Source organism: Bos indicus x Bos taurus, chromosome 16 (assembly GCF_003369695.1).
Source record: "Bos indicus x Bos taurus breed Angus x Brahman F1 hybrid chromosome 16, Bos_hybrid_MaternalHap_v2.0, whole genome shotgun sequence".
NCBI classification, from domain to species: domain Eukaryota; kingdom Metazoa; phylum Chordata; class Mammalia; order Artiodactyla; family Bovidae; genus Bos; species Bos indicus x Bos taurus.
The window spans coordinates 28469459-28541547 of record NC_040091.1 but is presented as its reverse complement, the minus strand read 5'-3'; the positions used below and the strand labels follow the sequence as shown (position 1 = coordinate 28541547).

General features: G+C 40.8%; 1 protein-coding gene across 1 annotated transcript; it reads left to right on the top strand.

Annotated features, from left to right (window-relative positions):
* The first annotated feature begins 13831 nt into the window (after positions 1-13831).
* Positions 13832-52144, top strand: ACBD3 (acyl-CoA binding domain containing 3). The gene is made up of 8 exons (XM_027564612.1): positions 13832-14188; positions 34161-34302; positions 35010-35148; positions 38048-38208; positions 39906-40080; positions 43660-43846; positions 45901-46185; positions 49887-52144. Exons 1-8 carry the CDS (start codon positions 13903-13905, stop codon positions 50096-50098), a joined length of 1587 nt encoding a protein of 528 aa, XP_027420413.1. The 5' UTR covers positions 13832-13902; the 3' UTR covers positions 50099-52144.
* Positions 52145-72089: the final 19945 nt, after the last annotated feature.

Here is a 72089-nt window from a genome sequence, read left to right as displayed (position 1 = left end):
CCAGGCAAGAATACTGGAGTGGGCTGCATTTCCTTCTCCAATGCATGAAAGTGAAAAGTCAAAGTGAAGTCGCTCAGTCGTGTCCGACTCTTAGGTACCTCATGGACTGCAGCCTACCAGGCTCCTCTGTCCATGGGATTTTCCAGGCAAGCATACTGAGTGGGGTACCATTGCCTTTTCCAGGAGAAGAGATAATGACACACAAAAGCCACCTTCTGGAAGGTGGCCCCTCTGCCCCACCCGTCCCCAGGTGTGCCTGAGAGGCTGCAGGGCTGAGTGCATCTTGTCAGGTTTGCTGTGCCCTCCACCCCCCAAGTTTCCAGACGGTGCCCATACTCCCTGCTTTAATAAACTGGGGTACATTGGTTCAAAGGCAATCTAGACCCAAGCAGAAAGAATTTGTATTGAGTTGGCAAAAAAAGGTTGTTCAGGTTTTCCCATAACATGGTTTGGAAAAACTCAAATGAACTTTTTGGTCAACCCAGTAGCTCTAAATGTACTGTCTGGAAAGAACTGTGAAATGAGAAAAGGAAATTGCCAAACAAGACCATGTATGCTGTGTGTGCTGTGCTTAGTTACTCAGTCGTGTCCAACTCTTTGTGACCCCATGGACTGTAGCCCACCAGGCTCCTCTGTCCATGGAGATTCTCCAGGCAAGAATGTTGGAGTGGGTTGCCATGTCCTCCTCCATGGGATCTGCCCAACCCCGGGATCAAACCCAGGTCTCCCGCATTGCAGGAGGATTCTTTACCGTTTAAGCCACCAGGGAAGCCTGATGCTACTTTAAACACATGTGTATGTTTCTAAAGAGGTTCTAGACTGTATATACATGAATATATTTGCATATGCATAGAAAAAAATTTCAGGGAAGGATACTGGAGAAACTCTGACCTCTAGAAGGTGGGACTGGGGAGTTTAGGGGTAGGAGAAGGGAATTTAACTTTTCACTTCATATCCTGCAGTGCTGTGTGAATATATTTTATCACAAATCTGTGTTATTTTGTGATGAATTTAAAAGTAAATATATTAGAAAGAAGTCAAGAGAAATAAAGAATATTTCTCTAAGAATTAATTACTATTGGTATTTATATAATTATTTTAATGATTGTATTATATCAATATGATGTATTTGGGCTTCCCTGGTGGCTCAGTGGTAAAGAATCTGCTTGCAATGCAGGAGACGCAGGAGATGCAGGTTTGATCCCTGGGTCGTGAAGATCCCCTGTAGGAAGGTATGGCAACCCACTCCAGTATTCTTGCCTGGGAAATCCCATGGACAGAGGAGCCTGGTGGGCTGCAGCCCATGAGGTCACAAAGAGTTGGCCACGACTGAAGTGACTAAATATGCACAAATGCACATGATGTATTTATCTTTTAAACAATGCACCATATATTAAAGTTTATAAATTATAATTAAGTATTAATATGTAAACTTCATAAGAAATAAAAATAGTAAGAAAATATTGCCTGATCCCACTGTCTGTTTTTTGACCACTGAACTGTTCTCTAGGGCTCTCAAGAGTTGCCATCATCACTCTGCTTCTCAGGCAACTTAAAAAAGTTTGCTTTTTTAAATAAATAGATATAGGCTGGCACACAACCCTGTGCCATGGGGGAGGGCGTACGTATACGTAGCTGGCATACTCTTGGTACTTATTTTAAAGCCCTTTGTGATGGGGGTTTTATTTGATTATCACCTTTACATCTGCCTCAGCCAGAACCCTGCTGTCTGGCACCTGGAGCCTACCCCCCAGTCCTAGCGCTGGGGCTTGCACACCACATTTTTCCTGGGTGTCGGGGCTTCCTGCAGCTTGAAGATATGCAGTGTGACTGGGCTGGTTCTCTGCACCCTCCCGTGGCAGCCTCTGGACCGGGTGCTTTTAGTGTCTCCCTCGAGCATTTCTGCTTTTGTCACCCAAGCAGACAATGAACCCGGCGACTCGTGGGCAGGGCGGGGACACTCCATGTCCTTCAACTCTCAGGTCAGGTCACCCAACTCCCACGTCCCACTGGGTGGTCACGGAGACAAAAAGCCAGTCGGCATTTATCCAAGCACAGACCCTGACTTTCACAAAGAAACACAGTGAATTTTTGCACCAAAATTTCCAGGGTAGTATCTATGCATAATTTCTTTTCAAGAGTCGTTCATAATTTCAAAAAGCTTATTGCCAACAGCAACAACGTCACCCATCTGTATTTACAGCAGATTGTTATAGCGCCTTGTTTTCAAGGTGTACTACGTATGCACGCAAGTATCTGACCACTTCATTATTGTTCTAGAAGTCATGCTTAAACAGCAACACTTTTATTATTAATCGCTTTCCCTGCATTTCTCCTTTATATTAAATTTAGGACATAAAAAATGACTTTATAGATACGCCATTTCATCATCTGATTTTCTTCAGATAGGAAGAGGGATACTAAAAATCATTTGTTTTAAGAAGAGGCGTGGGGTCTGCTAGAGTTGAGATTCATGGCCTTTGACCTCCAGGTCCTTCAGTGCAGAAACCACGTCTGTTTTGCCCCTGCACCTGGAATACATGATAGATCCTCAGTAGATATTTATTGATCAAATAATAAATTCTCAAAGTAATTGGGGGAAGCTAACGCCAGCCCCTTCCTCTGCCTTGTCCATATAACTGACCAATAAATAGTTCCTAAATGAAGGTGTGAAAATGTACTTTTGGGTAGAACACCAGGGCTGCAAAGGTTACATTTAAGATAACTTGCTCTGGGACTTCCCCAGTGGCCCAGTGGTTAAGACTCCACACTTCCAATGCAGAGAGCATGGGTTCGACTCCTGGTTGGGAAACTAAGATCCCATTCACTGAGAGAAATGCACTCCCTGCCAAAAAAAATGAATAAAATAAAAAAGATAACCTGCTCTTCAGAGACTACGGGAGAGCTTGAGGGGTTGAGCTCCATAAGTGCAGGAATTTAACCCAGGAAGTGTTCTCTGAAGGTAAACAAAAGTCAGAAAGATATGCCTCCAACCTATTCATCAAAAGTATTCATCCAATGAATAGTTTACTCAGCATCTACTATGTGCCAGGCACGAGGAGGGGTGGTAGTCGTGCCAGCAATGACGGCTATCACCTCAAAAATTCCTAAAATAGTCTTTGAATAAATGTTAACTTTTATGAAATTTATTTTATTGAAGTATAGTTGACTTACAATGTTGTGTTAGTTTCTGCTGTACAGCAAAGTGATTCACTCAAACATATATGTGTGTAAAATGTTAATTTTTCATATACAAGAATAGATTATCTGTAAGAGTAGAAGAGCCATGTATTTTAACACAAGAATACACAACAGATAGGTTTTAAAAATAAGCCATTATCTTCCTTCCCAGATAATCCTCAGGGGTATTTTAAAGTAAAGCCCATATAAGATTAGAACATTCAAACAGTACAGAAAGGTAGAAAATGAAAGGTTAAAAACCTCCCTCATATATCCCATATACATCAATTTCTTTAGCCACACAAATATTCTAACCTAAAAGAACCATGCTATAAACGTGGCTCTTAACACAGTAATATATTTTTGAGAGCTTTCCACATTGGAACATTTTTTTTAATAGTTACTAGAACTCTACTAACGGAGAAGGCAATGGCACCCCACTCCAGTACTCTTGCCTGGAAAATCCCATGGACGGAGGAGCCTGATAGGCTGCAGTCGATGGGGTCGCACAGAGTCGGACACGACTGAGCGACTTCACTTTGACTTTTCACTTTCATGCATTGGAGGAGGAAATGGCAACCCACTCCAGTGTTCTTGCCTGGAGAATCCCATGGACAGAGGAGCCTGGTGGGCTGCCGTCTATGGGGTCGCACAGAGTCGGACACGACTGAAGCGACTTAGCAGCAGCAGCAGCAGCAGCAGACTTTATTTAAAATCACTATATTCCCTATGCTGTACAGTATATCCTTGTAGCTTATCTATTTCATACACAGTAGTTTGTATCTCTTAACACCCTACCCCTATCTTGCCCTTCCTTGCTTTCCTCTCCCCTCTCTACCGGTAATAAACCACTAGCTTATTCTCCGTATCTGTGAGTCTGTTTTGTTATTTTCACTCATCTGTTTTATTTTTTAGATTCCGCATGTAAGTGACAACATACAGTATTTGTCTTTCTCTGTATGGCATTTCACTAAGCCTAATATCCTCTAGATCCATCCGTTTTGTTGCAAATTTTTTTATTCTTTATGTTTGAATAGTATTCGTGTGTGTGTGTGTGCACGCGCGTGTGTGTATCTTCTTTATCCATTCATCTGGTGATGGACACTTAAATTGCTTCCATGTCTTGGCTATTGTAACTAACGCTGCTATGAGCATTGGGGTGCATACATCTTTCTGAATTAGTGTTTTCATTTTCTTTAAACACATACCTAGCAGTAGAATTGCTGGATCATATGGCAGTTCTATTTTTAAGTTTTTGAGGACCCTCCATGCTGTTTTCTTTGGTGTTTGCACCAATGTACATGTCCACCAACAGTGCACAAGGTTTTTCTTTTCTCCACATCCTCACCAACATGTGTTCCTTTTTATTTATTTTTATTTTGGCTATGAGGCACGGGTGGCAGGATCTCAGTTCCCTGACCAGAGACTGAACCCAGGCCAGGATAGTGAAGTGCTGAATCCTAACCACTAGACCACCAGGGAATCCCCAACATTTGTTATTTCTTGACTTTTTGATGATAGTCATTCTTACAGGTGTGAGGTGGTATCTTGTCATGGTTTTGATTTGCAAAACCCTGATAATTAGTGATGTTGAGCACCTTTTCCTGTACCTGTTGGTAGATCTCACCAGACAGAGCCTCTTCAGGGAAAAGGCTGTGCATATTCTGCATATGAAATGCAAGAGCCCATGGGCCAGCAAGATGCAGGAGATACTGGCAGACAGGGCCGGAGGAACTGGCAAACCTCCAGGGTGGGGTCGGCTGTGGCTTTGGTATCAGACAGCTTTGGTGCAAATCAAGGCTCCTCCACTTGCTGTGAACAAGGGTTTGTGACCCTATGCATGTGACTTAACCTCTGCAACTTCGTCTCTTCATTTTAAAATGAGGACAGTGATGCCTATTTCAAACAGCTACTGTAAGGCTTCAATGGGAAATGTACATCAAAAGTTTAGCCTAGTTCACAGCACATACAACATGTTCAGTAGCTATTATTGGTGTTCTTCAGCTGTCAGTTCTAATTTTTAGAAAGTCCTTCCTCCTATTGAGCTGAAATTGGTCTCCTGTAACTTCCTTGCATTGCCATGAAATCTGTAAGTATGCCCTTTCTTTTTTAAAAAAAATTTATTTATAATGTTTTTTATTGTGGTATGTTCTTTCAGTCATTCAGCAAACATGGATTGGATGTTTCTTGCTGCCAGGGACTGGGCCAGGCCTGTGAGCACAAATGAGAAAAAGGACCGGTCCCTCTATGTGGGAGAAGTACCCCTCCTCCACATCCGAGTCACTGGAATACGTAAGGAGAACCATCACTTCTTCCTTGACATATCTTTTTCCCAGACTCAGCCCCCCTCTCCCACATCTATTTAGCTGTACTTCTTGCTCTTGTTGCTTGTTGATTTCAATCAAGGCCCAAAATCATCCCTTCTCCAGGAAGTCTTCGAAAACCGCACTCAGCAACCATATCCTCCTGCCCCAGTTATCCTATCAGCACGTGAGGACCCAGTTTCCATTCTCCCTGTTTGTTTGCACTTGCCAATTTTCTGATGGATTCCCACTTCTCTGGAGAGCAAGCTAAGGCTCCCAGGCACTGTGAAAGGAAAGGGAAGACAGCAGTCCCGAGTCACAGCCGGTGTCCCTCAGGAAATCTCAGGTCAGTCTTTGGCTTGGCCACCAGGGAGCTGAAGCCCATGTGCAGGTAAAGTAAGTTTTCGCTGCACCGAGTGTGTTGTGAAGCTGGAAGGAAGCGCAGGTTGGATCCAAGATACAGGACAAGTGACCAAACCATCCGGGAAGTTGTGTCTCCAGCTTCAGTTCTATGCTCTTTGGAGAGCAGCCCTCCAGCGCAACCAAGCAAGGGCAGGCACATCCTGGCCCGAACCTTATTCAACTTTGGGGGGGACAGGGAACTCTTAGAGAAAAAAGATAAATGGTTAGGTACAAAAATGAATGCTTAATCAAACTGAGAAATGAAATCACAGTGAATCACGAATAAAAAAGCTGACTAGCAATGACAAAATTCAAAGGACACAGCTACAACAATGGTCAACAACAGCTATTACTATTATTACCAACAGCTATTACTATTATTACTACTAATACTGTTATTTGATTCCCTGACACATCCTTCATTTTTTTGCCTGCATACTCCTTGTCCTCCATTTGATAACAGTTTCATAATTTAATTTTTTACTGAGAGCATAGAAAGATAATTTAGTCTTTTCCTCTAGCATGGCTGATCAAATTTTAGGTTTTACATTCATCATTTTGAAGTGTCATCATCTAGGCAAACCTGCCCAGGGCCCCAGGCTTCATCCTGGCTCTGCAGCTCACAGGCGGAGCCCCAGCAGCTGCTCCCCTGTGTGTGAGTTGCTCAGTCGAGTCTGACTCTGGTCTGTCCATGGAATTCTCTAGGCAAGAATACTGGAGTGGGTGGCCATTCCCTTCTCCAGGGGATCTTCCTGACACAGGAATTGACCCGCATCTCCTGCATTGCAGGCGGATTCTTTGCCGTCTGAGCTACAAGGGAAGCCCAGCTGCTCCGCATGGCTGCCCGCATCTCTCTCCCCCAACCCAGGAGATGGTTACAGGGCCGCGGCTGAGGAGGCAAGTCTGGCAATCCCAGAACACCAGTGAGCCCCGCTCAAGCAGCGCTACCTCCTCCCGCCAGCAGGTGGGGCTGAGGGGCCCTAAAGCTTACACATTAGTCTCGCATTTTTTGAATAGATCCCTTGCAATCAGGGCATCTCTCTTCCTGAACGTTTCACCTCTTCTTACTGTAAGTGGAGAATATTACTTTATAATCATCACCATTATTATATGAATATTATTATTTGCAAGACAATGAAATAATGTACCCCACATTGCTAATACTGGTTAGATCTCAATAATGGGATTATGGAAGAGTTATATTTTTAGATACAAATATCTATGTTTTTGACTTTTTTTTTTAACACAATGGAGCAAAAAATATTCTTTTATTAATCTGATGTCCATTGAATATCTTTGCAGCTGTTCATGAATATTAGGTGTCTGGCACATAAATATATACACACTTCCACAATTGAAAGATTTGTGCTGTACACCAGTCATCCCTGTCTTTGACTTCTTTTATTAGACTCACTTTTACTTTTGAACCTGAAGAAATATACATCATTTCATAATGGAAAGTGGCCCTAAAGTGTTTTGGATGTGGAGGCCTGGGAGGAATGGTAACAGCAGCCATGCTAATCATATCTTATCTGTTCAGGAATTTTACAGTTTCTAAAGCACTTTCACAGTATAATTTAGGCCTTTTCACATCTTGATGGATTTTGAAAGGCCAGGGCAGAAACAATTTCTACTTTTTATAGATAAAGAGACAGAGGTCCAGAAAATGGCCCTAAGTTCACACCACCTAAATAAAAAAGGATTCAGTCCCTTGCCCTTACTGACTCTGGCTGGCTCTGTTGTACATCTCTGGAATCTGTCTCTTCCTTGTCATCTCCTTAAGCTGCTCCTCTTCAGGATCACCTGGTTTTCACCTGGGCTAACAGCAGCTTCTTTCTGAGCTCCCTACCTCCTGCCTCCTCTCCAGGTTCTCCTTCCACCACTGCCTAAGTTATTTGTGAAACTCCCTTGCATAAAATCCTTCAGTGACTCCCCACCAGCTTCAAGACTGCCTCTGGCCTACCCTTCTAGGCTCTGCACATCTGACCCCTCCTATCTCTTCAGGCTTTTCTCTACTTCTCTAAGGCTAACCAAACCTGCCAGCTCTCTTAACCCTCAGGAAGTTAGCAAATGGTATCCCCTCTGCCTGGAATGTCGTTTCTACTTTCCTCTAATGTAAGCATGCACAGTGATCATACTTATCTCCTCTCTGAGGCCATCTCTAAACCCTCCTGGCAATATACCATTCTCTTCCTTCTGCATTAGGAAGTTCCAAACACAAATGCCTACAACAGCCAGGCAAGTAGCAATATAAACTGAGTCAATATAAAATGAGCAGTAGCCCAAGCTACAGGCCCACACTAAACACCAAGAACGGTGTCTGTCCCAGTGGGCTGGGCGGGGGGGGGGGGGTTGTTGCAAACTTGAGAGCTTGTGTCCCTTGTTAAGAAGGCAGCCTCTACAAAGTTCTAGCTCATGGTTGTCTAGCACCAGTGCCAGGCCAGTGCCACCAACTTTCTTAATGTTTTAAGGTAACTCAGATATCTGAATTTTTAACTTAAAATTCCAGATTTTTAGGGGGAACTCTCTGACAGGCCAATGGTTAGGACTCAGCTCCTTCACTGTCGTGGGCCCAGGTTTGATCCCTGGTTGGGGAACTAAGATCCCATAAGCTGTGTACCGAGGCCAAAAAATAAATAAAGTAAAAATTCTGTCTAAAAAAATTCCAAGTTTTAAAATGCTAGCAACTGATTCAGATTTAAAGCACTGCAGGGACCAACTCTTGCGAGCCAGGTAGAAGACACTAGTGGGCAGGCTTCATTTGATGGGCCTCCAGTGTGCAATATTTCTTGGAAATTTTTTGTCTGCATGGCCTGTAGGATCTTAGTTCCCCCATCAGGGACTGAACCTGTGACCATGGTAGTGAAAACACAGAGTCCTAACCAGTGGAACACCAGGGAACTCCTCTCTTCTACGTTTTAATAAAACATTGTACATAATAGTGGCCAAATTTACTTCATGCTCACTATATGCCTGACAGGTCCTTTTCTAAGTGCTTTACACATATTCATGCATACAGTCTTCCCAACAGCCTAAGAGGTGGATAGTATTATCACCCCCATTTTATAAAAAGTCACCGGATTGCTGAGTTCATTCCAGTACTGGTACTGATCATAATATAAGTGCTTCTTTCATGTTCTTACCTACTGGACCGCGATCCTTTTGTTACAGACACCAGAACCTCTCATCTGTGTATTTCCTACAATAGCGTATGGGGCACTCCTTAAATGTAGGCTGAGCTTTACTGCATGTAATAGATGTAATTATACCTTCATTCATTCACTCAGTAAAACATCTGGAGTGACTACCATGTTTCCTGTCCTGTGTTAGGGGCTATGTCCCATAGCCGTTGGTCTCCAGGTGCTTCCAATCAAGGAGTACAAAATAATTATCACTGGTGGCTCAGGTGGTAAAGAATCTGCCTGCAATGTGGGAGACGCAGGTTCGATCCTTGGAAGATCCCTTGGAAAAGGAAATAGCAACCCACTCCAGTATTCTTGCCTGGAGAATCCCATGGACAGTGGAGTCTGGTGGGCTATAGTCCATGAGGTTGCAAAGAGCTGGACACAACTGAGCGACTAAGCAGCAGCACAAAGGAATAGTATTGATCATTAACAATTTGTTATTATTTTTATTTTTTTGCACTGGGTCTTTGTTGCTGCTTGTGGGCTTTCTCTAGTTGTGGCGAGCAGGGGCTATTCTTCACTATAGTGTGCAAGCCTGTCTCTGACCTATGGGAGACCGGATTCTCATTGCAGTGGCTTCTCTTGTTACAGAGCCCAGGCTCTAGGCAGATGGGCTTCAGTAGGTGCAGCACTTGGGCTCAGTAGTTGCAAGCGTGCAGCTCTGAAGCATGCGGCCTTCAGTAGTGGCAGCTCTTAGTTGCTAGAGCACAGGCTCAGAAGTTGTGGTACACAGGCTTATTTGCTGTGGAATCTTCCCAGACCAGGGATCGAACCCATGTCCCCTGGATTGGCAGGTGGATTCTTATCCATAGGGCCACCAGGGAAGTCTATAATTATCATTACTAAATAAGACTAACTGGAAAATTTTACCAAGGACCAATAATGAATTCACCAGATGAAGCAGGAAACATACAATTCAACCTAGTCTCTGTCTGGTGATCTAATTAGTCTACAGAGAAGATGAAAATATGTGGAGAGAACAAAGGGAAAAGTTGATTTTAGGGAAGACATCTCAAAAGCATTTGAAATTTTTGGTAGATTTCAAATGGTAACACTTCACCTGAATGTGATGGTGCTTAACTGAAATCCACACAACAAAGTTGTTTGGTTAAAAAGCACTCTTTTGTATAGAAACAGACTTAGGGAAGATATTCGAAAGGTTTCAGAAAATATACCTTTTTGCTAACTCTGTGTCTCCTCACATATAAAAGACAGGAGTGTGGAAATAGAGGTAGTTTCCCTGAACTGTTTATAGAAATCAGATTCTACTGTGACAAGCACATTCGAGCAACTATTGACTGAGATGTCTTGGGGGAGGGAGGCACTAAAGAAAGGGTGATGCACATGTTTGTCATCTTCATTGTGGTAATGGGTCTGACAGGTATTTGTATGTTCAAACTCATCAAATTGTGAACTTGGAATATTTGCAGTTTATTTGATGTTAATTATACCTCAATAAAGCGATGAGAAAAAGTTTCCTAAACACTTGAAATGCAGTCTGTAGACAGCAGCATCAGCCCAGAAAGCTTATGAGAAATGCAGACTCTTGGGCCTCCCTCCTAAGTCAGAATCTGCAGTTTAACACGACCCGTGAGTGATTCTCATACACGTTAAATTTGACCTCTTATAGTGAATGTCTGGAACTCATTTCCCACCATGAGTTGTTAACGGAAAATTATATTCCCTACTCTGTTTTAGTCACTAAGAGCAACTGCCTACTGGGCATTCTTTGATGGTTACATTAGAAAGAGGTTTACCTGTTTGCTCTAGAGGATGAGCAGATTTTCAAGAATTTTCAATATGTTAAAGTCCAAACCAATTTTTAAAAGTCAATAATTACTAGTGTATCATATTTTACCTGTCCACCTTTCTAGGTGTGTTCTATAGGCTTTAATATTTACAGTGCTTTGGAAAAAATTATTTTCTGATCACAAAAGAAATGCTTATTATAGTAAACTTGGGAAGCAGAATCTGTAATTCTAGGAAGTAGAGTTATATTTAACCATCTCATTATCACCCTCAAAAGTTACTGAATACTAAAGATAGACTACAAAAAGGTAATGTATATATGACTTCTTGGAGGCAGCGCCTTGTATTCTAACATGCATATTTTTTAAATAATTAAAGCTAAATCTGAAGATCCCAGCTAAGTGGAAAAACTCACTGGGCTTGGAATAGCAGAATTCATTTTGAGACATGGGTTTACCATAGATTAATGAAGCTTAAGCTTCAGGATGCCTAACACTTGCTCGGGTCACTTCCAAAGCCCTTGGAGAGACCCTGGCAATATATTCACTAGGTCAAATGTTTCTGTAAAAGTTTCTAAATTATTTAAGACCATCGTCACATTGTATTCAAACTTCCATCATTTCTCTTCTGCAGTAAATGGCGCAGGAATAGCTACTGGCTTTTTTGAGACCTGGCTAAGGAAACAATAATTGACTTAGGGATATATTTCATTTGGGTTTAGTGGCATGCATTGACGGTTTGCAGTCATTTCCGTCTACTGTTAAATTATTATTCATTGTGGGTGTAGGACTGGCTTTCTGGAATTCACCTACTGCCCATTATGCCAACTCAGCCAGCACCATGTCACAGAGGTACAGGGCTAGAGGCGAGAGCTCTGTGACGCCGGGCACAGGAAATACACGGGCGACAGAGAAACAAGGTTTGAAAGAAAAGGAGAAACGAGCCCATTAAAAAATCCTCCCCACTCTCAAAAGTAAACAACTCTTAAGTGGAGGGATCAATTTTCTCAATGCCTAACCTAAAATGAAGGTTCTCATTCATCAGGAATCTAAGTAATGTCTTATATTCAATTGTAAGTGCACCGTACTTATTTTTGTTTTTGTGTGAAGCATAAAAATGGAATATATTGGAATTCTTGTATCTGTAGAAAACAAACTTGCAGTTGTTTTACCGAAAGGTATGCGTGGGGAGTCCAGCTGCTTGCCACTCAAAAGCCAGTAAACAGGCCAGGTTGGTAGAAAAGAAAGTTTGCTTTATTTCAGATGCTGGCGACTGGGCGGGTGGCAGGAGGGTGGCAGACATCTGTCCAAAGACTGACTCCACCCCTGACAAGCAGGGGGTGAGAGCATTATAGACAGAGTAGGGTGGGGCGGGCGGCTACATGCAGAAACAGCACAGTCATCTTCAAATTGGTCATCAGTGGTCTGACTAGCATCATCTTGGTTGTTTTAGGTACAGTTAATCTTCAGGGCTGGGGTGCACTTGTTTCCATTTCTTTGGGGTCAGTTCTCGGAATTGTGGCAGCTCAAGCCCTAGGTACAGTCTGGTCATCACATGGTTAGCTTCTCCTCCTGGTTTTTTAGTATCTATAAGACAGCTCACAGGATATGGCTCAGAATATTATCTATAGCCCTTGAGAAAGAACTAAAGGTCCTCCAGTGTGCTTGATGACTACATTATTATTTAGTCTCCTTATACTGTTTTCGTTTCAGCATTTCTCACTTCTCAGGTTAAACTTAGTCTTTGACTAAAGTTTTCCAGACAATAGGCAGACATATGGCCCTGATCCACTGCAGTTGTGCTACAGTAAGTCTGTACGTGAAGTCACATGTTTTATTCATCTTGATTAATGAGACCCTGCCTTAACATAGATAAATCTTTCCCTGAAGAGTACTAGAGATCCAAGAAAAACTAAGCAATAAATTGCCATTGAAACAGCCAAACATCCTGAAATATTATAACTCATATATGAGAGAAGCTTCATACATGTTTTCCCAAATTTGACAATAATCCTCAAAAAGTAGTAAGTTGCGAAGCTAAAACTTATAAACAGTAATAAAAAACCAATTGTGACCACCATGTTAAAAAGACAATACTGATTTTTCTATTTTCTTTAAACATTAAAAAATAACTGTTATATATAGCAAAGTGATCAAAAGTATACAAAAACAGCGGGGGAAATGATTGTAAATGGTGCCCCGAAAGTCTAGAGACACAGATAAATATACATAGTTGTCAAGAGCATTATTAATCTTAAAAAAAAATTACGTTTCTGGATTTTTTGACACCCTGTAGAAGTGCGTCAGGCAGTTACCAAATATTTTATGGTTTACCTGTGTGACGTTTGTGAGTTTTGCTAGCCTTTCAAATGTCATTTGTGAATTCTTTCTCATTCTATATATTCATTTCCCTAACTCTCTGCTTCTAACTTTTTGCTTTTTAACTAAATAGGGACCCCACAAATTGTATGAGCTTCAGTTCCAGCGAAACCAGGATGTGCTCTTCTACGAGTCTCAGAAACCGCGGGATTTCTCTGCAGCCTCAGTTTCTTTCACAGGAAAAAAAAAAAAAAAGGCATTTTCTCGGCATCTCCTTAAGAGTTACCAACAATTACTCCAACCACACAACTCTCTACAAGTGGGGAGGGTCTACAAGTGGGGAGGGTCTGACCCGAAGGGTAGGGCGCCCGCCAGGAGTCACCCTCTCCGCACAGACTGCACGCGGGTCCCGTCCGACCCCGCCCCTGCCGGACACCGCGAGCTGCGGGAAAGAACGGCAGGGCCGGGGCCGCTGGGCGTAGCACCAACCCTCCGGGAGGAACGAGGGCCGGAAGGGAACCGGGTGAGGGTTGGGTGGGGCGTTCGAAAGCTGCCGGGGTGGTGGGCGGGGCGGGTGGTGAAGGGGCGCAGCCCACAGACGACCCCCGGGGTGGGGGCGGGGCACCAGGCCGCAGCCCCTCTCCGGGAACTCTAGCGCCTACTCAGCGGCGGAAGTTCCGGTGTTGGTGAGCGGAGGTCATAGGTCAGCAGGAAGTCGATACGTGGCCGCCGCCTGTCCCCGCCGAGGAGGCGCAGCAGGCGGAGATGGCGGCGGTGCTAAGCGCAGAGCGACTCGAGGTCTCCGTCGATGGCCTCACGCTAAGCCCGGACCCGGAGGAACGACCCGGCGCGGAGGGCGCCCCGCTGCTGCCGCCGCCGCTGCCGCCGCCCTCGCCTCCAGGGTCCGGCAGGGGCCCGGGCGCCGCAGGGGAGCAGCCGGAGCCTGGGGAGGCGGTGGCTGGGGGCGCGGCGGAGGAGGCGCGGCGGCTGGAGCAGCGGTGGGGCTTCGGTCTGGAGGAGCTATACGGCCTGGCGCTGCGCTTCTTCAAAGGTGAGCCTGACAGGCCCCACCCCCGCCGCCTCTGCCGGGCCTTGGGGAGACTGGACCCGAGTAGCCCTGACCTACCCGTGCGGGACCGCGGCGACTGGAGCTGGGCTCTGTCCTTGGGGGTACTCGAAGTTTGTCACTATCCGCTTGGTCACTGGGTCACACTCCTAGGGGCCTGGAACCTTGGTTTAGCTTTCCGGGTCCTGCCTCCCGGAGGTTACCTAGATTTAGTTTCTCGGTTTTCCAGGATCCTGGATGGAAGAATGAGTTCTCTTTCCCAGAGGTTCCCAATCTGGGATTTTTTGTTTTTTAACAGTCGCATTCTTTTTCTTGTTTCTTGTGACTGGCACGTAAGAACCACCGATTTTTGCCCTCCTATAGTGGAAGAAATTTTTTCATGGGTTCTATTCTTAACGCTTTCCATTCATTCTGGGGATCCAAAACTCGAATAGGGCTTAATCACCTGGCAGTATTGATATGGCAGAGAGAAAGAAGTATTAAGCTAATCCTTTCTAGCTTGTCAAACTCTAAGTTAGAGAAGGGATAGCTGCTGTGTTCTAGCGACTTCTAGATGGTTAAAATTTTTCCAGTGTCCAAGAGTGGATTCTCACATAAAGGCCTAAAAGTAGCCTCTGTATTTCTCACAATTAGTTGTAGTAAATCTTGTCTTAGACCAAAATTGTGGTCTTGGATTTGTTTTGTTTTTTTTAATTGGGTGATTCACTTAGTCAAATGGTGAGTCACATGACCTTGTCAGTAGGAAAGACTGATGAGATATTTAGATCTCGTGGGGCAGACAAACAGGGAGAAACATCGGCAAATGAAACTTTAAAAGTGGTTGCTAGGTTCTATATACATTCCAAAACAGCATATTTATGACCTTTCCCCAGAGGGAGTACCTTTTGGAGTATATATTTTACTAGCTGAAGTTGAGTCGTTGAAACTAGTGATACATTCAAAAGTTACTTGTTTTCTCTGAAAATAATTGTGCAGACTGATGATAGCCTTTCTTGTATAAATTTTACAGAAAATTTAGTCATTCTCCATTCATTGCATTTAAAAAAATTTTTTTATTAGGGTAAAAGATTGTTTTACAATGTTGTATTAGTTTCTCCTGCACAGCAGAGTGAATCAGCTGTTCATATGTATATACCCTCTGTTTTTAGGATTTTCTTCCCACAGAGAAAGAAATGTGGGAAATGTCAGAGAAATGTCACCACAGAGCATTGAGTAGAGTTCCCTGTGCTCTCCAGTAGGTTCTCATTAGTTATTTTATATATAGATACATAGTAGTGTGTATATGTCAGTCCCATTCTCCTAATTCATCCCACCCCCTAGTTCCCCTCTGGTATCTATACTCACTGCATTTTCTATTAAAAAGTTTACCCTTGAAATATTCATGGTCGTTGCACTATTAGTTCAGCCCTCTACTAGTTTGGGGAACTGGTAATGGCTAATGTGTTTCGGCGGAGGCAGCAATGGCACCCCACTCCAGTACTCTTGTCTGGGAAATCGCATGGACGGAGGAGCCTGGTGGGCTGTGGTCCATGGGGTCGCACAGAGTCCGACACGACTGAAGTGACTTAGCAGCAGCAGCAGCAATGAGTTTTGGAACACTTGACCCTTAGATCACTGGCTTGAATTTAGAGTTTCCTGAGGTGATGATATACTACTGCTTACATAAAAACCTGGTGGTTTTTGTAAAATTTATATGACTATATTTTACTTTAAATTTTTATTCTTGAAACTTATGTTTCCAGTGTATGATAAGATTAAAGTGTATCTTAGCAGAACAATGTGTAAGAATAGAGAAGAATGAACTTCTGGTCCTAACTTTTGCCACATGACTAACAAATGAATAATTTTATCTTCTGAGTCTGTATTATTTGAAGATAGTAGTAGTGTCTTCTTTGAAAAATTAAAACACTGTTAATGTGCAATAAATTTAGCATTGCTTGGGAGTCAAGTTTGGACTCTTTTTTTAATTTTTTTTTAAGTCGTTCAGTCATGTCAGACTCTTTGCGACCCCATGGACTATACAGTCCATGGAATTCTTCAGGCCAGAATACTAGAGTGGGTAGCTTTTCCCTTCTCCACAGGACTTTTTTTTTTTTTAATACACTAGGCAGCCTTCGTGACCCCAGTTCCCCAACCAAGAATTGAACCTAGGCCACAGCAGTGAAAGTACCAAGTCCTAACCACTGGACTGCCAGGGAAGTCCCTTTCGATTCTGTTAACCTACTCCTAGCCAATTAACTTTTTTCTTTGAGACTCAGTTTGTTTCTGTCCATGGGATTTTCCAGGCAATAGTACTGGAGTGGATTGCCATTTCCTTCTCCAGGGATCTTCCCAACCCAGTGCTTGAACCCGGGTCTCCCTCATTGTAGATGGACGCTTTACCATCTGAGCCACCAGGGAAGTACATAGATATATATGACTGGATTAAATGAAATTTGACATCTCACATTCACGATTTAGTGCTCTAAACCTCCCATTATTTTAACATGTTTGTCAAATTTAAGACTCTTAGGGGAACCAGTAATTTGGGAACTTAGTTACAGGTCACCATAGAGGGAAAAAGCTACATTGATAAGTATGGTTCAGGAAGTTCCAAAGCTCTCAAAGTGGTATCCAAGTACTTAAAAAGAGAAATAACGGTCTGGCAATTAAAAGGTACATTTTTGCATGGATCATTACATAGTTAGCAGTGAAGAAGCTGTTAGTATATGAGGTTACTGATTTAGGTTGAGGGGAGGGAGGAAGGATCTAAAAGCAGTCAGAAGGGTTATGGAAAGTGGGGTGAGTGAAGTGTTGCTGCCTTTGAATTAATGTGTGAAAAACCCTTTTTCCTGCATAATACTTGACATTTTTATCAGTCTTGCGGGGACTTTAATAAATCACTATTTTGTGGTTTTGTATCTCACATGAATTAGAAATAACATTACATTTTATCTTTTGCTGTGGGATAAATATGAATCTTGAAAGCATGGGCATCTTTTTTGATTGAAAATGACTTGAATTAAGAATCAGGAACCCTGTTTCTTATTCTATCTCTATCACAGTGATCATAGGCCAGTGACTGAATCCATTGTGTCAACTGCCTATGCTCTTAGTTTTTGATGGTAAAAGTGAAATAATAGATGAAAATATTGGCAAATGTAAGTTAGCATTTTATCACCTAAGCTGAGTTGTTGAATCCTTATTATGGGTACAGCTTTATATTAGGCTACCACTGTAAATGAATAGTATATTCCCTTTTGCTGTTATGAAACTTATAGTCCAAGGAGTTAAAGCCTCAGTGGCACTGCAGCACAGTGTGGAGGATCCAGAGAGCAGAGACCCTTCCAGAGAAGGGAAAGTTCTGTGTGTCTGGGAAATGGCAAGTAGGGATTAGGTAGTTTGATGGAGAGAACTGGGAAGCTAAGTTGGTATCATATCCATATAAGGACTTGAATGGCATTGTAAATAGCAAGATTAAGCTGATTTTCTTACCTGTTTGGGTTACAGACTAAATTGGTTGCCTTTACTGGAGCCTTTATACTTCTTGGATATAGTTACCTGGGAAGTTGTGTTTTGGTTTTTAGAGTTCTTAGAATTGAGGTTTTCCTTCTCTAATAACTTTATTACCTCACTCCATTAGCTGGTAGGTGGTTGCATTCATTTAAAATTCTAGACTAATAATTGCTGCCAGTTATTGAGCAGATGTTTGCTAAATATCAGGTACTATTTTGAGAGCTCTTATGATAGATGCTCAAATTGTACCATCTTTAGCAAGTGGTAGGTCTCTTCAGATTGGCTCCTAAGTTCCTTTGACATGACTAATAGTCTTCATACCTTCTTTGCCCTCTGGTATAATGAAATAGTCCAGATTCATCATATGCATTTCCTGCCTCCATTGCAATCAGCCATTTCTCCAAAGAGACTTGGTTCCTTTAGTGGAAAGTGGCATTTGAAGAGCCATAATCAGGATGCTGGCAGTGGGCGCTCATTGCTACTAGATTGGTCATTATTTCAGTAGACAGATCTAGGGGTGTGTGTGTGCGGGGGGCGGTAATGTGTGTGTGGAGTGATAAGTTTTTGAGAGTATGATATGTAAAAGGAAGCTGTAGTCAAATTTGGAGGGAACTAAAGTTTTAGACTCAGTTTTTCTATGGAATTGTTAATGCATTTCCACTAACATTGCTATCTATTACATGGTGTTATGTTGCTGATAACAGAGAAGCAATTATATGGACATACTGAATGGTTCCATTTTCTTCTGTCTTTAAATATATGCACTTCCAAGAACTTTTATAAATGGCTCCATTAATGTTTTAAAATACTGTAAAGCTGTAATTTATTCTTCGGTGACACATATAATTAGTGTGTGCTTCCTGGACTTAAGTGGACTAGCCTCAGATAATTTCAGGTTTAATTGTTACTACTGAATGTCTGTTAAAGTTTGAGTTTATTTTCCTCTTCTTTATTGTCTTTAGGTATAAGTGTATAGCATAGAACGATGCAGAGACCTGAGACAAAGAAAGAAAATTATAACCACCAGGAATATAATGCCTTTTAAACATCTCTTCTTATTTGCTATTTCATGTTAGATTTGAACTGAACTAAAATTTTCCTTTGAATACGGGGTATTCAAGGATATATATATGTGTTTATATTTATGGATGTTTTATTGTGATTTTAATATTTACCTGAGGCCTCCCCTTTGTTTACTACCCCTGCGGAAAAGTATACAAGTCATAAGTGATGCTTGATGAATTTTTGCAAATGAGTACACTGTGGTAACCAACCCCCAGAAGATGTTTACTTTTGTCAGTTAGCTAAAATGAGAGCTTCTCTGCTTAAGTATTTAGAAGTTGAGCTCTGGAGTGAATACTACCTGGGGTACTACTTCCTCGTTCTGTCACTCAGTTATTTAAATTCTGCCTTCCTTTACTCAGATTATTTATAAACTTTTAGCAGAGTACCTAGCAGTTGGTATCCTGTGACTGCCTATGTTGAAGAGGAGAGATTACCAAGAATTTATTATGGAGTGTGATCAACTTTTATTAAGCACTTCATGCAGGCTAGGCAGTTTACAGGGTTGCATATTCATTAACTCAGAAATACTGCATTTATTATACTTTATTATAAGTAGTACAAGAATATATCAAATATATAAAAAATATATCACTTTTTTCCTTAATTGAACATGGGGAAAATGTGGTTTTAATTTTAATATTTCTAAAAGATGGATTTTATTCGATGTGTGTTCTCTGCCACGCAACAGTGATAGGGCCACAAAAGAAAACAGATTTGAGCTTCGGCTGCTTTGGTGGAAGTACAGTATCTGGAATGAGAGAAGAGAGAGATGGTCCTGCTCTCATCCACGCAGTTCAGACAATCGCTGGATCCTGCTTTCAGTTTGAGGGATCGTTCACAGAGTTAAAGACAAAATGGAGCTAATTCAGAAGAAAGCAACTTGTATATTGTGGGAATTTGAATCCCTGCCATCATTATAATAGCTGCTGCTTAGTGAGTGTCTGCTCTATGCAAGGCACTGTGTCAAGACTTTGGAACACATTATTTCCACCCCTCACAAGAAAGAGAAGTTATTTTCTCCATTTTTTGATAGCAAAACTGAGGCTCAGAAAGGTTATCTGTATTTTGTACTTAGTAAATAACAGAACTGAGATTTAAACACAAGTCTTTAGGAGTTAAGTATGAGTGAATAAGCTGAAAATATTTTGCCTAAAGAATAGAGAACTCAGGGCAAGTATAATGTGCAGTATTTTGTGGCATTTGTTTGTTTTTGAGGTCTGACCTGTTAGATGTGTTTTATTTAATGTCGAGGACTAGAAATAGACGCTGTGGATAAAATTGAGAAGAATCTAATCAGAATAAAGAGCTAAAAATTACAGCTATCCATCCAAACATGGAATAGACTGTTTGAGACAATGAATTCCCATCACCAGGAAGTGTTCAAGCATATGTTAACAATTACTAGGTGGTTATGCTTTTGATTTCTTTATCATAATCTTTTATGTATCTGCCTCAGATTTTTTTCTTTGCTCTTACTGTGAGGGATATATAAAATATTTTATAGTTATACTGTCTAAACTGATAACATTCATAGAATACAGAAACTCTGTACTTTCATTTCTCCCTTCCTCACATAAGTTGTATGATGTGTCCAGTAACAAATTATTGTAGACCAAGTGGTTATGTAGAGAGGATTTGAACTTTGTGCAGTTCAGCCATCTATCTTTAATATCCTTTCCAACCCATAGATTTTATTAGCTTTCATTTCATAAGATAAAGACTAGAAGGAACGTTGAAATAATTTGTTATATTTCTCTATCTTTCCCTCCAGAGAGAAAATAAAAATATTTATCAGTAAACTTACTCTAGCAATTGATGTGTGAGACTAATAACCTTTTGTATAATTAATTTCAGGTGGAAGGGTAATCATTTAGTGCTTTGGGCGTGGTCGCTGTGATTATAACACTATTACCAAAATTATTTATGCTGTCTTATTAGAACTGTAAAGTTAAATACTTAAAATTTAATAGGAATGTAATCTAGAAGCCTTTTCATACTGTCATGGGGTTCTTTTGATGAGGGTGAAAAAGCTGGCTTGAAACTCAACATTTAAAAAACTGACATCATGGCATCTGATCGCATCACTTCATGACAAATAGAAGGGGGGAAGGTGAAAGCACATTTTTATTTTATTTTCTTGGGCTCTGAAACCACTGTGGACGGTGACTGCAGCCATGAAATTAGAAGATGTTTGCTCCTTGTAAGAAAAACTATGAGAAACCTAGACAGCGTATTAAAAAGCCAAGACATCACTTTGCTGACAAAGGTCCATATAGTTAAAGCTGTGATTTCTCCAGTAGTCATGTGGGTGTGAGAGTAGGACTGTAAAAGAAGGCTGAGAGCCGAAGAATTGATACTTTTTAATTGTGCTGTAGAAGACTCTTGAGAGTCCCTTGAATTGCTGTCAAACCAGTCAATCCTAAAGGAAATCAACCCTGAATATTCATTGGAAGAACTGAAGCTCCAACACTTTGGCCACCTGATGTGAAGAGCAGACTCATTGGAAAAGACCCTGATGCTGGAAAAGATTTTGGGCAGGAGGAGAGGAGGGTGGCAGAGTATGAGATGGTTAGATAGCATCACTGACGAAATTAAAATGAATGTGAGCAAATTCCAGTAGATAGTGGAGGACAGAAGAGCCTGGCATGCGGCAGTCCATGGGGTCACAAAGAGTCAGAAACAACTTAGCAGCTGAACAACAACAGATCTAGAAGCCGTTTCTATCTTTATTAACTTGGGAAAATGTGTTACCTCAAATTTAGTGGCTTGAAACAACACATACTGTTTTATAGTCCTGGAGGGTTAGTAGTTCAGAATGGGTCTCACTGGCTTAGGATCAAAGTGTCACCTGGGCTGTGTTCCTTCTGGAGACTGTAGGGGAGAATCTGTTGCCTTGCTTTTTCCACCTTCAGGAGTCACCTGCATGCTTTCACATGTGACCCCCTTCTTCCATCTTCAGAGCTAGCAGCGTAACACCTTCATACCTCCATCTGTCTGTTCTTTCTCTTCTTCTATTTTTAAGGACTCCTGTGACTACTTTGTGCCCATATGGGTAGTCTGGGGTAAGGTCAGCTACAACTTTAATTCCCCCTTTTCATGTAACCTAATATATTCACAGGAATATACTATAGATTGTGGGGATTGGGATGTGGATGTCTTTTGAGGGGAGTATTATGCCTACCACACGTTGTAATCTCTTATGAACTAATTACTGAAATGGAGCAAATGTGTTTATTCATTTTACCTTTTTATCAAAGTGGAAACCAAGGCAATTAGGCCAAGTTGTAATATAAAATTTATAATGAAAAATATCCATCCCCCTGTTTCTTTTCCCATCGCCAAGACCCTCTCCCCCAAGGCAGCCACTTTCCATTATTTTAACTGTTTCTCCTGGTATTTGTCTTCACTTTCCTGCTGCTGCTTTTTTTTTTTTTTTAAAGCAACTTATATATATGTGCCTCTCTCTTCCTCCTTCCCAAACTCCCAATTTTATGATACCACATTTGTGATTAAATCACTCAGTTGTTTCTATTTGTGTTATTTATAGCCGAGACAGATCACACACTTTGATTATATTTTGGTTCTTATGCAAACTCTTTGTCTTTTGTGTGGTTAGAAGTAATTATCATTTGTTTTCTTTGTTCTCAGGTAAACTCTTTTTTAAAAAAAAACATCTCTCCTAGATGTCTTAAATTTTTGATCCAGTCTTGGCTTTCTCCTTTGTTGAGTCTCTACTTACTGTCATCCTGAAAATTTCTTTCACCTCTCTGTGATGTTGAAATTTCTTCTGGAATTCCTTTTCTTGTAGACTTTTTTTTTTTCCTTTTGGAAAATTTCTTTTTACACTCCCCCTTGCCCCCAACCATGTTGGGAGCTTTCTCAAATGTTGGGTGATTCTTGGGCATTCATTCTTTAAAGGGTAAGGCATTGGAGAGCCAACTATAACCTTGAGTACAGCTTTTATTGTAGGTGATGAGGCAGAAGTTTCATTGAGGATCTGTAAATATCATTACCTTTCAAACCAGTATGTGCCGGTGTTTTAGGCCAGTTTTTTTAATGAAAATATTCCTTTCCCCTGCCTGGCGTGTATGAATCTAGTTGCCAATATTTTGGCAGTAGACAGGAGAAGGGAGCATGGGTGGAAGTCGTTTACCATTTACTAGGGTAACGTTCATTTCATTTCTCTTTTCAGTCCTGCAGCTTAGTCTTAGGCTAATGTCCTCCCACCTGAGTATATGTGATTTGTGTTCTCGGTATATACTGCCTCTGCTAAAGTAGGGGAAAGGTAGCCATCTGTCTGCTTGGGGTTGGGTAGGTAAGGGTACGTGCTCTTTAGATAGTTTTTAAGCCCAAATTCCTATTTTTATCTAGACTCCAACTTTTAATGAACCTGGTATCTTCAATTCCTGAGCCTTTTCAGTGTTCTCTAAATTAGCTTCCTTATTCCTTTTAGTGGCGTATCGTTGAGGATCAGATGTAATTGTGTATATTCAGTTCACCAGGTTTAACAGAAGTTTGTGCTCAGTTGCTAAGTTGTGTCCGACTCTTTGCAACTCCATGGACTGTCACCCACCAGGCTTAGACTTTGTCTATGGGATTTCCTAGGCAAGAATACTGGCGTGGAAGTTTAACTATATGTTTTCTATCCTTTATTTGAATTTTTTTAATTCAGTATTTAAAATATTGAAGTTAGTTTGGCTTTTGCATTTCTTCCCTTAGTCCAGGGTCAGCAAACATTTTCAGTAAGTCAGTCCAGTTCAGTTTAGTGGCTCAGTCGTGTCTGACTCTTTGCAACCCCATGAACCACAGCACGCCAGGCCTCCCTGTCCCACCACCAACTCCTGGAGTCCACCCAAACCCATGTCCATCAAGTCAATGATGCCATCCAACCATCTCATTCTCTGTTATCCCCTTCTCCTCCTGCCCTTAATCTTTCCCAGCATCAGGATCTTTTCCAATGAGTCAGCTCTTCACATCAGGTGGCCAAAGTACTGGAGTTGCAGCTTCAACATCAGCCCTTCCAGTGAACACCCAGGACCGATCTCCTTTAGAATGGACTGATTGGATCTCCTTGCAGTCCAAGGCACTCTTCAAGAGTCTTCTCCAACACCACACCTCAAAAGCATGAATTCTTCGGCGCTCAGCTTTCTTTATAGTCCAACTCACATCCATACATGACCACTGGAAAAACCATAGCCTTGACTAGACAGACCTTTGTTGACAAAGTGATGTCTCTGCTTTTGAATATGCTATCTAGGTTGGTCTTAACTTTCCTTCCAAGGAGTGAGCATCTTTTAATTTCATTGCTGCAGTCACCATCTGCAGTGATTTTGGAGCCCAGAAAAATGAAGTTAGCCACTTTTCCACTGTTTCCCCATCTATCTGCCATGAAGTGATGGGACCACATGCCATGATCTTAGTTTTCTGAATGTTGAGCTTTAAGCCAACTTTTTCGCTCTCCTCTTTCACTTTCATCAAGAGGCTCTTTAGTTCTTCTTCACTTTCTGCCATAAGGGTGGTGTCATCTGCACATCTGAGGTTACTGATATTTTTCCTGGCAATCTTGATTCCAGCTTGTGCTTCCTCCAGCCCAGTGTTTCTCATGATGCATAGAAGTTAAATAAGCAGGGTGACAATATACAGCCTTGACGTACTCCTTTTCCTATTTGGAACCAGTCTGTTGTTCCATGTCCAGTTCTAACTGTTGCTTCCTGACCTGCATACAGGTTTCCAAACAGGCAGGTCAGGTGGTCTGGTATTCCCATATCTTTCATAATTTTCCACAGTTTATTGTGATCCACACAGTCAAAGCCTTTGGCATAGTCAATAAAGCAGAAACAGATGTTTTTCTGGAACTCTCTTGCTTTTTCCATGATCCAGCGGATGTTGGCAATTTGGTCTCTGGTTCCTTTTCCTTTTCTAAAACCAGCTTGAACATCTGAAAGTTCACAGTTCACATATTGCTGAAGCCTGGCTTGGAGAATTTTAAGCATTACTTTACTAGCGTGTGAGATGAGTGCAATTGTGCGGTAGTTTGAGCATTCTTTGGCATTGCCTTTCTTTGGGATTGGAATGAAACTTGACCTTTTCCAGTCCTGTGGCCACTGCTGAGTTTTCCAAATTTGCTGGCATACTGAGTACAGCACTTTCACAGCATCATCTTTCAGGATTTGGAAGAGCTCAACTGGAATTCCATCACCTCCTCTAGCTTTGTTTGTAGTGATGCTTTCTAAGGCCCACTTGACTTCACATTCCAGGATGTCTGGCTCTAGGTCAGTGATCACACCATTGTGATTATCTGGGTCGTGAAGATCTTTTTTGTACAGTTTTTCTGTGTATTCTTGCCACCTCTTCTTAATATCTTCTGCTTCTGTTAGGTCCCTACCATTTCTGTCCTTTATTGAGCCCATTAGCCCTTGACTGTGTGGATCACAATAAACTGGAAAATTCTGAAAGAGATGGGAATACCAGACCGCCTGATCTGCCTCTTGAGAAATTTGTATGCAGGTCAGACTTTTTCTGGGCTCCAAAATCACTGCAGATGGTGACTGCAGCCATGAAATTAAAAGACGCTTACTCCTTGGAAGGAAAGTTATGACCAACCTAGATAGCATATTCAAAAGCAGAGACATTACTTTGCCAACAAAGGTTCGTCTAGTCAAGGCTATGGTTTTTCCTGTGGTCATGTTTGGATGTGAGAGTTGGACTGTGAAGAAGGCTGAGTGCCGAAGAATTGATGTTTTTGAACTGTGGTGTTGGAGAAGACTCTTGAGAGTCCCTTGGACTGCAAGGAGATCCAACCAGTCCATTCTGAAGGAGATCAGCCCTGGGATTTCTTTGGAAGGAATGATGCTAAAGCTGAAACTCCAGTCCTTTGGCCACCTCATGTGAAGAGTTGACTCATTGGAAAAGACTCTGATGCTGGGAGGGATTGGGGGCAGGAGGAGAAGGGGACAACAGAGAATGAGATGGCTGGATGGCATCACTGACTCGATGGATGTGAGTCTGAGTGAAGTCCGGGAGTTGGTGATGGACACGGAGGCCTGGCATGCTGCGATTCTTCGGGCGATTCTTCGGGTCGCAAAGAGTCAGACGTGACTGAGCGACTGATCTAATCTGATCTGATCTTGCATGCAATGTTCCACTGGAATCTCTAATTTTCTTGAGGCCATTCTAGTCTTTCCCATTCTATTGTTTTCCTCTATTTCTTTGCTTTGATCGCGGAGGAAGGCTTTCTTATCTCTCCTTGCTGTTCTTTGGAACTCTGCATTCAAATGGGTATATCTTTCCTTTTCTCCTTTGTTTTTCCCTTCCTTTCTTTTCACAGCTATTTGTAAGGCCTCCTCAGACAGGCATTTTGCTTTTTTGCATCTCTTTTTCTTGGGGATGGTCTTGATTCCTGTCTCTTGTACAATGCCACAAACCTCCATCCATAGTTTATCAGGCAGTCTTGTCTATCAGATCTAGTCCCTTAAATCTGTTTCTTACTTCTACTGTATAGTCATAACGGATTTTCAGTAAAGGGTTAGATATAAATATTTTAGACCTTAAGGACCGTATGTGGTCTGTCTTCATATTCTTTGTTTTTTGTTTGTCTGTTTCTGCTTGTTTTTAAAAGATTAAAAAAAAAAATTCTTAGCTCACAGGTCTTAAAAAAACAGTTGTGCGGGGGGGGCGGGGAGAACGATGGCTGAGTATGACTTACTACTAGTTAAAGCGGATGTTACCCAAACCAGTGGGAAAAAGTTAAAGATAAATGAATTTAAACAACTGTGGGCAGAGTTGGTCTAGTCTGCCAATCCCTGCTTTAGTCTGTATCCTTTAGGTAAAATAGATTTTTAACCTGACTTTTGGTCGTCAATCTTATTGAAAATAAACTTTTTTTAATATAATTATCACTGGACAGATGCTAACACGTGATCCCTTTTAGTCCATTTGATTGAAAATGGCCAGCTTTGTACTCAGCTTCTCCAGGTAGTAGAAGTAGTCATTTTCTGCTTTTCATTGGTGTGTTTTCACACGCTTGCATCTGAACAATAGCTCTGCAGCTTCTTTCCAGCATAATTTATATTTGTCTTTTTGGTTGCCATAGAAGGCGGTTTTCCAAATTGATTGGATTGACTCTATAAATGCAGGGACCAAGGGAAATGGCTCTCTTCCTTAATGGCAGGACTGAAGAGCTTTCCTTTAGGACTGTGGCCCTGACTATAAAGATTTTTGAGTTTCAGCAAGACTTTTTCTGTCTATGCAGTTACGGTAGTAACTTCTTTTCTGCTATGTTTAATGCCTTTGGAACCAAAAATAATTTAGGAAAGAGAATTCCCTGGTGGTCCAATGGTTAGGATGTGGCGTTTTCACTGGTCAGGGAACTAAGATCTCACAAGCCTGAGGGCACAGACAAATTTAAAATAAAAGTAATAATAAAATATAGTTAAAAAGTAATTCAAGAGAAAGTTATTTTCATCTAATGTAGAAAAACTAAATAAACCCTCCTAGTGTGCGAACTCGAGCCATCTGAAGAGTGAAAGAGAAGTAATTTTTTTGTAACACTATAATAGTCTGCCTAATGATACTGATCTGGGGGGGTTCACTTTCTGTACTCTTTGAGGTTTAGAATGTCAACATGATGTGGGTTGTCCTATACTAAAGGTGGTTGGGATCCTTGGTTTATCCTCCTGGGTTTTGTGTAGTTCTCAGGAGAAAATAAATGCTCTGTTACTCTCATCCTAAAGGCTGAAAGGTTAAGTTCCCTTCACTTTTTAAAAATGTTTGCTATAAAAGGAAGAAAGCATATGTGTATTTGATATAAAAGTACATATGCATATTGGAAATCAGAAAATAAAAGTGAGAGAAGAAAAAAAAATCTGTAATCCGATCTCTTAGGAATAAGTGTTAACTTTTGGTATGTTTCCCCCATGGCTGGGCTTCCCTGGTGGCTTAGCATTAAAAAAAAAAAAAAGAAAAGAATGTGCCTGCAATGCAGGAGCAATAGGAAACACAGGTTTGAGCCCTGGGTAAGGAAGATCCCCTGGAGAAGGGCATGGCAGCCCACTCCAGTACTTTTGCCTGGAGCATCCCATGGGCAGAGGAGCCTGGCAGGATACAGTCCATAGGGTCTCTTAAGAGTTGGACACGACTGAAGCAACTTTGTAAATTTTGGAGACTAATCCCTTATCGCTCATATAGTTGCTTATAGTAGTCTCTTAGGATCCTTGGTATTTCTGTGGAGTCAGTTGTAACTTCTCCTTTTTCATTTCTAATGTTATTGATTTGAGTTCTCTCCCTTTTTTTCTTGATGAGTCTAGCTAAAGGTTTATCAATTTTGTTTGTCATTTCAGAGAATCAAATAAGAGGGGGGAAAAAGAAAAATTAGCAAATGTATAAAGATTCTGTGGAAATGCCAGTAAAATTCATAAGAATGGATGTACTGTTTTATTCTCACAAAGATTGACCTTTACAGTCAGTTTCTTCTTTAGAGAGATTTCTTGGGCATGGTTTTGCTGTGGTGAGTGTCTATTAACAAAGCTTGTGCTTAGCACTGGCTTTCATGGTGGTGAGCAAATTTGAGTGCTTGACCAGAACTTACACTTAAAAACATATTCCTTTTTTGAAAAATCCTTTATGGATTGGCAGTATATTCTTACTCCTGTCTGGCATATAAAGGGCAGATATTAAAATGACATCTAAATATCCTGAAACCCCCCCTCCCTCTGTTGATGAGTCATCTTTTAGGGTCACGGTTAGACTAACACCTGCTGAAAAATGGGTACAGTTTCCTTGTTGACTCACCCTCTGCTAGTTTGCACTGCCGAATACTTGAAGTAAAGGAGCAGATTTATGGTAAGAAATGGACCCTCTCTCCATTAAAGTAACTTTATAGTAGTCATCTTTTTAAAAAATATGTACTTTTAATTTTGATTTTATTTTTGGCTGTGCTGGGTCTGCGTTGCTTTTCTCTATTTATGGAGAGCAAGAGCTACTCTCTAGTTGCTGTTTCTCATTGCAGTGGCTTCTGTTGTTGCAGAGCAGGGGGCCTAGGGCACGTGGGCTTCAGTAGTTGTGGCTCCTGGGCTCTAGAGCATGGGCTTTAATAGTTGGGGCACACTCACTCAGTTGCTTTGCAGCGTTTGGGATCTTCCCAGATCAGGAATTGGACCCATGTCTCCTGCATTGGCGGGCAGATTCTTTACCACTAAGCCACCAGGAAAGCCCTAAAATACTTTTTTTCATACCCACTGGTCTTATCTGTTAGCTTCAGATCATCTCCCTGAAGCAAATGATTCGTGTGTGTATTTGAAAATTGCTATATTACATGACTGATCAGAAAAGTGGTCTTCCAGTGAATAAAGTTTCCATTTGATGTTATCTTTATTGATTTTTATCTTTATCTTTATTGAAGGGGTCAAAGCAACCACTTTAATAGAATTTAGGTGTTTGTTTGTTTTTTTTTTTAAAGGAAAAACAAAATCTCAGGGATCCTGATGGAACAAAGCAGAGAGTCTACCCTTGAGGGTATGCTGTCTACCCTTACTGTTTCTCAGGCTCACTATATCTTCTTTTTTTATCTCGACTCACCAGCAGCATATTTTTCTTTTATAAGGCTCAAGATAACATGAACAGTTAAGTTGGCACCTGTTTGGTTTATCTTTCATCTCATAAGCTAAGATCAAGGTTGGAGCTGTTTTTCAAATCATCACTTTTGGGGAATGTGAGAAGAAAGTTGTCTGGGCTATGTTTCTCTGAGGCGTAATTAGCATAAGAAAACTTTTGGTGACTAATATGTACAAAATTAAGGTAGATGCTAGAAGAAGCTTATAAGCATCTTGAAAATTGAAAAAGACTTTTTGGTAAAAAGTTGCCACTATTTCACATTTTTTTAACACTGTTATCTTAGAATACAGAGTTCTGGCAGGCTAATTTTGTTAAAAAGAAAGATGTATATGTGTAATCACCCATTTTTACATAGTTGTAAACATAAAATTATTTTTTAGTATCTGTTTTTATGCTGCTAGTTTTCATTAATACATCATAAGTATTCTCTGAAATGATATATAGCCCTTATATTGTCATTTTAAATAGCTGTATAATCTATTCAGCAGATTACTGTAATTTAAGTATTGTGTTATTGTTGAATAATTAGATTTTAAATAACGCAGCAGTTAACAGGTGTAACACCGTTTTTAAGATAATTTTTCAAGGCAGTATTTAGAAAAGAATTTATTAGACTTGTTGGTTTTTACATGAGAGATAATGTAAAGATGTATTTTGGTTTTCTAAACTCATCTGTTTTGCTCAATTTTTATTATATATTACGTTGAAATTAAACCAATAAATTGGTCCAACCTAAACAGTTGAAACAAGTCATGTTATTACCTTTCTGACATTTTTTCCTAAACACTAAAATAATTGTTTATCTCAGTATAATTTTTAATAATTTGTTTGCAGTGTATTTATACCTGAAATAATACACCTAGACACAATTATATACTGGATTGCCAAGTTACACATTTTTAATTGAGCTCAGTGGTTTGTAAACTCCAGGAGGCTGATGAATCCTGGTGTCTCAGTCAGTTCAGTTCAGTCGCTCAGTCGTGTCCAACTCTTTGCGACCCCGTTAATCGCAGCAAGCCAGGCCACCCTGTCCATCACCAACGCCCGGAGTTCACTCAGATTCACGTCCATCAAGTCGGTGATTCCATCCATACATGTCATCCTCTGTCATCCCTTTCTCCTCCTGCCCCCAACCCCTCCCAGCATCAGGGTCTTTTCCAATGAGTCAACTCTTCACATGAGGTGGCCAAAGTATTGGAGTTTCAGCTTTAGCATCATTCCTTCCAAAGAAATCCCAGGGCTGATCTCCTTCAGAATGGACTGGTTGGATCTCCTTGCAGTCCAAGGGACTCTCAAGAGTCTTCTCCAACACCACACCTCAAAAGCATCAATTCTTTGGCGCTCAGCTTTCTTCACAGCCCAACTCTCACATCCATACATGACTACTGGAAAAACCATAGCCTTGACTAGATGGACCTTTGTTGGCAAAGTAATGTCTCTGCTTTTGAATATGCTATCTAGGTTGGTCATAACTTCCCTTCCAAGGAGTAAGTGTCTTTTAATTTCATGGCCGAAGTCACCATCTGCAGTGATTTTGGAGCCCCCCAAAATAAAGTCTGACACTGTTTCCACTGTTTCCCCATCTATTTCCCATCTATTTCTATTTCCTATGATTTGTATGCAAGGGCTCAATAAATATTTACTAAGTTGAATGAATGAATATACAAAAGGTCTTATAGTGTTCATAATTGAAACAGACTTCTAAGAGTTAGATTTTAAAATGGGAACTGCCTTTTAGTTGGTATATATAGACCTTTGCATAATCCTTTTCTAAAAGCTTTAGAGGAAGTGCCTACTTCTGGTGCTAATTGTTTAGTGATACTGTTTGCTCAGTAACAAAGACAGATGGCAGGTCCACAGGTTTCTGAGTTGTTACAATTTTTATTAAATATAGATAAGGTCAGTGCCACAGTTTTGTCTTTTTTCAAGTATTGATGAGTTCTTATTGAAAAAAATTCAGATTGAAGTATATGTATGTGTAATTATATAGAAGTACAACCAGTCCATTCTAAAGGAGATCAGTCCTGGGTGTTCTTTGGAAGGAATGATGCTAAAGCTGAAACTCTAGTACTTTGGCCACTTCATGCGAAGAGTTGACTCATTGGAAAAGACTCTGATGCTGGTAGGGATTGGGGGAAGGAGGAGAAGGGGACGACAGAGGATGAGATGGCTGGATGGCATCACTGACTCGATGGACGTGAGTATGGGTGAACTCCGGGCGTTGGTGATGGACAGGGAAGCCTGGCGTGCTGCCATTCATGGGGTCGCAAAGAGTCGGACACGACTGAGCGACTGAACTGAACTGAACATAGACATAATTCTTTTCAGTCCCCACTGTCTTTAACAGTTTGGTTTGTTCTTCTGAGTATTTTCCTTTGAAAGATTAAAATATTTCTAGTTTTAAGGTCTCTGATCACTACTCCTCATCTTAGCCCTCTCCCACTTTCTCATTCTCATCTTTTTAGTGTGACTCTATCTAGATCTTTTTCTTTGCATTTACATGCATGTAAATGTACCCATAGAATATATATGTGAGTGTGCTACATGCTGTATTTCATCAATTCTAAGACTTACTATTATGTACTGTAAAGAAAGAAAAACTGCCAGTTACAACTATAAAATACAATAGATGTAAAAACTAATGTGATTTTAGAGATGTTAAAGTGTAGGTTGGGGGAGTACTTAGAACTGAAGATAATATATTTTGTGCTGTATGATTGTATATAATTTTCTGCAGCTTGCTTTTTTCATTTAACTGTATTTCCTTTGTGCTCAATCACTAAGTTGTGTCTGACTCTGCGGCCCCACAGACTCTAGCCCACCAGGCTCCTCTATCCTGGATTTCTCTAGGCAAGAATACTGGAGTGGGTTGCCAGCCTTTCAAATTATATGTAATCTCCTATGCATATATCTCTTATTAAAAATGCTCGATATAAAAAATTTTTGAACTTATTTTAAAAAACGATTGCTGAACATTTTTAATATTTGAAAAAGATGTTAAGTGGTGCACTAGTTTGTGTGTGCCTTACTGTTGCTTGACATTGGTTTCTCTTTAGTAATTTTTTTTTAATTGGTTTACTCTTTGTAGTAATTTTAACATAAGTAAAGCTATTTCCTTTACTTACTTCATTTATTCCATAGACTGTGCCACATTATTTAGCTGTTTCCTTATTGATGAACTTTTAAGTTGTTTACAGTAATAAGAAAAGAGTGCTGCAATGAAAATACTTCTGTGTCCACCTCCTTCTGGGTATTTGGTAATGCTTATCAAGAGTAGATGATGAGAATTGGAATTACTGGACCATAGGGCATCTATATTTACAATTTTGGAATATATTGCCTCATTCCCCTTTAAGATAACTAACAATTTATACTTTCAACATTAGTGTATTGAGAATGGATACCTGTTTGTCCTGTTCTTACCAACTCTTGATGACCTAACTTTTTTGACCTATCTGGTGGTAGACAGCATCCTGAGTATCTAATGGTTTTGGTTTCCATTTCCTTGACTAGTGAAATTGAGTGTCTTGTGATGCTTGTATTTTTTTTTTTCCTCCTGTTACGATTCCTTGGACAGGATATGAACTATTCGTTAAACCATATTCTTCTCTTATCATGAGTAATTTTCTTTTGGTGACTGCTCTGTACATGGATAAAATTTGTAGCCAATAGACACTACTTTTAATCTCCTTTTTTGTTTTAAAATGTGGTAGTCTCTTATCATTAGAACCAACCAGTAACTAACACTCCATTCATCAAAGAAGTAGGATTTCCTATTTTGTCAGCACCCAGTTTCATATGCTTTTAAGTGTTCCCAGTGGTAGTTAAGTCTCTGTGGGTCATACTGGCTTCACTGTAATTGCCCATTGGCAACCTGCCAGAGCAGAGGAAAGATCCAACAGTTATTACCATTAATACTGTCCTGTTACCTCTGAAGTAGAAAAGACTCTTTATTGATAAACAGACTAAGAGTTTAAATGGTCCTATAGCTGCTGCTGCTAAGTCGCTTCAGTTGTGTCCGACTCTGTGTGACCCCATAGATGGCAGCCCACCAGGCTTCCCCCATCCCTGGGATTCTCCAGGCAAGAACACTGGAGTGGGTTGCCATTTCCTTCCCCAATGCATGAAAGTGAAAGGTGAAAGTAAAGTCGCTCAGTAGTGTCCGACTCTTTGCGATCCCATGGACTGCAGCCCACCAGGCTCCTCCGTCCATGGGATTTTCCAGGCAAGAGTACTGGAGTGGGGTGCCATTGTCTGAGATGTCTGATTCCAAAGTCCTTTCCACTGCATCGTACTGTTTCAGTGGGATGGATACATTTTGAATATAGCCTTTCAAATAATATGTAATCTCCTATGCATATATCTCTCATTTAAAATGCTTGATATAGAAATTTTTGAACTTATTTTAAACGATTGCTGAACATTTTTAATATTTGAAAAAGATGTTAAGTGGTGCACTAGTGTGTGTGTGTGCCTTACTGTTGCTTGACATTGGTTTCTCTTTAGTAGTTGTTTTTTAATTGATTTACTCTTTGTAGTAATTTTAACATAAATATTAGTATTTAACTTTATTTTAAAAAATTAACTCAGCATGAAGTTTTTTTATCTTGGCTTTGATTATTAAAATTTAGTACTTGAAATAAAAATCTTCCTACAGTGGTTTTTATAGGCAATGTAAATTTCACAGGTAATTTGTGATATACCTTATACCAGAATTTCAACATACAGTGCTGAAAATGTTATATTTTGCCAGTGCTAATTGTTTTTGTGTTTATTTTTGTTACAGAAAAAGATGGCAAAGCATTTCATCCAACTTATGAAGAAAAACTGAAACTTGTGGCACTGCATAAGCAGGTTCTTATGGGCCCATATAATCCAGACACTTGTCCTGAGGTTGGATTCTTTGATGTGTTGGGGAATGACAGGAGGTAACAGTGTTTTATTGTGTAATGAATTTAATGAGTGAGTGCGTGCTAAGTTGCGACTCTTTATGATCCTGTAGCCCCCCAGGCTCCTCTGTCGGTGGAATTCTCCAGGCAAGAATATTGGAGTGGAGAGAAGGATACGGAGTGAATTGGTTCAGATGTAAATAGCTGGCTCATTAGCTTTAGAATAAGAGCTAAGCAAACATTTTTGCTTGCAGCTTCTGGAGTCGTCAGATGTTTATCTGTTTTTGGTTTGGAGATGTTTGGGGCTAAATATTGTGAAAGATGTTTACTCATCTGATTATGAACATAAAACAGCTTCATTTGATTCTTCCAAAATAATATTACAACAGCAATTTACAGTATAGTAGTTGATTCCCTTGTTGGGACACGTACAGAGTTGTGACAGGAAAGAATATATTAAGCATTTTATTCAATTAAGGCTAACTATAAGAAAAGTAGAACTTTGATACCCTTTTACTGGTTATGGAAATTATCAGCAATGCAGTTAAATTATGGTGTAAGTTTGGTTTGTACGTAGGCTATTTAGTTTAGTAAACCAGTCCATACGTGTTGAAGTTTTGAATCTGTATAGTCGAGTCATTCTTCATTTTAGTTATAATTGAGACTTGTTTATATTTAGGTTTAAATGAAATCAAATTTTTTACTCTTTTAAGAGTAGCAAGTAACTTTCTTGTTGTTCTTTACAGGAGAGAATGGGCAGCCCTGGGAAACATGTCTAAAGAGGATGCCATGGTAGAGTTCGTCAAGCTCCTGAATAGGTGTTGCCATCTCTTTTCCACATATGTTGCATCCCACAAAATAGAGAAGGAAGAGCAAGAAAAAAAAGGTGAAGTTTGACAGCACAGAATACTAGATCCTTGTGCAGCCTATCTGCTGCATAGTATCCTGATGCGCTTGCTTTATGGAGTGTCTGTTCTCAGTCAGCTATCTTAACATCCATTGGATCCCCGCTTTTTATGGCAGTTGCTCAAAACTTTCTGATGTGAGCAGGTGCTTTTATTATGAGTTTTGAGGGTTTACTGCTTCCGTCTGACTATACCTTTATACATTCATCATGGCAGCATTCCTTTTGTGTTACTGCACTAAGTTTCTGAGCAAACACAGTAAGCTCAGCCACCCCTCCTCCTTACCCTCTGGTCTCTCACACCCTTTGCTGCTGCCTCTCTTGTTTTTCTAGAATATTCATACTCTATATCATGGTTATCAGCTAGGCTACATGGTATGCCTTATCTAGGCATTACATATTGGCTGTGGCTTCCAGGTAGCTCATTAATTACTTCCAGAGGTTGCAGGGGGTGCTATTGAATGCACTGTTTATGCTTATAGGATTTTCTGTCATGATTGTGAATTCAGCAGAATTATAGTTAAACTTTATTTTCAAGAACAATCTGAAATTTCTAGATAATGAAAATAATGCTATAAAGGCATCTGAAACAGTTCTTTGCTGAAAAAGACAAAATTTTGAAAAGGTAAAATTATGAAGTTTCCTGAAAAATGCCAGAAAGTCATAGAATAAAATGGTGAGTACGTTGTTCCAAAAATTCGTGATTAAAAGAAAAAAATGAGATATCATTTTATAGCAGTCACTGTGAGAACATCCTGAAATGAACATATTCATATACTGTTGTTTGTAGTGAATATAAATATTTACAAATAATTGCAAATAATTACAAACTTTTTAGGGGACAATTTGTAGAATTTATTAAAAGTTCAAATGCTACCTAGCAATCCCACTTAAACCCATTCTACAGAAATACCAGAATATGTTTACAGAGACTTACCTTCAAGGGCTTCCCTGGTGGCTCAGACGGTGAAGACTCTGCCTGCAGTTCAGGAGACTTGGGTTCAATCCCTGGGTTGGGAAGATTCCCTTGAAGAAGGAAATGGCAGTCCCCTCCGGTAGTCTTGCCTGGAAAATCCCATGGTCAGAGGAGCCTGGTGGACTACAGTCCACGGGGTTGCAGAGAGTTGGACACGACTGAGCAACTAACAGTTTCACTTCATTTTCGAGGATGTTCATTGTAATTCTATGGATAACAACAGCAAAAAGCAAAAAATGCTAGCAGTCAGCATCTGTAGTGACAGAATGGTTAGTTAGATAAACTAAATTACGTTTAAAGAAAAATTCTATAAAGCTAATTTTCCCTCAAAATATGTTTTACTTACTTTAGAAACAGTCGGTTCCCTGATTTCCCACCTTATCCTGGAAATAACAGAAGGGAAAATAGCCTGACAGTGAAGGAAAAGACAGAAACCACGAAAAATAATTGTAAGAATTATAAAAATATGGCATCAGGGGTCATTTAATGTGAAAGTAAACTATCCCTGCATTATAACATGTACTGTATTTATGTTTGGAGTTATAACTCCTGAGTTTTCAATAGACAGAGCATTGGGTATAGTTTGTTTGTCTTTAAAAGGATAGAACATTTTGATATTTGGCAAAACTAATACAATTATGTAAAGTTTAAAAATAAAATAAAATTAGAGAAAAAAAAAAAGAATAGAACATATCCTCATATATTTCCAGAAAATATTTATCCAAAGGACTATAGTTGTTATCCAAAGAAAAAGTTTTCTTATTAGAATGGAAGGAGATTCCTTTACTGGAGACTTGATCTATGTGCTGCAATCCATTGTGTAGTGATTTTGGATCAGTGAGGTGTAGCTGTGTCTTTGAAAGGAGTATACATTGCTTTTTACGTTCTTTTATAATGATAAATTGAATATTTAAGTTACTACTGAACGTATAAAACTGTGTTTTTCCTTTTAAAAATATACTCTTGTCATGAGATGAGGTCCATGTCTAATTCTTTTAAAGCATTTAAGACAAGACCTCCTCTGTGCTGAAGCTTACGCTTTGGCTTTTGGGACATCTTGCCCTGTGTACTGTCACATGTTGAAATTAGGTCGTGTTGCTACTGTATTTTGAGCCTTGGTTGGTTGTGACTCAGGTGTGTTAATCACTTACAGGAGTTTGGGGAGGTAAGTGGGGCAACCCAGACACTCTCACGGCAGGACCATGAAACGGTGTCTTCTCTGAGGACCTCGGAAGTCTGCTCTTTCGTCGTGTCTTCAGCCTCCCTGTCTTCCTCCTCCTCTGTGACCTGTGTGGCTTTCGTTCCTAGTGCATCTTGTCTCTCTTGAGAAAGGGGTTGCAGGGGTGGGTGAGAGCTGGGTAAAAATCTAGCTGCACCCAGGTGTCCAACTGTTCTTTTCTTTTTTTAAACTAAAAACTTTAATTTTTTTTTTAAATTTCAGAAATTATACATGAACATATAAACCCTGAGACTACAGTTGTGTGAGACAGGCAGTCCCTGCCCTTATGTAGCATGTACTTCAATGAGTAAGGCAGATACATTGCTACATTTATCACATAAATTTATTTACAACGACAGCAGGTAGTATGAAGGAAAAGCTTGTGATGCTGTGAGTATATCTTAGACGGGAGCCTTCGAGGTATTGTAATGGTTTAAGTGGTACCTCACTGATAGACTCCTTTTTCTCTTACCGTGTAGCAGTCATTGTTCTTGTTGTGATCTGTATAGTTAGAGATTGATTCCATATGATAAATTTCTCCTCTTGGAAATGTTCATTTCAAATTGTGATAAAATTATCACGTTTCTCCAAGAAACCTGGGTCAGTCTTCACTGGGAAAGAGTCTTAAATTATTTTTAAATAGGATTCTTTGTTTAGGGTTCATTCTCTCTGTCCTTTACCTCTTAGGAAGGAGGAGGAGGAGCGAAGGCGGCGTGAAGAGGAAGAACGGGAACGTCTGCAAAAGGAGGAAGAGAAACGTAGGAGAGAAGAAGAAGAAAGGCTTAGACGGGAGGAAGAGGAGAGGAGGCGGCTAGAAGAAGAGAGACTTCGGCTGGAGCAGCAAAAGTACGCTTGTCGGGTATTGTCTAAGAATGAGAGATGGGCCACCACACCTCTGCACTTGACGGTTCACCTTGTGTGCCTTGGAATATTTCCCTGTTTTGTTCGACTGGGAGGTAGATCAGCATTAGCTATTGCCATTTGTACCAGTGATGTGTTACCAAGGTGAGGGCCTCATCTTAAGCATCATTGGTTGCAAAAAGAAGAAAGACGTGGGATTTGCTCCCAGAACCCAGACGCTAGAAGAGGAGCTGAGGAGCTTGCTCTCTGTCTCTGGGTCCATAATGATCTCCTGTCCTTGATTCTCTCGGCTGTGTCTCTGATGCATTCTTCCTCTTCTCTACGAATTGTCACTGTGCTTTGCCAAATGCAGGGCTGGATTTACGTGGTCTTTCTTTTCATGCATCTGACAAAGACTGGCTAGAGTACAAGAAACCCAGTTAAAAATTCCCAGGCCAGAGAATCTCTTGGTTCAGCCTATGTCAGATGTCTATTCCTAGTCCCCTAGAACAGGACCTGGGAGCTGAACCCATTTCTTATTCAGTAAGAGCTGTGAGAGCCACTGTCTCAGAAGGGATTCGTTCAAGAGGGAGCTGTGGGAGTGAGGAGGAAGGGATTAATGCCCATAAAACAAAGAGAAGGCCCACGGTTCTAGAGGTGGCATATCATGTAGATTAAACCAGACAACATGCAGGTCCTTTGTTTTCTCCCCATTGTTTGTGAAGACTTCTTAGAAAAGCTTCAGACTGATTCAGGGTCTGTGTCTACCTTCGAGAGAGGCTATGAATGCTGCTCTGTTTTGGGGGAGAGGGGTGCCCTGGTTGGACCCAGTATCATGTTCTGTTTAGGACTTTGTGAGATTTAGCTTTCTTATTACCTGTTAACAGATGGTTTACAGGGCATTACTGTTAGTCACGTGACTGAGTTAAGCACGTGGTTCCTATATATGGGGGAAAAGGAATAGTACTAGTTCACAGAAATCAGTATCTCTAGACCAAGTGTACCCAGATACTGTCTTCAGTGCTCCTGTTAAGACTGGCTTTACATTAAATGCCAGGGTGCTCAGATTTCCACTGGCTTTATTTGTATTTACCAGAGCCACCTGTAACATCTTTTAGCTATTATTCAGCCTTTTACTACTTTACATATATTTATGTAGAAAAACCATGGCCAGCAGTTAAATATCTCATCTCTGTAATAAATGACAATCCACTTTTCTTACAGCAAAAACTATAGGCTGGAGCCAGACTGCCTAGACTTGAATCCTGGCTCTGGCGTCTACTCACAGTGTCATCTTGGGCAAGTCACTGAAATCTTCCATTTCCTGCTTTGTGAAACCCCACCTCACAGGGTGGTTGTGAGAACTAGGTGGGTTGGTACATAGAAGTACCCTGAAAAAACTGCCTGGCACGTTGTAAGGGCACGATAAATGGTGATGACGATGATGGCAGTGACCGTGATGCTTATTATTCTCCTTTTCCATCTCAAGTTGGCCTTGAAAAACCTAGGAGAAAAATTAGAAGCCAAGTTTATTTTCTTAAATCTTTCTCTGGACCTTGGACGCATGCTGCTTGGTATACATTACTACCTTAATCATTTTTAAGAGGTATTCGTTATAAAACAAAATAACAAAGACATTTTATTTTGTCATGAACAGCCAATCTCCTGTAGTCAGACTAGTGTATATTTTTTAATGTTTTTAGGCAGCAGATAATGGCAGCTTTAAACTCCCAGACTGCCGTGCAGTTCCAGCAGTATGCAGCCCAACAGTATCCAGGGAACTACGAACAGCAGCAGATTCTCATCCGCCAGTTGCAGGAGCAACACTATCAGCAGTATATGCAGCAGTTGTATCAAGTCCAGCTTGCACAGCAACAGGTACGATAGCTAACACCCAAATTCAGCCTTAGAAGGGGTTTTTAGTTTCATTGAAATGAAAGTTCTTTTTTTAACAGTTGCTGATGACTTTTGCATTAGTTAGCCCCTCAGATATCAAATAACTTTTAGGTGACCTTTATTAACAGATTTTTAACATTGCAGTGGCAGTTATGAAAGAAAGTATATAATTTCGAAGCAACAGATGATGTGGCCTCTATTATTGTGTCACAAGTGTATTTGGAATTTGTATGGACCTAGTGTTATCCCAGTGAGTTTGACATAGCTCTAAACGTGGTCCCAGGACCATGGAGACTTGGGTGATTAGTGTTAGTTCAAGGACAGCCTTCAGGCCAACTGCTGTCATAGTCCTGGCCAGCTTCTAATTGGAGGACCCGCAGTCCCTAAGGCAGAGCTTGGTTGGGTCCGTCTTGCCCTTTTTGTTGGGTGCAGTAGCTGCGCTGCCTGCCTGCAGCACATCGGCAGTCCTCCTTGGCTTCCTGCCCCCGCAGTCTTGCTTCCACACAGGAATAGGTGGTTGAGGGGAAGGACACAGCGCTGGAGGTCACACACCACTTGGATGCTGTCCTAGTTTTGCCATTATCTTGTTTGATCTCAGTCTAGTTACTTATTGCTCTGATATTTCTGCCTTTTCTCCAAACCAATAAGAATGGGATATGAAATCCTGTTAAGTAGTCTTGTTAACCTCACAGGACTATCAGAGGAATGAAATAAGAAAATAGTTACTCTGTGTAAGTATTTGATACATAGGGAAGATAGCTGATTTTACATTAATTTTTTTACATCTTGCAGAGGCGTAAAATGCCTCTTTAAAGTTAACCTTTAAGTTTTACTTGAAGTTTTCTTATTTAATTTTCAGTTACAAAACAGGTACTACTTGTCAAAATACCTGAGTGAAGAAAAGTGTTGTGAGGTAATTCCCTGGTAGTCCAGTGGTTAGAACTCGGCACTTTCACTGCTAGTGGCCTGGGTTCCATCTCTAGTCAGGAAACAAAGATTCCCGCAAGTCGCCTGCCTTGGCAGCGAGGCCAGAGTAAAAACCAAAACACAAACTATGTTTCTCTATAAATTTAATAAAATGTCTTAACATTTAAAACAAGGAAAAGTGTTGTGTTTTAGTTGCCCCACATTTCTTGTTAGGTGAAGTAATCTTTGTTATTTTGCCACACTCTTTAAAATTTCTTGAAAATTCATATCCTTACCTAAAATATGTTTTCCCCTGAGTCTTTAGCGTCAGTGAAGCAGTTAAGAGGCACTGCAGATTTTGTATAATCCATGAGAAGAGGAAAAGGATGTCAAACCAGAGTTACAAGATAACAAGTGGTATTTTTGAGGGATTTCTGTCCTCCAGAGACTGTTTATACTTTGGCATATCACTCCCTTTTCCTTCTTCTTTAATGGGTATTGAGATAATTTCTTAATAGGCTAGTTCATACACACTGTCCTGCTTACAGGTTGCTATCATTTAGTGAGAACAAAGTCAGTCAAATAGGGTAAAACCAAAAATCTTTGAAATAGAATTGGAAAGCCATAATTTAGATTGCAGTGATCAGACTCAGTTTATCAGATTGATTGCTTGTCTCTGATAAGAGAGAATGAGAGGAACTGGGGAAGGAACAAAGGGAACCTCAGCCCCATAAAGTATTAATTTTTATATAAATACTGAGCAGAATGACAAAAAATGGGAACACTTGTTAATTTGGGGTGTGGTTACATGAGTGTTTTATTGTTCCTATGCCTTTCTGTGCTTTTAAAAACTTCCTGGAGTATAGAAGAGAGATTATATAAATAAAAAATTGTGATCTATTATATATAATAGATGTATACTCATATTCAGTAGGATCACAGGGTAGGCAGGTGTTCATCCTGCTAGAGAGTTTCAACAAAAGCCTAAAGTGAAGAGGGACCATTTGAGCTGACCAATTGATCATCAACAGAAATTGCCTTTTTTTTTTTTTTGGCTTTCCTGTCATGCAGTGAAGTATTCTGAGTGTGCTGACTTGTTTTGGTTGTATGCCTATTTTCTGAAAGCTGGTACTCTTAGAAAACTGATGTGGAAATTACTGAGAATCTAGGCTTTGGAAGAAGATATTTTAAAATCTTAAGTGTTTTGCTAACCAGCACTAGCAGCAGAGAGAGGTGTTGTTGCTTAAGCAACTGATTTGTAAATGATTAGTAATGTAATGATTTCATTAAATGAAATCTGTATTCAGATAGGCCAAAATGTATCATTATCCCTAACCCATGAAATTATACAGGCTTTTTTTTCCTATTTTCTTTAAACTGTTGTAAATATATGCTCACTTATTATATAACTTAATATTTTAAAGTTACTTAAATGCCATAATATAGATTGGGTAAATTTCCTATTTTCACAATAGCATATTCTATTGCAGTGCAAACAAACAAAATACAGTTACATACTCGTGACTTTATAGATAAACCTCTCAAAACAAATCTTGAGTAAAAGAAGCCAGACACAAAAAAAGAGCATATAATATACAATTTCATTTATATTAAAGTTCAAAGACAAGCAGACCAAACGTGTAATTTTACAGGTTAGTTTTGTCATTACCCTTGAAGGACTTTCTGGAAAGGGGCACCAGGAAGGGTTCTGGGATGCAGAAAATGTCTTGATCTGGATGTTGGTTTTATGTGTATGTTTCTCTAATGAAAATTGATCAAGCTGTACATTTTTGATTTGTATACTTTTCTATATGTTTGTTATAGTTAATTTTATTTAAAGTTTCCCCAAAAGTTATGTAAGTAATACTTAGGCATTTCTCGTAATGTTAATACTAGTATTTATTCATTTTAATATGCGAGGAATGTCCTAAAGTAGCTGTCCTTTGGATTTAAGCTGTTTTTATTTTCCATTTTTCAGAGGACTTTTAAATTTTACATTTATGAAAATACATACTTTAATCATAATTATGTAAAGTGATGCATTTTTTTTTAAAGAAATTATTTTGACCTCAAACTCCATTTTATAAGCCTATTTAATTTTTAGGTCAGTATTTTTTTTACTTGATTAGCAGTTTTTAGTTTGTGATAATTTTTATGTGTATAAAGATATATTATTAATTTTTTTGTCCATATTTGATTTGTTGATTACATTTGGGGCCATTATCAGGTTTCACCATTTACAGCTTCTCCCTTTGGGAATTTTCTTCTGTTACCATTTATTTCTACCAGGTTTAGTTTTTCTGATGAAAATTTTATGTATCTGGATTTTATTAAGTTTTTTTTCTATCAGTTTTAAGAACAGATGTTTCCATGTTCAGTTTTTACCCATAATAATTTTATTTGGGATGATTATTTCTACCTACTTTAATTTTTCCTAGTTTTTCTAGTGATCCTTAGATCACAAGAATGTGGTCCTCAGAATATTATTATACTAATATTCATTATAGATAGGATAAAAACTCATAAAGTGTATTAGTAATTTCTTGGAGCTACTTGATGAGGCAAAAATTCTGATGGGACCAGAATGCATCTCAGGGTAAATGCCCCATTTTTAGCCTCCTGGTCAGCATGTCTTCACTTTTTCTTGACTTATAGGCAGCATTACAGAAACAACAGGAAGTAGCAGTAGCTGGGGCTTCCTCTCCTACATCATCAAAAGTGAATGCAACTACACCAAGCGATATGATGTCAGTTAATGGACAGGCCAAAACCCACACTGACAACACTGAAAAAGAGACTGAACCAGAAGCCGCCGAAGAAGCCCTGGAGAATGGACCAAAAGGTATGGTGGTTGTATGTGCACTTCCATCCAGATACTATAATTCAGACTCGTGAAAAGCAAAAGTCAGAAAGTCAGATTAATTAACTTTCGAGAGCAGTTACATATTTGTGAGAGTTGAATGCTTTTTCACTCTTTTTAATCTGAATCTGATGCTTCTGGTGACTCCTGGGATAGTTCAGAAGAGCACATGAGGTGTCCTTTGGACCTTTGGGTTGTCTTATTTTATATACTGGTTGTTTGTTGCTGTGTAACACATTGTGCCCAAGTTTAGCAGCTTAAAATAATAAACATTTATTCTCTCTCACAGTTTCTGTGGATTAGGGATTGAAGAACTGCTTAGCTGAGCGGTGGGCTTCCCTGGTAGCTCAAATGGTAAAGAATCTGTCTACCATGGGAGACTTGGGTTTGATTCCTGGGTCAGGAGGATTCCCTGGAGAAGGAAATGGCAGCCCACTACAGTATTTCTGCCTGGAGAATCCCATGGACAGAGGAGCCTGGCAGGCTACAGTCCATGGGGTCGCAAAGAGTCAGACACGACTGAGACTAGCACACACACACTAACTGAGTGGTGGTGGTTCTGGTCTCTTATGAGGTTATGTTGACCTCTTATGAGGTCAAGCCTCATGTGAAGGCTTGACTGGGACTAGAGACTGCTTCCAAAATGGTTCCCTCACATGACTGGCAAGTTCATGCTGGCCGTATGCAGGAGGACCTCAATTCCTTGCCCCATGGAGCCTCTCTAAAGGGTTGCTGGAGTGTTCTCAACACAGTGGCTGTCTTCCTCCAGAGAACATGATGCAAAGGAGAACAAAGCAAGAGTGGCAGTGTCCCTCATGCCCTAGCTTTGGAAGTAATACGTCAGCACTGCTGCTGTATTCTGTTGCTCCTGGTGAATTTTGGGTGGTGACTTTACAAGGCCATGAATACCCACGGTGAGGATCACTGGGGGCAAACTTGTAGGCTCTTTACCATATATTCACAATATATTTTTTGAGACAGAAGAACCATGTTACCGGTAAGATAATTTAGATTTTCAAAGGTCTAACTTACCTTTTCACAGGCAGCTCATTCATTCAACAATGGGTTCAAGATTTTCTGGGTGTTGGGTTACAGAGGTGAAGCAAAATAACACACATACAATGTAAATTGTGGCTGTGGTAAGTACTGTGTGGAGAGAAAAGTCCATTTCAGTGTGAAAGCACATAATATGGAGATGGGAGCTAGTTATGGTCACCAGAGGTTTTCCTGGGGAAGGGACACTTAAGCTGAAAGGTCCAAATCAAGAGTACCAGTTCCCAAGTAAGAAGGAAGAAGAGACCATGTCAGTGACTGATCAGAGATGGTGGTAGTGTGGTTCATAAGAAAGTTGGTTTCCTTGTCTTTTTAAAACAAGTAATAGAATAGTTGCAGAGAAGACCTTGAAATACCTTGATTCATTCCTCTCTTCCCCTTTTTTTCCTATTAAGAGTTAAATCTTTTGTCAAAGGCTCTGAATAACTCTGGAAAACCTATTGAGTGCACATAGATATTTCTCAGTAACAAGACATTACCCATTTTCCTCAGTTGCTAGCAGTTCCATTCTGAGTTTCCTTAGAGTAAGCCCTCCCTTAGAGCTTTGGTTTACTCCAAAGTCAAGACTTTTTTTTCTGACAGTCTGAAGTCAAAGCCTGCCTTCTTTGTTCACATCCAAAAATGAATTTATTTCAAGTCCAGATCTCTCTTTGTTTGAATGTTTCCCTCTTTCCAGCTAGGAGGTTTCCAAGGTCATTCTTCCATGCCCATATGCAGTTAGAGTACTGGAAAAAAATCCTTCTTAAGAATATGGTTTGCATTTGTTACTTAAAATGGGATGTTGACCTCTGAATACCTGTGGTGTTATTAAATATAGGAATTTGGGGGGAGACTTCCATGGGGAGGCTTTTAAAGTCCTCAATCTAAGGTAGACCAGATTGCACTTGGTGCCTGCTCATGGCTGGGCAGGTGGTCCTATGCAGATTGCTGCCTACACGTGAAGGCTCATCCTCTTTATCCTTTGTAATTCCTGTTGCCTTTAGAATCTCTTCCAGTAATCGCAGCTCCATCCATGTGGACACGACCCCAGATCAAAGACTTTAAAGAGAAGATTCGGCAGGATGCGGATTCCGTGATCACAGTGGGCCGAGGAGAAGTAGTCACTGTTCGAGTACCCACCCATGAAGAAGGATCATATCTCTTTTGGGAATTTGCTACAGACAATTATGACATTGGGTTTGGGGTATATTTTGAATGGACAGACTCTCCGAACACTGCTGTCAGCGTGCATGTCAGTGAGTCCAGCGATGACGACGAGGAGGAGGAAGGTAGAGCCATTGGTCCATATTCAGTAGCTGGGTTGTGCATTGGCAGAAATGGTAGCAGTTCTGGTGTCAGCCAACCTCATGCTTCCTGATTAACTTCCTGGACAGGGATCAAACATTTCAGTGGTGGGACCTTAGGCCAAAAAGATTGTGAGAGAAGCTAGCCTCCTGAGTGAGGCCTGAATTTTTATGAATGCCAGGGAAGTCTGTTTGACAGTTTATTTTACTGCTTTCTGAATGCTGTTATACTTTTGCGCCTTGTGTGTTGAAAAGCCAAATGTGCAAGGTCATTTTGAAAAATTATAAAAGAGCAAGCAAGAAATTCTGCCAACTCTGGAATTTATATTTCCGATATCAGCTTTTTAGGTTGTTAGTCTAAGATGTATTTTCTCTAACTAGACAAAATCAAATGTTTCCAGTGACAGTCTCAGCTGTCTTGATGTTGGGACTTCCCTGGTGATCCACGCTTCCAAGGCAGGGGGCACAGGTTGAATACTTGGTTGGGGAACTAAGATCCCATATGTCTTGTGTAGCCAAAAAAAAACTATCTTGGTCTAGGAAGTAGGTTGTAAAATGCATTGCTTACTGATTGAGAAGGTAGTCTTTTTAATTTTGTTATTATCCAGAAAAGTTAGAACACAGGGCTTTTGTATCCACCTAATAAGTACTTAAATATTTGTTGACTTGATTGAGTAATGTGGAAGGAGTGCCCTGGCTGGGAGAATGGGAAAGCACCTTCAATTCTTGACCATAACTAACCTTTCAGGTGACTTACAAATGAACTGCATATTGAAGAGTGTAGGTAATCACAGAGACTACACTGGGATAAGTTTAAAGAGGTAGTTGTTGAAGGCACATGGAGGGAGGCTAAAAGTTGAGTCCGCTTTTGATAGACAAGCTGAATCTTGGTGATTCGGTTATATCACCAAGATACTCTGAGCCCCTTCAGGTCGTGTATGGCAACACACACACATGGGCCAGTGTCGTTTAGGAGCTGCTTTCTCTTCTAGCATTTAGTTTTCAGCAGTCTTTATTCTGAGTACCACCAGCAAGGGAAAGCACTGCACGTAAATACTGCTGACTGAACCAGACCAAAAAAATGTCAAAGTAGGGAGGAAAAAAAAAACTAGAGAGACCTGAGTTTGCAGGGCAGGTGCCACTTCTGTTGCCTCAGGTGCCCCTCAGCAGTATCAGGACAGGAACTAAGCCCTTTACTAGTCTTTCTGATGCACACGGGGACTCATTACAGTTAGGTGACTTGCACATACTTGGGAAGGGAAGTTTTTAGTATATGCAAATTGCTGTATTTTTAAAGAGCTTTGTGAATAATAAGAGAATTCTCTATTAAGTGGGTTGAAGTAATCTATTTCTCCTGGTTTGTAAGCTTGAGAGCTTTTAAAGCAGGATACTTCATAGTCTGACCCCTCAGCTGATTATCATTGTGTTATTGCTGTTGGGAAGAGCACTGATCAAAATGGCTGGGGTTCAGTGCCTCACTCAAGGTGAGAATCTACACGTCTTTGACCTTTGCACTAATGTATGATAGCCTCAAATGGAAAATGGCATTACCTGTCATGATCACCTGTAACGAGATTTGCAACTAAAACTGACCCACTGAAGCCTCTGCACTGATAATATAACAACGGTGAGGGGAGTTCCTCGGTGGCCTAGTGGTTAGGAATCTGGGCTTTCATTGCTATGGCCCAGGTTCAGTCCCTGGCCAGGGAACTGAGAATCCCACAAGCCACACGGCATAGCCACCTCCACCCCCCACCCCCCACCCCCCCAAAAAAAGAAGTAACAGCAGTGAAGATTTAACTCAGAATGGTTTTATTTGCCCTGTGTCTCCCTATGGAGGCTGCTGTGCCTCCAGGCCTTGTCCACATTGTGTATTTTGTTTTATGTGGGGTCCTTTCAGCTTGGTTTAAGATGGAAGCAAAGTCCAGTTCTTTTGTTCATTGTTTTAGTTTTTCTCCATTAGGTCTTGAAAGACGGAAGAGTTTGTTTGAGGAAAACATGATGGGTAATCCATCCTTCTGCTGTAATTCTCCACTTGATTGTTTCTAGTTCCCAAGTCTTTGCTTAGATTGAAGAAAGATGCATCTTTCATCTATCCTAATAACCTTTAATTTTGTAGATTTTTGAGCAAAATTTGGATTTTGAATTAATGGGCCCAATAATCTATTTCATGGATATCCTTATGGGCAATAGTGTGTACTTAGAATGACTTGTATCTCTCATTTGCAAATGAAGTACATTTAATTTTAAGTAGTATTGCTATGATAAAACAAATCTGATTTGGGCCTATTTGTCATCTACTATTGTTGAATAAACTTTTTATTTTAGAATAGCTTTAGATTTACAGAAGTATAGGCAAGAGATAGTACAAAGAGTTCTGAAACCCAGTTTTTCCCTATTGTTAACATCTTACCTTGTCCCATGGTATATTCATCTTAGCTAATGAACCAGTATTGATATATTATTAACTAAAGTCCATATTTCTTCAGATTTCCTTAGTTTTTCTGAATCTTCCAGGATCCCATCCAGGATGCCGCATTGTAGTAACAAGTCTCCTTAAGCTCCTCTCAGCTGAGAGTTTCTTAGACCTTCCTGGTTTAAATTCCTAATAGTGGCCATTGACAATCATCACATAATTGACTCTTGTGCCTATAATTCATTCTGCCATGTTGCAAACCTGAAAGTCTTAAAATCTATGCTGAATATTCCCTTGATCTGTTTTCCTTGAGGGACTTCCCTGGTGGCTCAGTAGTAACAAATCTGCCTGTCAGTGCAGGAGATGCAGGTTCAACCCTGGGTCAGGAAGATCCCCTGGAGGAGAAAATGGCAACCCACTCCAGTAGTCCTGCCTGGGAAATCCCACGGACAGAGGAGCGTGGCAGGCTACAGTCCATGGGGTCTCAAAAGAGACTAAAAACAACAACAGTTTTCCTTGAGGCTGTTTATATTACTATATTAAACTAAGACTTTTCAACTGGTTCATAAGTTCTCATTCCTACAGGTTTCTACAGGTATTTTTTCCTAACCTCATACCATTACAGTTCAAAAAACTATTAACCTGGGGCAAACCTAGAATCAAAGCCCATTTTTTGCCACTGGGATCATCCCTGGGTTACACAGACCTAGTGAAAGTGATTGAATTTTCAGAGTGTCTCTGAATGTCTACCTCTTTTCTGTGTCTTTCTGATTTTATTTAAGAAAACAAAATAACATCCTCTCTCTTTGTACTTAAGATCAATAGAAAATAATAGTCCTCAAGCTCCCTTCTCCCCATTCCTAAAACAAGAGAGGACTTCCATATTGTTGGGAAGAAGAGGGTCACAGCAGCATTTTCTGTGGTCTTACTCAGATGACTGATGCCCTACCTGTTGGGAGGAGTTAGGAACTGAGTGGATGTGGAAGGGGAACAGTGGTTCAAGTACAGAGTGAGGAAGGCTGCTGATTGCTGCCGCCACCAGATGCTTGCCGCTAGGCTCCCGGGGCCCAGAAAGTGCTGTGCTTGGTACATAGCAGCTGCTCAGATACAAGAAGGAATCAATACACATTCACATGCACATAAGTTGTAGAATGGATTGAGAGAATTCCTAATGAGCAATTTCTCAAAGGTTGGAGTTTAAAATGCCTGCGGCAGACGTGTGGTTTTCCTGAATCTCTTCACTCTGACGTGTCTCTGTTTTCTTTCACAGAGAACATCAGTTCTGAAGAGAAGGCCAAAAAGAATGCCAACAAGCCCCTGCTGGATGAGATTGTGCCTGTGTACCGGCGGGACTGTCATGAGGAGGTGTATGCCGGCAGCCACCAATATCCAGGGAGAGGAGTCTACCTCCTCAAGTTTGACAACTCCTACTCTTTGTGGAGGTCAAAATCAGTCTACTACAGAGTCTATTATACTAGATAAAGATGTTACAGAGTCTGGAGTCTAGGGTTGAGCGGAAGATGGCATTTAATTTGGAAATTTCTTTGACTTTCGTGGAGCATTGCAGTCAGTGTTTACCCTATTGATTTTGGTCTGATGGTTTGGGACTCTTGCTGGGAATCAGGATTTCCTTGAAACTCTTGAGCATTAGTACTTTGGGGTTAAAGGGATTCCTTAGACTCATCCAGCCCTTCGGTGCTGACCAGCAGAGTCATGAGTGGATGCTGATGTTACCCGAGCTGCGTGTTAAATCTTTTAAAGTCTCCAAAATAAAACAGCTCAACATTGACCCCACCTGGCTGACGGTCAGTCCACTGCTGCCTGCTCTGTGTGTTCTGAGCCCATGGTTACTTTACAGTGCGCTCTGATTTGAAGTCCCGTGATAGTCTACATGAGGCACATCTTACTTTCATCGAAGGTCACCATTTTTGAAACTTACAATGTCACAGATTATAATAGAAAAGAAATTGCCTCAATTTGATCTTATTCTGAATGACCCAGATTGTTTTGCTTTGGGTATGGCTGTTTAGTTCAGAGCTATGTTACAGATAATTATTTTCTGAATAATGTTAATATAGAATGTTCAAACCTAGTTGATAATTGAAGTATCAAGACACATAAAACACTGAAAACATCCATCTTAGCAAGCCTCCACAAACCCTTGGCCCTTTTCTCCTCATCTGGTATTTATACTACCAGTAGCAAAGCAAAAAAGTAATTCATTTTTGTCTTGATTTAGCTTTATAGAGCATCTCAAATTGAAACTGTTTTCTACACAAGCATATAGTTAGGGATTTTGTAAACAAATTGACACCTACTGAATTAAAATATATAAGGTCATTTAAATATAATTCAGTGTATGGTGAATAACATTGCACTAATATGGAAATCACTGCCAGAGATAATCCATTTTCTTTTGATTTGATATTACTTAGGCACATATCCTACATGATCCCAGTTGGGAATTACTTAATAGAAAGAATTGGAAATGCATTTGGCCATGCTTAAATATAGCTTTAATCTGTATTATGTCTTCATTGATGGAAGGAGGTACATCTTTGTTTTCCTTACTGGAAACAAATATGGATTAATTGCCTCAAATTTGTGTAAGTGATTGACTAGTCTAGAGATTCTTGTTTTCAGAAGGATGGTATAGATAGAAAATTACAAAGATGGCATTATACACACAATGTTATTATATGTTGTTACTGAGATACTTAGATTTTTAAAATTTTTGATCATAAATCACTTCTTGTAGGAGGGTTTGTTACCATTGATTAGCTGCAGTGTATACAGTTCACTACATAAGGGGCTGTTTGTTTTTTTGTGTGCTGCATTTTTTTTCTGTTTTTTAATACCTGGTTTTGTACATATCTAACTCTGTTCTCTTGGTTATTCGGAAACTGGATTATTTTCTCCTAAGCAGTGCTTAATTTGTGTTTTTTTAATTTCGATTCAGTAGTCCCAGCTAATAGGTGTTCATTCTGTTACACTCAGAAGGTTTGCCACATTGTCCATCAGCTGTCGTGTATATGGTATAGAAACCATGGGGTTAGGCACCTCCTGGCATTTTTTTTTTTTTAATGAGAAAATACTGTATTTAAAATGTAAAATAAACTTTTAAAAAGCAGGCACTAATATATATTTCTTCCAGCCTTTGATTACAGATTTGTCCTTGCACATGTTAAGATGAATTATTCTCTAAAAATATTGTTCCTGGGAGCAGTGTATGTTACTTCACATAGCAGCAATTCCTGTCACATGTTCATGTCAGAACATTTTTGGTTTTAAACTTTTTTTATTGCCTTTGGCTGTTGAATAGAATATTACAAGTGCGATTTCCAAAAGATCTTGAAAATAATATATTTAATCAATTAAAATGTTTATCTGTAACTTGTTGATGTTTCATTAATATAGTTATTCTCTGAAGCATTAGTTCTGTATTTCATCATTTGGGTAGGAGGAAAAGAAATGTTTTAAATGGCCTGTTTTAAAAAGTTAAACAATAACAAACTATTGTTGACTGATTATTTTGTTTCTGCTGTGGATTACCGTAGTTTGTTAAAATAGGTTAACAGTTTTTCAGACTTTTTTTTTTTTTGAAAGTGTCCTGTAGCTTGTGAAAGTGTTAGTTGCTTAGTCGTATCCGACTCTTTGTGACTCCATGGACTGTAACCCATGAGGCTTCTCTGTCCGTGGTTTTCTCCAGGCAAGAACACTGGAGCAGGTTGCATCCTATCCCAGAGATCGAACCCAGGTCTCCTGCACTGCCTCCAGAATCTTCACCATCTGAGCCACTAGGGAATCCTCAGATTTCTTGATGGAAGGGAAGACAACTGACTTTTATTTAAAATGACTTACTATATTTCCCCTGTCAAACTGTTGGTATAGCATATTCCTTGAAGACGGAATACGCTACTTTAAAATGTCTCCTGAGGTGCAGCACCTGGGGAAGCAGCAGTGTGAGGCATGCCACAGTCAGTGTGATGTGAAATGCCACAAACTGTTCTTAGAATGACCCCACTGAAATGTCAGGAGACTTGGACATTAAATTTTTTTCCCCTTTGGGAAGTTCCGAGAGGCTCAATGAGATTATCAGCTTTTTTTTCCCCATGTAGTTTGTTGCTACCATGCCGGCAGATCATGGAACAGTTAGAGAATTGTTGATACGTGAGCACATCTTGGAAACCATGCTACAGAGCCTTGACCATAAAAACGTCTTTGAATCAATATTGGACTTCCATCTCCATACATTTGCCTAGGGTTCTTCAGCTTTCTTACTGAAAGTTTTTTAAGACCAAGTTGATTATTACTTCAACACCTTGGAGTGTATTACATTTTTCAGATGCTTATTATGTTACCTGATTTGTTTTATAATTAAAGATGGAGGCACTGACTCTATTTTTATTAGTTGACATGCCACTTGTAAGATGTGAATTGATTAGGGTACTTAATTTTGTACCGGAAAACTAAGTGGATGACATTTCCAGAACTGACATTGGCATTTGGACTCAGGCAGTCCAAACGTAGGTAAAGTATAAACAGCAGTTACTCATTTGTGATGAAAGCTTGTGTGTGGTGGCTCAGTTCAACCCTGCAGTGAACTGGTGACTTGTCTGTTTCTGAAAAGAGCAAGTACAAATTCGGTTACGGTTGCTGATTTTTTTTAAACCTTTCTGACACATCTGTACAATTAACAACAATTTTTACCCTTTTCTAAGATCATTAATATGACAGATAACATGACTTTTTTGAAGGGGGAACATGGCAAAATGGCAAAAACAGAAATGTAAACATGTTTCCAAAAGGTCTACACTTTGCAGCTTATTTTTTCAGGTTGTGTTTGGAGAGTTTCCTGTTGGTTAGTGTGGGTCTCCCGTGTTCTCTCAACCTGCCGTGTGTGCTGTGGAGTGACTCTGGCCGTTGTTTGTTAGTGAACGTTTTTCAGTTACTTCTAACTTTTTATTATAAATGATGTTCCAGTGAACACTCTTTTATATGTCCTCTGCAAATGTGCATGACTTTTTCAAGAGTAGATTCCAAGTAGTGGAATTGGCTGGATAAATTCTGTGCATTTTTAATTTTAATAGACCCTACCAATGGTGCTTCCAGGTGGTTGACTACTTTCCCCCCTGGTACACTAAGGTTGGTAATGTATGAGAATACTGCTTTTTTCTCTTTTATCAGACTTAATTTTGGTTAATCTGATGGGGGAAAGATGAAATTTTGTGTATTTCCCAGTTAACTAGTAAGATTAAACATCTATTTTTATTGCTTATATGTATTTCCTCTTCTATAAATTGCCTGTTTATGTCCTTTACCCATTTTCAGCTGGGTAATTTTATATTGATTTATTAGCATTTAAAAATACAGTTTATATACTGATCGTACATTATATCTAAGTGTTTTCTCTCAGTGTATTGCTGGTTTGTTAATTTTGTTTATGGTGTTTTTTGTGTGTGTATGTGTCTGGCTGTAGATGTTATAAACTATGTTGTCAGTTTTATTGAGTTTTTTCCTTTGTTTTGGTTATTTCCATATATATATGAGTTTGTTTCTAAATTCTGTTCCATTTATTTGGCCATTTGTGTGCTAATACTATACTATAGTTTTAAAATACATTTTGATACATGGTAAATCTCCTCTGTTCTTTTGATACTTTTTCTTGGCTATTTTTGTACCTTTCTTCCATATGAATTTAATCTTTAGGTGGTTGTATTTCATGAAAAAATCTTATTGGGGATTTACATTGGAATACTTCATTAATTTCTAGATTAATTGGTGGAGACTCAGCCACTGATTTGTTAATGTTTTTAGATGGCCTTTCTAAGACAGTTCTTTGTTCTTAAATGGTAACTTCAAGAGAAGAAATGGAAGGTGCAACCCTTAAGTTGTCTTTCCTGCCATTATTAATTAGAATACTGGCTAATCTGGGACAACAGAGACTCAAAAATAAAGTAGTTCAAGAAAGATAGTTTGCGATCTCAAACAGGCCAGAGAAGGCAAATGTTGCAGGGCAGGTGGGCTCCAGCATTCCCAGAGCCTCAGATTCTTACAATGTTACTGCTCCATTATCCTGAGTGAGGGTCTTGAGTCTTGTTTTTGTGTGCATGGTTGACTCATGCTTGCAGGGATCACATTCCTGATTCAATCAGGGCAGGGGGGTGGGACTCATGTCTAATTTGAAGGGGAAAACCCTTATTTCATGGATCATTTTCCGTTAGTTACATGGCCTCCTCTAGCTACAGTGTCTCTTGCTGGGCACTCTTGTCTGTGGCTATTAGGAAAAGGAAATGGATTCTAGTGGACAGTTAGCAGACTTGAATTTATCAGGTGAGTTTTAAAATAACTTTCATTGATTTTTTTCCCCATTATAAAAGCCATACCCATTTATTATAGAAGATTTAGACAGTATGCATAGAGGAAAAGAGTAAAACTTTAAACCTACAACTAGGAAATGATAGTTATCATTTGGGAGTTTTCCTTCCGATCTTTTTTTCTCATTTTCAATTATGATACAATTCTAGTGTACATTCAAGTATAGAACATAATATGAGCACTCATGTACCCACAACCCCCTTTGGTGACATGTGCCCTTTTACCTTATTTGCTTCAGATCTTGCCAAAGTAATAAAACATGAATGAAAGAGTTGAGCCCTGTGTACCTTCCCTGATTACCATTCCTCTTTCTTGCTCCCAAAGATAATCGTTATTCTAATTTTGGTGTTTATCATTCCATATGACTTTTATAATAATTGTGTGTTGCCAAAAAGGTTTGGTTGCCAAAATAGTTTGCTTTTGCAGAATGCTTTTGATTTTATATAAAATGATATCATTTAATAGTTTTTTCTGATTTGCATTTTTTTTTAGTGATCAGCTTCATACAGCTCTATGCTGAGAGTAATTAATCATGTGGGTACTGTATAACACCATGGAGTCATTCTCCTGCTTTTGGATTTTTAGGATTGTTCTCAGGTTTCCACTACTATAAATGTTCTTGTATGTGTCTGTCTGTACTCATATGCAACAGTTTCATGTGTATATATCAAGAAATAGAATTAAGTCTTAAGCTGTATGGATCTGCAACTATTCTAGATGGTGTGGAATCATTCTTCAAATGATTGTGTCGATTTACATTCCCAAAAGCAATATACAAAGGTGCCTTTGTTCCACATCTGTAGTGACAATTGTCAGATTTTGGTATTTTACCAATTGGATGGAGGTAAAACTAAAACCTTATGTGTGGTTTAACTGCATGTCCTTAATAACCAGTGAGGATAAGCATCTCTTTATGTTACAGGCCATTTATGAAGTGCATATTTATATCCCTTATCTTGTGCTTTTTTCTTGATTTGTAAGAGTACTTTAAATATTCTGGATCCTACCGTTTATTTTTGGTCATTTGCAACCAAATAACTGATGCCAGACCTCAGATTGTCTTTTTACTCTATAATGTCTTTTACTATTTAGAAATTTTTACTTTAAATTTATTAAACTTTCACAGTTTGTGTTTTCCATATCCACTTTAAGAAGTTTTCCTCAGCCCAGAGGATATAAAGATTCTCTTCTTTAAAATGTGTTTTGTGTCTCAAGTACACATGAAATTTATTTTTGGGGTGAGGTAGGAGTTACTACTTTATTTTTCTATAGGGATAACTAAGATTATTCCACTATCTTTCACAGACTAGTTACCCTGTGTGAATTTTTATATTTATTTATTTATATCAGTCTGGTACATAGAGATGAAACATAGTATGTATTCATACTGTAAGTGTGTTTGGGGACTTTTCTCTATTCTTTGGTTTTTGGTCTACTCTTATACAAGTCTAAATATCTGGGAGAGTGAAGGTCCCATCTCCCCTTAATCTTCAAAATTGTTTTGATTAGCTTTGTACTTTGCTTTTCCATGTTAACTTTCTTTTTCTCTTAGTTTTTTTTTAATATTAATGCATTTACATGGTTCAAAATACAAAGGGTACAGCAATACATAGGTACAAGCTTACATAAAAAACAGCTTCTACCCTGTCGCCAGCCACTCACCTTGCTCTCTGACGGCAAGCAATATTACAGATTTCATTTGTGTTATGTAAAACCAAGTAAATAAGTACATATTTATAAATTCTCCCCTACTGTATATACTCGACAGCTTTTCAACTTAAAATTTTACTTTCGTAATCTTCTGTCAATACCTAATAGCCTGGCTGCTTCACGGTTCTCAGTCTCCACTGAGCCATAGGCAGAGGTCAGAATGCTGTTTTAAAATGTAATTAAAAGCACTGGTTGTCAACAACAAAAAATACATAATAGCTTTACTCTTTTTTATAAATATATAAGTCATTGGATAGAACAATGCATTTTTAAGTGTGTGATTCAGTGATGCTTACAGTGTGCAACCAGTGCCTCTAAAAGTTTTCCATCTGCCCAGAAGAACACCCATAGCTGTTAAAAATGAGCCTATTCTCTGCTCCTCCCATCCCTTGGCTTGACCACCACTAATCCATTCTGTCTCTATGGATTTGCCTGGTAGATATTTCATATATAAGGAATCATACAATATGTGATTCTTTGTGTCTTTCACAAAGCATGTTTTCAAGGTTCATCTGAGTTACATTTATGGGATGTATCAATACTTCGTATGTTTTTTGTGGCTGAATCCTAATCCATTGTATGGATATACCACAGTTTATCTCTTCACTTGCTGATGGACCTTCTGGCTGTTGTGAATAGTGTTGTTACGAACATTTGTGAACAGGTATTTATTTGAATATTTATTTTTGGTTCTTTTGGGTATGTAGGAGTAGAATGGCTGCATCCCATGCGAATGTTATGTTTAGCTTCTTAAGGCACTGCCACATTTGTTTCCTGCAGTGGCGGTACCATTTTACATTCCGCCAACAACACGTGAGGGTTCTGTTTCTCCACAACCCCTCTTTTCTTTTTTCTTTAAGGCCATCGTAGTGGATGTGAAGTGGTATCTCATCGTGGTTTTGAAATTTGTATTCTATTAATGACCAGTGATGTTGGTTATCTTTTTCAAGTACTTATTAGCCGTTTCTGTATCTTCTTTGGAGAAAGGTCATTTCAGGTCCATCGCCCTCTTTTTTTTTTTTTTTCTTTTTTAAAGTCTTTATTGAATTTGTTACAGTATTGCTTCTACTTTCTGGTTTTGGTTTTTGGCCATGAGGCATGTGCGATCTTAGCTCCCTGACTGGGGATGGAACCCACAGCCCCTGCATTAGAAGGTGAAATCTTAACCACTGGACCACCAGGGAAGTCCCTCCATTGCCCGTTTTTAAATTGAGTTGTCTTTTGTGTCTGAGTTTGAAGAGTTTGTTCTGAATCCTGGATATTAAACCCTTATTCGATTTTTAAATATTCTCCCCTGTTCTCGAAGTTGTCTTTTCACATTCTTGTTAATGTCCCTTGGACACACAAACTTTTGTCACTTTTTATGAAGTCTGGTTTATCTTATTCTTTTGTTGCTTGTGCTTTTGGTATCAAATACAGGGATCTACTTCCAAATCCAGGGTCATGAAATACATCTATATGTTTGCTTCTAATGTGCTGTGCTTAGTCACTCAGTCGTGTCTGACTCTTTGTGACCCCATAGACTGTAGCCCACCAGGCTCCTCTGTCCATGGGCTTTTCCAGGTAGGAATACTGGAGTGGGTTACCATGCCCTCCTCAGCGGATCTTCCCAACCCAGGAATCAAACCCAGGTCTCCCACATTGCAGGTGGGTTTTTTACCATCTGAGCCAACAGGGAAGCCCTTGCTTTTAATAATTTGATAGTTTTATATTTAAGACCTGTTTTTTAAAGTTATTGGGCTGTATCGAGTCTCGGTTGCGACACACGCTATCTTCGTTGCAGTGTGCGGGCTAGTTGCAGGCTTAGTAGACTTAGTTCCCTGACCAGGGATTGAACCTCTGTCCCCTGCAGTGGAACTACTGGACAGACCCCCAGGGAAGCCCCTCGAGTTAATTTTTACATATAAAGTTAGATAAGGGGGGGTCCAACTTTGTTCTTTAGTATGTGGTTGTCCCAGCACCATTTCTTGAAGAGACTGCTCTTTCTCCATTGAATAGCTTTGGAATCCTTGTTGAAAATCCTTGTTGAAGTCATAGATGTTTCAGTTTATTTTTGGCCTCTCAGTGAATGGGTTGTATAATTTCACTAGTATAAGATATTTAGGTTTCTAGTCTTTGCCATTAGAATTTGTCAGTTTTAACAAAACTACCAGACTGCTTTTCAAAGTAGCTTTACCATTTTGCGTTCCCACCAACACTAAGATTTCTAGTAGCTTCATATCCTCACTAGCACTTTGTCAGTTTGGCCATTTAATAGGTAGTCCCTCATTGTGGTTTTCATTTGCAGTTCAGTATATGTTGAGCATCTGTTCATGTGCTTATTTGCCATCCATGGCTATCATTTGATGAAATACTAGTTCACACTTTTTGCCCCTTTTCTGGCTTTTTTCTTAATGTTTACTTGTAAGAGTTCCTTATATTTCAGGATGCAGCCCTTTTACAGGAATGGGTTTTGCACATATTTTCTCCAAGTGTTTGACTTGTCTTTTCATTTTCTTAACAGTGCCTTTTGATGAGCCGGCATTTTAATATAATGAAGTTCAGTTATCAACTTTTTTCTTTTATGATTTATGGTTTCTGGCCTAACTCAAGATTTTCCTGCTATATTTTCTTTGGAAGTTTTATAGTTTAGGTTTTACATTTTAACTTTATGATCAATTTCAAGTTGGTTTTTGTACATAATGTGAGGTTATAGTTTTTGTTTTGTTTTGTTTTTGCACATAAATGTCCACTTATTGTTTCCTCTTTTGAATTGTTTTGGCATCTTTGTCAAAAATCAGTTGACCCCCAAAAAAATTAGTTGACCACATCCAGGTTTCTCCACTGAAGGTAGAGCATTCCTCCCGAGACATTTCATAAGCTGAAGTGTATAAAAGTAAAGCAGTTACATTAGGACATACCTTGCCAACAGCTGTACAAAATAAATCAAGATAAAGCTGAGATGCTCAGCTATGATAGCTTGAAGTGAGATGCTGAGTGCAGTTCCCAAGGAAGGAGGTCGGCAGTTCCACTCTGCTCGGGGTGCACACTAAACACTCAACACCCTGCAGAACATGCCTTTTAAAAGGAGCGGTAAGAGTGAGACATCTTTCTTGACTCCATCTTAAAGAGAAGAGATTTAGTCTTTAACCATTTAAGATTATGATAGCCATAGGTTTTTCTTTATCAAGTTGAGAAAGTCCTCTTCTGTTGGTTTGCTGAGAACTTATGTTGAATATTGCCAAATGTGTTTCTTCATCTATGGAGATGAGCTGTACATGAATTTTCTTTATTGGCCTGTTGATACAGTGAATTATATTGATTGCTTTTTGAATATTGAACCAACTCTGCTGCATTTTCAGGAAAAACTCCACTTGGTAATGATCTTTTTAATATATTGCTAGATTCAATTTGCTAAAATTATTTCTATGTTTATGAGGAATATTGAAAAGTAGCTTTGTTTTCTGATGATACTGTTGTCTGGTTTTGGTATCAAGAGTAATACAGGTCTCCTAAAATGAGTTGGGAAGTATACGCTCGTCTGTTTTCTGGAAGAGTGTGTGAGGGTTGTTGTTATTTCTTCCTTAAATGTTAGTGGAATTCTCCAGAGAAGCTATCTTGGCCTTGAATTTTCTTTCTTCTTTTTTATAACTGTGAACTTAATTTCTTTGATTATGAGAGCTAATTCAGGTTCTCTTTCTTTTTTTTTTTTTTGAGAGTTTATTTTCCTTTTACTAATCAGATTAGTTCTGGGGATGTTGTACACCAAATCCTCAAATGTTACAATTCAGGTCTGAGACACTTGATCTGGAAGAGGAGTAAATCCCGGGCTCATATTTGCTCTTTCTCCATACTGTCATATTTTAATTACAGCCTTAAACTTGTATTTATTTTTTTATATATATTTTTTAAATTTTATTTTATTTTTAAACTTTACATAATTGTATTAGTTTTGCCAAATATAAAAATGAATCCACCACAGGTATACATGTGTTCCCCATCCTGAACCCTCCTCCCTCCTCCCTCCCCATACCGTCCCTCTGGGTCGTCCCAGTGCACTAGCCCCAAGCATCCAGTATCATGCATCGAACCTGGACTGGCATCTCGTTTCATACATGATATTTTACATGTTTCAAAGCCATTCTCCCAAATCTTCCCACCCTCTCCCTCTCCCACAGAGTCCATAAGACTGTTCTATACATCAGTGTCTCTTTTGCTGTCTCGTACACAGGGTTATTGTTACCATCTTTCTAAATTCCATATATATGCGTTAGTATACTGTATTGGTGTTTTTCCTTCTGGCTTACTTCACTCTGTATAATAGGCTCCAGTTTCATCCACCTCATTAGAACTGATTCAAATGTATTCTTTTTAATGGAGTGAGCTTTAGCTTTCAGGCTTCCCTGGTGGCTCCTTCCAAGCAGGAGATGTGGGTTTGATCCCTGGTTCAAGAAGATCCTCTAGAGAAGAAAATGACAACCCACTCCAGTATTCTTGCCTATTAAATCCCATGGGCAGAGGAACGTGGCAGGACAGTCCATGGGATCTCAAAAGAGTCTGACACGACAGCAACTAAACAACCAACAATGAGTTTTAGTAGTTTGATACTTCGAAGGAATTTGCCCCATTTTACCAAACTGTCATTGCTTGGCATAAATTTATTAGTAATATTTCCTGGTGTTCACTTAATGTCTCAGGATCTGTCTTTTTAAAGAATCAGCTATTGGTTTCATTGATTTTTTTTTAATGTAATTGATTTTACCTCTTATTATTACTTCTTTCCTTTGGCTTGTTTTGGGTTTAATTTGTTTCCACACATAACCCCTCAATTTCATAAGGTAGCTTAGTTTTGTTTTTTTAAAGCCTAGGTTTTTCAGTTGGAGATCTTTATCTAATCATTTGAAGCTATGAGTTTTCCTCTAAATGTTGCTTTATCTACATTCTATAAATTTGATATATTGAGAGAATTTTTTGCATTTATTTAAAATATTTTCTCATTTCCTTTGTGATGTCTTCTTTGATACATAAGTTATTATTTTAAAGTGCTTTGTTTCATTTCCTGATATTTGGGAATTTCCCAGATGTTTTCTATTGCTGATTTCTAATTTAATTCTGTGTAGCCAAAGAACATATTTTGTATATTTCAAACCTTTTTATTGAGACTTGTTTTAGATCCCAGAATAATCTCTCTTGGTAGATATTCCATGTTCACTTAAATAGAATGTGTCTTCTACTGTTGTCGGGTAGAATGTTTTGTAAATGTCAAGCAGGTCTAGTAGCTTGGTAGTGGTGGTAAAGTTTAGTTGCTAAGTCGTATCCGACTCTTTCACGACCCCATGGACTGTAGCCCTCCAGGCTCCTCCGTCCATGGGATTGATTTCCCAGGCAAGAATACTGGAGTGGGTTGACATTTCCTTCTCCATGATAGTGGTGTTAAGGTCTTCTCTATCCTCACTGATTTTATGTACACTTGATCTATCAGTTACCAGCAAAGGAGTGTTGAAGCCTTTAACTAAATTCTGAGTTTGTCTATTTTGAATCCCTTTTTTTTTTTTTAATCAATTTTTAGATTATGTATTTTGAAGCTCTATTTTTGGGTATCCACATTTATGATTGTTATGTCTGGATAAATTTAGATTGATTGACCTCTTTTTTAATTATGCATGTCTTCATGCCTAAGTTACATTCCTTGTCCTAAAGTCTATTTCATCTGGTATTGGTACTACCACTTACGCTTTCTTCTAATGTGTACAGAATATATCTTACTCCATGTTTTTACTTTTAACCTATGTCTTTATATTTAAAGTGTGTTTCTTGTTGATAGCGTATAGATGGATTTTTTTTAATCCAGTCTGATCATTTGCTCTTAATGGTAGTGTTCAGGCAATTTACATTAATTCTTGATGGTAGAGTTACATTTACATCTATAATCTTGCTATTTTGTCTTTGTTGGGTCTATTCTTTGGATGATTTTCCCTCTCTTTTACTGCCTTTTTGGGAATTCTCATGTTGACTCAGTCATTCATATTTAGCTTTTTTGGTTTATTTAGTATTTGTGCTAGGGTTCATAACATATGTCTTTAGTATATCACAGTCTACTTTCAGCTGTATTATACCCTTTATGTACAGTGTAAAAACATCACAGCAGTATACTTCACGTCCTCCCTAGTGGCTTTGGAACAGCTTTTTGCCTGGGCTGTGGAGGAAAGGTTTCCTTCGAAGGAGGCGGGTTTCCATATCTGTTCCCCACAGAGCTGTCGGTCCTTAATGGCATGCCTGTGCCGCCAGGGGTGGCTCTCTTGCTCTGTACCTTTGGAGACCCAGCCTAGAAAAGAGTTTGCACGTGAGTGTGAGTTCTTTTCTGGTCCTCCCTGCTGTCATAATTGATACACTCACCCACACTTGGCTTTTAAAATCTTGTTAAGTTTTAGTTTTTCTTCCTTTTCTCCGGTGGCACCCACCTTTTTCTTCCATGCTCAGCATAACTGGCATGCTCAGTACAGCCCTTATCTGCCTGGATGGGTTTCTTAACCCCTCGAATTCAGTTTATTCAGATGCTTTGTAATAGCTCTGAGATGGGCTCAAGGAAAGTTACTATTTTTCTCAATTTTAATGCATTTCTACATCTTAAGAATGGTGAATTGGGACTTGCTTGGTGGTCCAGTGGGTTAAGGCTCCGCACTGACAGTGCATGAGGTCAAGGAACTAAGATCCCACGTGTTTGCTAATGGCCAAAAAAAAAGGAATGGTAACCAACCAGTCCGTTCTGAAGGAGATCAGCCCTGGGATTTCTTGGGAAGGAATGCTGCTAGAGCTGAAACTCCAGTACTTTGGCCACCTCATGCAAAGAGTTGACTCATTGGAAAAGACTCTGATGCTGGGAGGGATTGGGGGCAGGAGGAGAAGGGGACGACAGAGGATGAGATGGCTGGATGGCATCACTGACTCGATGGACATGAACCTGAGTGAACTCCGGGAATTGGTGATGGACAGGGAGGCCTGGCGTGCTGCAGTTCATGGGGTCGCAAAGAGTTGGACAGGACTGAGCGACTGAACTGAACTGAAACCTAGAAAATACATCGAGTCTCCTCAGACCAGGGATTGAGCTGTGTCTCCTGCATTGATTCATATCAACTGCAGCACCAGGGAAGTCCCATATTACCCATTCTTAAGTGTACATTTCAGCGGCATTGAGTATATTCATGGGTTGTGAAACCATCACCAGTGTCCATCTCGAAATTTTTCTTGATCCCAAACTGAAACTCCATCCCCATCAAACAGTAACTCCCATTTCTTCTCTACCCCAGCCCCTGGTAATCACTGTTTTACATTCTCTGTGAATTTGACTTCTCTGTGTACTTCATATAGGTAGAATCATGCAATATTTGTTCTTTTTGTTTATGGTTTACTTCAGTTAGCATAATGTCTTCAAGGTTTACCCACGCATGTCTTCTTTGGATAAACGTCTGTTCATGTCTCTTGCCCACTTTTTAAATGGGTTGTTTGATTTTTTTGTTGCTGTGATGTAGACGTTCTTTATAATATATATTCTGGGTATCAGTCCTTTCACAGATAAAATGATATGCAAATATTTTTTCCAGTTCTTTGGGTTGGACAGATTGATTTTTTTTTTTTTCCTCAGTTGAAGGAGTCACTTGGAAAGGCAGCGCCTCCTCGGGTTTTTTGTGTTGCTCTGTTTAATAATTAATTGGGCTCCGTAGGGCCTGCCTTGGCGTCACGTGGCTTTCGTTGCAGCACCAGGGACTCTAGTTGTGACACAGGCTCCAGGGTGCGCGAGCTCGTGGTTGTGGCGTGTGGGCTTAGCTGCTGTGAGGCATGTGGGATGTTAGTTCCCCAACCAGGGATGGAACCCACATCCTCTGTATTGCAAGGCAGATTGTTAACCACTAGACCACCAGGGAAGTCCCCAGATTGATTTTCTGAAGGCTTTTGCTTTCTTACTTGCAGCATAAGCAAAATTGCTGAACCTTTTAAACAGTACAGAGGGAATAGGGAGCAATGATGTTCCCACATCCATCCACTGGGCTTCTGGATTATAATGAGAACTAGCTTCAGAGTCCAAGGTCTCGTGAGGACAAAAATTTGTCACAGCCAGTCGGTGATTATACTTTGAGCCGTGCATTCCGTAAAGCCTCTCATCTGTAGTCTCAAAGACCTTTGTTTGACTACCTACCTTCCCAGCATCTTCTGTCTGCCTTTTTTTTTTTTTAAGGTCCTTTTCTCAACAGTCTGTGAGGTTTCTGCCTGTGTTGTCCCCCACAGTGATTGTCAGGGACTCCTCAGAGTTCAGCCTTTTTGAATAAGGCAACCTCAACAATAGCCTGAAGCCTCAGTTAATTGTCTCTGAGGACAGCTACCTGTCCCCAGAAACATTTCCCCGTGAAACTGGCTGTGAAAGGGGAATGGAATCTTTCTCGAAACAGATTCACTTAGCTCTTTAATATAATTAAATCCCTTAAAGAATTAAAAATCCTGTGGCAAACACTGTCTTTATGTTTCATTTATTAGTATCCTGTGAATACTGTTTCTGCCTGAGAGATTATATGCCTTTATAGCATCTTTAGGAAATCTTCGTATTATACAACAAAGCACTGAGTACACCTATAGACCGGCTACCCGTGGAGATCACAGAAAATTAAAGGGAAGATTTTGTTTCTTCTGGCCCCAAAATGGGTGTGCCGCAGATCTCTGTAATACATTCTGGCTCCGTGTACTAATTGCTAGTGTCTGAACAGGCTGCCTCCCTCTTTACTCAGTTTCCCGGTCTTTCCAAGACAGCCCCGCCCACCCACCTATCCTGTCCCGAGTGTAGGGCGCACACGTGCTAACACCATCTGTGAGGTTCACAAAATACAGCTTTTGGGGGTTGACTTGTGTATCTCAACCTGTGAAATGGGAAGCTTGGACCAGATGAACTGATCTCGGAGATGTTTTATGACAGAACCTCTTCCCCCTTGGGCAGTTCTTTCATTCTGGGAGGGGACATAGTTCCTTCTGGTGTCCGTAATACGAAGATCTCTATCCTGGCCAGAAAAGGCCCCAGATTCTGGAGACAAATTAAAAGGGAAAGTGAGTGGCTAAGGCAAGCTCCAGACTCAAAGCAACCTCAGGGAGGAGGTGGCCACACTGCTGGTGATCTGCTGCCAGTTGGGGGCAGAGCCACCAGACTGAGCCCCTGAGGCTGTTCCCAGGGTTGCTGACTCATGGAAATTTCTCAGGCTGGAAGCCTCCGAGCCCAGGGAGCCTGAGCTATCTAGTCACTGCCTTTTAACAATACGTTAAAAACAAAAGGAAACTGTGTACCTACCTAAAAGCATAAATCGTTTGCAGTAGAGCCAAAATTAGATTTGGAGCTAACCATTCATTCATACGGAGCCCTGTTTTGATACCCTGGTTTTCTCCAGTCATTTTGTAAGAGGCCTTCCTATTATTTCACCATAAATGTAGACCTGTTGACACCACCACCCCCGCCTCTTTTTGGCTTGTGCTCCAGTTGCTTCAGGCGTGTCTCTTTGGGACCCTGTGGACTGTAGCCTGCCAGGCTCTTCCATCCGTGGGGACTTTTCTAGCAAGAATACTAGAGTGGAATGCCATGCTCTACTCTGGGGGGTGGGGTGGGGGGGTCTTCCTTACCCAGGGATCAAATCCGAGTCTCCTTTGTCTCCTGCATTGATAGGCAGACTCTACCGCTGAGCCACCAGAGGAGTTTTTTGGTTTTGTTTTTTCTTGGCTAGTTTTGCTGCTTTTGGCTTTTATGGAGAATTTTCTTCCTTCCAGCTGGTTTTATTGTTAACACTCGCTCTCGTGGAACCACAGTGATACCAAAATACAGACAAGACTGCTACCTCCATAAAATGAGGGTTTGGAAGAGGAGGAGAAAAAACCCTTGATTTTGTTTCTACACTTGGGCTGGCAGATGCTTCTGGAGAGAAAGTCCTTCATCTCTGCTCTACATCACCTCACCTCTCTGCCTTGCTTCCACCTGTCCCATTCCATCCCCATCCCCCAGATCCTCCCTGCATCGTTTAGGTTCTCTTTCCTCCCTGGCCGCCCTTCCCTTCCCATGTAAGCATGTTCACGTTCCATCCTGTGTGTATATATGTATGTTTTTTATTTATTTGGCTGCAGTGCAGGATCTTCGCTCTTCAGTTCAGCATCATCAGTTGCGGCATGTGGGATCTAGTTGTGGCATGTGGGATCTAGTTCCCTGACCAGGGATCAACCTGGGCCCCCTGCTTTGGGAGCACTGGACCACCACGGAAGTCCCCCTCACTTTCCATCTTAAAAAAGGCTCACATCTCCTGAGTCCTATTAACTTTTGCCCCATTTCCTTTCCATCTCACACATGAGCTACTCAGGAAGCCCCCAACTTCTTGCCGCTACAGTGCTAGGCTGGCTTATGCCCTCGCCAAAGGTTACCAACAGTCTCTGTGGTTAACCATTGACACATTTCCATCCTGGACTGCTTTGCCATACTGATCCTGTTTGCAACTTCCTTCTTGAAATCCTCTGCTGCACTGGCTTCCAGCACCCTCTCCCGACTTCCTTCTGAGCCTTTAGGGACTTTGATCTTCTCCTTAAGCTCCGCTTCTTCCCATTTGTCACCTAAAGGCCAGTGTTCCTGGGGTTCTGGCTGCACCTTTCTGCACCAGGAGGCACCTACACGATTTAGGGGCTGCCTCTTCTGTCGTCCAGGAAACAGGAGCTCCTCTGTAGTAAACAGTGGTTTAGAGAATCAGAGGAAGGAAGCCTCCTGGTTGGTCTTCAGACCCCATGGAGAGGCTATGAGGGCACAGGGGCCCTGGAAACCTGCATGGGAGATGTGGACTCGTGGCTTTGCTCTCAGCTTTCTCCGATCTCACAGGACTCTGGGCAGAGTTAGTGCTGCTGCTCTGCTCTGCTCTGCCTGGCCCATGCCCCTCCCCTAGCTTCTGCCAGCTCCTGGCTTCACTGCCTAAGTAGAGTAGGGATGGACAGCTCCGTAAAAGGGGTATCATCACCAAGCAGGACTCGAATCAGACTTGGTCCGCAGGAAAGGAGAGAGGTGCTGGAGGGCCTGGGGAGGGAGGGCCCTGCCGGAGGAAACGGGCAGAGAGCAGGGTGGCAACATCTCCCTCAATCTGCCCCTGACCCAGGATGCTCAAATGCCAGGGCTTGGAAGCAGCTTGGACCAGCGCTCCAACAGCACAGACCCTCCCTGCCCCTCATCTCCCCTCGCCAGACACTGGTGACACTGGGGCATCAAGCCTAACAAGGACCCTGCTGTCAGACAGCCGACATCCTGCTGGACGCTGGACGGACAGACCAAGGAAGCAAGAAAAAAGAATGTCAGATAATGAAAGCATGATGAAGAAAGTAAAGAAGATATTGGGGCCGGGGGGGACGCGATGGGATATTGAGCAGGGGGCCACTAATCCGGCTTGGACAGAGGTGATCAAGAAGGTTTCTCTAGGGGTTGTTTTGTCTGAGGCCTGAATGGGAAGACAGCCTGTGCAGTCAGGTTAAACTAAAGTGTGACATGGCCTGCTTTATATATGTGTTTGGCTGCACTGGGTCTTAACCACGGCACACAAGATCTTCCTTCTTCCTCGTGACACAAAGGATATTTAGTTGCTGCATGTGGGATTTAGTTCCCTGTTACCCAGTCACTCAGTTGTGTCTGACTCTTTGCAACCCCATGGACTTATAACCGACCAGGCTCCTCTGTCCATGGGATTTCCCAGGCAAGAGTACTGGAGTGGGTTGCCATTTCCTCCTCCAGGGGAGCTTTCCGACCCAGGGATCAGATCTGGATTGGCAGGCAGATTGTTTTCCGCTGAGCCATCTGGGAAGCCACAGAGTATCCGCCCCTTAAACTGAGTAGGTTTGCGGGTCTTAGTCACATGGGAGGAGGGGAGGGTAAGGTAAGTCTGGCTTGCCTTATCGGGGTTGGGGGAGGAGGGTTGGATGACATCCTTACAATGGGGCGGCTGCTCCTGCTCCTAAGGAGAGACGCCCCAGTTACACAGTGCTCTCCAGGTACCTTCTGGATTCTCCCGTGGATGTTGGAAACTCCCCAGATCTGCCCTCCTCCTCAATCCCCCATGTCAGCGAACTTTTTTTTTCTTTTGGCCTTGTACCTTAAGGGCTCTTAGTTCCCTGACCAGGGAATGAACCTGGCCCCTCAGCAGTGAGCAGCCCTCACCCCTGGACCATCAGGGAATTCCCACCTCCCAAGCACTCTCCGGCCAGCAGGCTCTCCCCAGGGCCAGCCCCCATTCTCCATTCGCCTCCCCACCCACTCATCCATTCTCTGCAGAGCAGCCAGAGAGCTTTCCAAAAAGCAGATCTTTTTTTTTTTTTTCAAAAAGCAGATCTAATCATGTCCCAGAGGATTCTAGGTAAAAGCCAAATTATGAAGGCAGGCTAATTACAACGCTCACACCGTCGCCGCCTCCACCTCCCCATTCGCCTCCAGGACACTCCCCTAGAACTCCAGGTTATTCTGCCAGGGCTTTCCTCTGGGGACGCGTCTACTCCCTCGTGAGCTTCGGGACTCCAGAACCCTCTGTTGCCCCTGTCCTCACGTGGCCGGCTACCACAGCCCAGGCACGGGTACCACATCAGCCCTTCCTTGCCCCTCCTCTGCAGACCGGAACCCAGAATCCCATGAGCACCCTTCATCCCGATGTCTCAGGGTTCCTCCCAGAACCAGGCCTCTGTCACGGGATGAATGCCATCCCTTCCCAGGAGGGGAGGAGGCAGGACGCTAAGAAGAGAAGGGGGCGAGTCTTTTCGGAAGACCTGACAGACTTCGGAAGTTACGATGGGAATCCTGGGTGGCCTGGCTGGGGGGACTGGCACCAGCAGGCGCCACCGGGCACGGCTCACTGCCAGCAGCACTCCAGTGCCCACACAGTCGCTGGCCCTCAGCCCGTGTCCACAAGCCACTTTATGAGCATGAATTGGGGAGGGGGGTGACAGGGAAGGAAGGGTAGGGGTGGTTGGGCCATCTCCCTGCAGCTCTCGCAGCTGCGAGACCTCTGGAGTCTGCCCTGGTGGCCGCAGGGCGGGGAGAAGATGGGTTAGTCTGTGCTCACGTGTATCTGCTCAGAAAGGTCTCCTTCTGGGTCAGGGCGGGGCCAGGGCACCCTGGGCAAGCTGGCTCACTCGAGGCCCTGGGGGCTCCCCTAGCTAGGGGTGCTTCCTGCCCCCAGGGCCCCATTCTCCCTGCCTGACTCACCTCCCGTCCCTCTCTCCCCCTCCACCATTCTCTCCCCAGCTTCCCATAGATCTTTTTGGATTTTCTGAGCTTCACTGCATGAGGGGTAGGTGAGGAGTACATACAATCCCACCAGAGGCAAGGGGTCCCTGCTGAGTGAAGTAGGATAGTTACTCAAGCCAGTAAAAGAAGTGGAAGAGGACATCCCTGGTGGTCCAGTGGTGAGGATTCAGCACTTACATTGCCAAGGGCCCAGGTTCAATCAGTCCCTGGTCGGGCAACTAAGATCCCACAAGCAAATCAGTGTGGCCAAAAAAAAAAAAAAATGGAGGGAAAGACTAGGGGGAGCCTGTCCACGAATAGAGGCTACCATCTGAAGTTCACGTCCACCTGACGGAAGAATAGTAATGGCTAATGCTGATGTTCATGGTTTCGCCCTAACCGTGGTGCTAAGTGCCGTAAGCCTGCTCTCACCTGCTCTCCCCATTGTACAGAGGTGAACACTGAGCCTAAAGAAGTGAAGTAGTTTTCCCAATATAGAGACCAAATACTTGCCAGGGCTGAGATTCAGATTCAGCCAAATGTAATGAAGATTGTGGCTTCTAGAGTAGACTGCCTGAGGTCAAACCCTGATACCAACCACTGTCTGTGTAAACTTGGGGGAGCTACTTAAGTCTCTGTATTTCCATTCCCTCATTTGTAAAATGGTAATTAGGACTGTTCGTACCTCGGGTCCCCACTGAGGAGAGAAGTTAACACCTGAAAAGGGCTTGGCAGGGGGCCTGGTGCACGATCAGCAATCCACAAACGCGGCTAGTACTATTCACTGTCATTACCAGGCTGCAGACCAGGAATTGGCCAGCTACGGTTCTGCCAGGCCAAACGGACCTCTGGTTCAGTCGCCCTAGTCCAAACACAGAAGAAGGCCCTGCTAGATCTGCCATCTTCCTGGAGCTGGAAGATGATACACATGCCTTCTTCTTATCCAGTCACCTGCTGGGGGCGTGACTGGATGTCACTAGCTCCTCAGCTCTGGGACTAAGACTCCCCACTCTCCTGGCGGGCTCCAGAATTGCTATTTGGACTAGTATTACTGATTTTCCCTTTTACTTGGAGTTCCAATATGGTTCAGACAGTACTGAGCCTGTCTTTATGTAGAAATTTGATACTTTGTTCATCATGGATTTTTTGCTTGAGGAATTTTCTTTCTTTTTCTTTTTTTTTGGCTGCCACATCTTTGTTTCCCGACTAGGGATTGAACCCAAGCCCCCTGGGGTGGAAGCACGGAGTCCTGACCTCTGGACCACCAGAGAAGTCCCCCATGAGTTTTCACTTTTTATATTACATTAAAGTATTTATCTTGTTTACTGACTTTGTTGGCACCCCTTTAAGTTTTATTTTTTGGATATGTGTGTGATTCTGCTGGGTCTTCATCACTGTGAACAGACTTTCTGTAGTTGTGTGTGTGACTCTGCTGGGTCTTCATCACTGTGAACAGACTCTCCGTAGTTGTGACAAGTGAGGGCTACTTTCTGGTTGCGGTCCACGAGCTTCTCATGTGGTGGCTTCTCTTGTCACAGCTCGTGGACTCCAGGGTGTGTGGTCTTCAGGAGTTGTGGCTCATAGGCTCGGTAGTTGTGGTACACGGGCCTTGCTGGCCCATGGCATTTGGAATCTTCCCAGACCAGCACATGGGATCTTAGTTCCCCAACTAGGAATTGAACCTGTGCCCCTGCCATGGAAGCACAGAGTCTTAACCACTAAACCACCAGGGAAGCCCTCGCACCCTTAAATTTTGAGCCTGGAAATTTCTTGGCAGTCTAGTGATTAAGACTCTGCACTTCCATGGCAGAGGGCACAGGTTCAATTCCGGGCCAGGGAACTAAGATCCCATGTGCTGCACAGTGTGGCCAAGAAAAAAAAAAGGGGGGGTGGGTTTAGCCTGAGGCAAGTGCCTCACTCACCCTGATCCCAGCCCTGCTCCATAGGCCGACTGATGTCCTTACAGTATGGCAGAGGGCTCCCCAGGACCAGCGATCAAAGAAGAAGCTTCAAAGCCTGTTAAGGCATAACCTTGGGAGACACTCCATCACTTCTGCCACGTCCTGTTTGTCACACAGGTCAGCCCTGTTCAGTATGGGAAGGACAGCACAGGCCCAGGAATACCAGGATACGAAAATCACA

Coding starts and splice junctions, on each gene's coding strand:
- ACBD3 (XM_027564612.1), top strand. CDS start 13,903: ATGGCGGCGGTGCTAAGCGCAGAGCGACTCGAGGTCTCCGTCGATGGC. Junction 34,303..35,009: donor GTGTTGGGGAATGACAGGAG/GTAACAGTGTTT, acceptor TGTTCTTTACAG/GAGAGAATGGGCAGCCCTGG. Junction 46,186..49,886: donor TGACGACGAGGAGGAGGAAG/GTAGAGCCATTG, acceptor TTTCTTTCACAG/AGAACATCAGTTCTGAAGAG.